Source organism: Phyllobates terribilis, unplaced genomic scaffold, assembly GCF_046119375.1.
Source record: "Phyllobates terribilis strain yellow unplaced genomic scaffold, ASM4611937v1 Scaffold_4__5_contigs__length_816908805, whole genome shotgun sequence".
Taxonomy (NCBI): Eukaryota; Metazoa; Chordata; class Amphibia; order Anura; family Dendrobatidae; genus Phyllobates; species Phyllobates terribilis.
Window position 1 is genome coordinate 564283643 of NW_027362764.1, and position 72089 is coordinate 564355731.

Below are 72089 nucleotides of genomic sequence, written 5' to 3' on the forward strand. Positions count from 1 at the left end.
AAGCCTCTGGACGTAACCACCATCCAAGAGACTCTTGCACCCTGCAGGAGAAACCGACACAGCGATCTAGCGAAGCCGGCGATCGGTCCCAACGGGTCAGAATAAGATTTTGGAGACCCCGGGAATGAAATTGTGCAAACGGTACCGCTTCCATTGCTGCCACCATCAGACCCAGAAGGCGCATACACTTCCGAAGGGACATCACCATCGCCGATCTCATATCCTGGACATGGTGACGAAGGTTCGCTAGTTTGTCCGGAGGCAGGGACACCACTGCTCGAACCGTGTCGAAAAGCATCCCCAAGAACAGGATTGACTGCGACGGCTCCAAAGACGACTTCTTCCAATTGACCAGCCACCCGAAGTCCTCCAGGTGCTGAAGGGAGAGATCGCGAGCCGTCACCGCCTCCTCCGCTGTGGATGACACAATTAAGAGGTCGTCCAGGTAGGGGAGAATCGTAACTCCTTGCCTTCGAAGGAGCGCCATGAGCGGCGCCAGAATTTTTGTAAAAACCCTGGGCGCAGAGGCCAACCCGAATGGTAGGGCCACAAACTGGTAATGGGCCTGACCTATGGCGAAACACAGGAAGCCCTGGTGAGCCCTGCCGATAGGGACATGCAAGTAGGCGTCGCGGATGTCGATCGACACCAAGACATCGTACTACGACAGGGCCGCCACGACAGAGCGAAGAGACTCCATACGGAATTTCTGGGTCCGGACATGAACATTCAATTCTTTGAGGTCCAGAATGGGGCGAAACTTGTCCTCCTTTTTGGGGACCACAAAAAGGATGGAGTAAAACCCCCTTCCCCTGTCCTCCGGCGGAACTGGAACCACCACCACCTGCTGCAGAAGAGAGTCGACCTCTCGCAGCAGTGCGGCAGCCAGCTTGGGCTCGGACGGGATGCGTGACTGACGAAATCTGTCCGGGGGTCGAGAATAAAACTCTATGAAATAGCCTGCCGACATAACCCGCGTCACCAAGGCGTCTGATACGCTGGACGCCCAAATCGACCCGAATTGAAGCAGACGACCTCCCACCCGAGAGACCTCGAGGGGGTTCCTGGCGTCAGTCCGCCTTAGCGGGCTTTTTGTCAACCTCCCGTTTGTCCTGACGGAAATGTTGTTTCCAGGGTGTACGGGATTTCTGGGTGGTCTTCTTTCCGGAAGACGAGGGACGACCCGATCTCCAAGAGGGCTGACCGAACCGTCCCCTGGGCCGAAAGGACCGACGACCACTACCGGCACATGACTTGCCAGACGTAGAAGCCGCGGCTTTCCGCTGCGGCAAAGCCGAATCCTTGGCCTTGGCAATCAGCTCCGTGAGGTCCGAACCAAAAAGCTGACCGCCCTTGTACGCCAGACTCAGCAAACCTTGTTTGGATACCGCGTCTCCAGTTCACTGTTTAAGCCACAGTGCACTCCTGACTGAGATGGCTGAGGATTGAGCCATGGACAGAACCGAAGTAGCATCCAGCACTGCGTCCCTGCCATATCGAGCCGCCTCTTCCAACAGCTGGAAGAGCCTTTCCACCTCAGACAGCGGAGTTCCATCTTGCCAGGCCGTCCGCAGCTGATCCAACCACCGCAGAGAAGCCTCACTAGCTCACATGGCCCCCAAGGCCGCTCGGAATCCATGACCCGCGGCCTCGTAGATGGACTTCGCCGCTAACTCCGTCCTTCTATCCATCGGGTCCTGTAGACTCGCCTTCCCTTTAACAGGAAGCAAAGAGGATTTGCTCAGCTGAGACAATGGCATGTCCACTTCAGGAGAGGGGACCCAATTAGCGATCGTCTCCTTGGAGCAGGGATACAGGGCATCAAAAAACCGCATCCCCTGGAAGCGTTTATCCGGACACAGGCGTTCTTTCTCCACCGCCTCGTTAAGTTCATCGTGCATCGGCAGCGTCGAACGAGCCCGACGCGACTCCTGATACAGCCGGGCCGACTTGCCAGGGCGCCTCGTCACCTCTTCAGACAGCTGTAACGCTTCCCGCATAGTCCCAATAAAAGCGTCCACGCGGCCCGAAAGCGAAGCAGATCGACCCTGCCGATAATCTTCATCAGAAATCTCACCAGCAGAGTCTGTCGGTGATTCTGAAGCCTCTGACACACTGCGCGGAGGAGACAGCGCCACCACAGGCCTGTGGCGCTTCTTGCCTCGTGACGTCGGTTGGGACTTAGCTGATACCCAATGACCCAGGAGGTCAGACAGACTGTCAATGGAGCGAGTGAGCGCTTCCACTTTAACATCACTGAGACCCCCGACCAGTGTCGAACCTGACGCCGTCGAAGACCCCAGCGTATCAGATACGCGTGACCGATCCTGAAGCGGACCGGAAGAGAGGTCCACGCCCCCTGGTCCGACATGCCCCCACACAGTTGCGAGCGTCGTGGATAAGGCGGTAATAACCTTACAATGGGTACAGTAACCGAGGATGTGTGATTCTGCTACCACAGCCTGTTCCTACACACAAAACCCACAAACACTGAAGGGTTAAAGCTCCTCCTTAAAGGGAGAAGAGCTACCCCAGCTGCCTGCAGAGCAAAAGTTAACCTAGCAGACTAGGGTCCAGAAAGGGTTAACTGCCCTGGTGAGGCCAGACCCCTCAGAAGGGGTTAATGCTGCTGACCACACAATACGCCTTTGCCTTAGAAGGATAGCGGTGTGCGAGTCCCTCAGCGGGGAAGTAGCAGAGCAGTATATAGCACACCCTGTCTTCCTTAAGAGGCCAGCAGTAAGGTGCTCTGCACTGCAATAGTGTGAGAAAGGAATCTTCTGCCTTAAAAACAGAAGTGACTCACCAGCTGGCCGGGGTGACTGCTCTTCCTTACACAGTGCTCGGTGTCTGGTGTAGAGAGAGGGGAGCAGGGAGCAGGAGGTAGCACGAGGAAATGGCCGGAAGAAGAAGAGGGGGCTGGGACAGCTCCAGCGCGCGCTTTCCTGGCACTTCCTGTCTGAGCTATGATGACAGACAGCAGAGAGGCGCGAAGCCATGCCCCCCGCCGCCGCTACCAACGGAGCCCGCGCTCCTCCGTCCCTGCCGATAACACAAACGCCTGCAGCGGAGATATCCTCCTGCAGGGACAAAACTCCTCCTGGCACTACTATCAGCAACTACAGAGCTAAAAGGAGAAATCCTCTCCTACTCCTCCTGGCACTATTATCAGCAATTACGGAGCAATAAGGAGACATCCTCTCCTACTCCTCCTACAGCTTTGCCAAGTGCAACATCTACTTTAAGCACAACAAGAAAGTGCCTTACGTGTGGGACAAGTCCTCACACCAACACAGGGTAAATTTATCTATTCTAACACCCTGTTATTCTATTCCCATCTATAACCCCTCTAAACATCCTATTTTCCACCTAGCCTCGCAGGAAAGCCGGCAGCCACACATCCTTCTGGATTAACTACACCAGTATTCCCTTCCTTCTACTATACCAGGTATACTCTGACCCAAGAGACTCCTTAATTCCCAACTCCAAGTGAAATCTCCCCTAATTCTTCACTTGTCTTCACAGACCTCCTTATTGCATCCTCACGGACCCTAAACATCCATCATAATACGCCTACACCTCTTATCAGGTAATAATCCTCTGACACTGCTCAGTGCCGATATACAAACCCTTAGGAACAGGACCTGTTAGTAATTTCCTTCCTCCTTTCGGTCCTCCATACCTACCTCCAATTTTCCACTTACTGACTCCTTGAAGCACGATCCAAGCAAGACTCTCACTTACTGTACCTCTAAGCTTCAAGTTTCTAATCGATCAGCCATCCCCATGGAATTTTAAAAGTACCTGTATTGAGTTTGCTAATACTATCTAATAAAAATAAATGAAATTCTCGTTCATGTAGTTGTTTATAGATATTTTCTTTTAGTACCTTAGCCTAGACCAGCACAGATACTCCACCCCTGTGTACTTTTGAGGTACAGTGCGAAGCTCAGAAGGGAAGAAGCACCATATTGAAGTTCAGATTTTGCTGGACTGGTTTGAGGGTGCCATGTCACATTGGCAGACCCCCCCCATCAGAGACCCCATTTTACAAACTACACCTCTCAATGAATCCATCTAGGGGTGCAGTGATCATACTGACACCACAGGTGGGTCACAGAATTTTATATCATTGAGCAGTGAAGAAAAAAGTAATTACATTTTTACCACCAAAAGTTCGTGTTAGCCCCAGATTTTACATGTTCACACTGGGAAATGGCACCAAAATTTGTCCCACAATTTCTGCTGAATGTAGAAATACCCCATACGTGGCTGTACAATTCGGCTTAGTCACACGGCGAGACTCCAAAGGGACGGAGCGCTATTTGCCTGATGGAGCGCAGATTTTTCTAGAATAGTATGCAGACTCCATATACAGAGCCTTTAAGTGCTAGAATAGAAGAATCCACCCTCAAGTGACACCATTTTGGAAATTACACCCCTTTGGGAATTTATCTACAGGTGTAGTGACAATTTTGACTCCATGGGTCTTTTCCAGAAACAAGCAGCAGCAAATGTTGCTGAGTGAAAATTGCAAACTGCCGTTGTAGTGGCCAATATGTTGTAGTGACCTGTACGTTGTGCCCAGCTTATGCTTCTGGAGACACACACCTGTAAATTAGGCCGCTCTCATCGCTACAGAAATGCCAAACATGTGGATACTAACTGCGGTTTAGGCACAAACTGGAGCTCAGAAGGGAGGGGGCATTTGGATTTGGGAGTGCAAAATTTCCTGAATTTCTTTTGAAGGGTGAGGAGCCATAATGCTTTTCCAGAGCTTTTGAGCTAGCAGTAACGTGGAAGCCCCTATATATCCATTGACAGATGACAGACCTAAGTAGGGACTAACTTTTTTGTGGACTGAGTTGAAGCTTTTACTGGTAACATTTTACATAACATTTTGGATCAAATTTATCCTGCTCTCTATGCCGAGCACTTATATTGGGGTTTCCATCTAAATCTCCGAGTGACGTGATTCAGATGAAACTCCTGAGGGATCCATTCACTATAACGGGGCAACAGAGTTACTCTGGACTCTGCCTGGCCTCTGATCAGTGGTGTCCTTCTTTTCAGAGGTGCACAAAACTGTGGCCGGCAGCACCTTTTTACACGCCTAAAAAGACGGACACTGCCGGATCACAGGTCAGACGCGTCCACAGTGTCTCCATCTGTCTCATTATAGGGAATCTTCCGCGGGGGGTCCTGTCTCAATCACGTATTTCAGAGATTTACATGGAAACCCCGGTGTAAGCGCTCAGCGTAGAGCGCAAAATAAATGTGAGCTGAGCGTTACTGTGATCTTTGGGAGGCAGAATGAACAAATCAACAGCAGGTGAAGAATAGGTTTTATTTATTTTTTACGCCGTTTCTGCGGTATAAGTGATTAGACGACTATATTCTTCCGGCCGGTGTGATTATAGTGATACCGGATTTATAGCGGGTTTTTATGTTTGGCAGCTGTCACACACTAAAAGACACTTTTTATTGCGCATCGCCATATTTTGAGATATATAATTTTTCCATATTTCGGCTGACAGTCATTGGAGGGCTTGTTTTTTTGGGACGAGTTGTTTTTTCGGGACGAGTTGACCTTTTTATTGGTACCATTTTAGGGCACATGACATTTTTTGATCGCTTTCTATTTTGATTTTTGGGAGGAAGAATGAACATAAACCAGCACTTCAGGATTTTTTTTTATTTTTTTTTTTACGTCGTTCCGCGTGTGGTAAAATTGATACACCAGCTTTATTCTTCGGGTCAGTACGATTACAGCGATACCAAATTTATATATTTTTTATGCTTGCTCGCTTTTACACAACAGAAACTATTTTACAGAAATAATAATTATTTTTGCATCGCTTTATTCTGAGCGCTATAACTTTTTTATTTTTCCGCTGACGGAGATGTATGGCGGCTGTTTGTTTTTTGTGGGACAAGATGGCGTTTTCAGAGATACCATTTTTAATTACATTCATCTTTTTGATTGCGTTTTATTCCACTTTTTGTTTGGTGGTATCATGATAAAAAAGAAGGCAAAAAACGATGCTTTATTATTTTTTTTTTAGGGTGTTAATTTTTATGTAGCTTTCCGATTTGGGTGGGAGGGGTGCCAAAAACCTTTAGGGTTGTGGGAAATCATCAGGCCCATGGGAATGGGTTGCATGTGGATTGTCTCCTTGGTACCATGTGCCTAGGGGATATATATATTTATATGGGTTGTCCTTGGTCCTCAGAGGCACCATGCATACGCATGTCTATCCGACTTGTGTATGCATGCTGCCGCTGGATCATGGTAAAAAAAAAAAAACTTTTTTTCATACTATGTATAACCACTCCTTAAGGGGTGGAATGTATGTTTCTTCCTTCCCTATTGTGAACCTGTTTGATATTGTTTGGTATTGGGGGCAACTGATGAAGAATAATGGAAATAATAGCAACCCCTATATGATCCCCTTAGATGGACCCATTACTATAGTGAAGAATATATTTAGATCTGAATATGGTAGGACTTTGTCTATTTTACTCACCATATACTCCTGCAATTCCTTCACTTTGCTCCCTAGTGTGCATGTACACCACTGTCACTCCGGTCCCTTTGCCCGCTGACAGGACACGCCGGCGTGTGCACCGCTGCTTAGCAGTGGTGGCACGCTTGCGTTCCACTGTCGGTGGGCGGAAGTGTCCCCCAGGATGTGACGTCTGGCGACGCATGCGCCGACAAGGGGTTGCGCTACCATCACAACCCGGAAATAACTTCTCACACCGGGCCGGATATGAGACCGGATAACCTCTCTCTATATAAGGCAATGCCTATACACCCTAAAAACACGCCCCCCGACGAAGCGAGAGCGAAACGCGCGTAGGGGCGCGAGGACACGGGCATTACTCCTATACCTCCACTAGTAAGTACGGACATTTATCAGTTTGAAGCATTTATGTGTATGGGCTGCACAAGGACAGATACTAAGAGGGTATTTACCCCTCTAGGGTCACTATATTGGTCAGATAGGCCTGATGCTAGCCATACAAATATGGACTCAATGAGGAACTGCTATAAAAAACTTGTTTTGCACTATGCACTTGTCACTTTAATGTATATGGGATTGAGGAGCAGTGATTTGAGGCAACTATTTATAAAAATAATATATATTCTAATGTACCCTAATGATTGTATTTTTGACCTGTCTGTACCTTAATCATGTCTGACTAGGAGTAAAATAACATTGGAGTTAGCAGTGTTCTCCCTGTGTAGCACTATGATGTTTTAATTGTGTATTAAATATCTAAATAAAGGAATAATTTTATGTTAAAAAAAACTCAGGTCACACGAGCTCTCTTATTTGCGGGGCTTTCATTTTTTTGACTTCGTTTAATATGTGAAGTTTAATATGACATTTTGAAAACCTTTGTGAGTATGGTGTTGTTAATACCAAATGTGTACTTTTTTTTATTTTTTTTCATAAAAATATTTATTTATGGGTACAATATTTACACATATATTTTTTTATTTTGTGATTTTTTTTTCTTTCATTTTTTCATTTTTTTTTACTTTTACACTTTGTCTCACTATGGGACTTTTACTTTTTTTCAGCCTGATCGCTTATAAAGCATAGGGATGTAGGAGCATTCCTGTGCCTTATAAACTGTCAGTGCTGTACTGACACACAAAGTTACTAGGTCATGCACTGCGCATGATCTAGCAACTTTGCTAGCTCTGGTGACCCGAATGTCCAATGCAAGGGTAGAGGTTCTTCCCTCTGCTTGCTCGCTAAATGCTGTGATCACAGCATTTAGCAGGTTAAAATGCCGAGAGCAGTGTGGGCACCGCATTTGGGTGTCAGCTGTCAGAATCATCTGACACCCAGCAGCGATCGCCCGCGCACAGTCCCGTGTGTGCGCGGGCGAATGCCATGACGTATATATACTGCATTGGTCGGGAAGTCCTCCCCAACCATGACGTATATATACTGCAAATGTCGGGAAGGGGTTAAAAAAAAAAAAAAAAAAAAAAAAAGAAGGTTAGGTTAGGGGAAAACTTGTGACCATGCAGGATACAAGTCATATACTGGCCAGAAACAGTGTTATTCTTCATGTTCACACACAGGACAGGTCATTCTGAAAAGTTACCTGAAAGTTACTCTTAATAAAGAAACTCAAAAGAAAACACTTGTCTTATAGAGGACCTTTCACCAAATTTTTCATGTTGAACTGGACACATGACGCAATAGTGGCTGCAGAGCCGAATAAAACTTTTTTTTGTAAATATCACACACAGACTTATCTGAATGGTATTGGGGTGTTTTCACACGTTTAGGGACACGCTTGGTGATCCCTGTTGGCGCATACGTCTGAACTCCCCACAAAACGGGGTATGCGCCGAGGAGGCCATAGGGTATAATGGTGCCGCCAGAGCGAATGTGCGCTATGGTAGCGACGTGTTCTTTTCTACTGTGATGCAGCCTTTTAATATTGGACAACTTCACACACCAAGAAGTACATGCCCCCAGTGAAAACTATCTGATAACACCCACGTGGATTTAACAAAAATTAACACATTAGGAGCCAAATACTTTGATTACAAATATCTCTGCAACAGAGTAGTGAAATTTAAAATAAAAATAAAGGTTAATTCTGCTCTGCAGCCACTATTACATCGTGCATCCAGTTCAACATGAAACATTTGGTAAAAGGTCCTCTCTAAAGAGTAACCATCTTTCATTTTTATTTCATCAATCAATAGTACTCATGAAAATAACAAATGGCATTATACCTTAGAGAAAACTTCTTCTTTCTCCTCCTGAGTTGATCTTTCATTCTCAAAAATCTCAATTCACAGGTAAAATCTGTAGTCAGTGAAGAAAAACTTTCAAATTACTGAGATATGAGATGGCAGATGGTGCCAAAGTTCTGTGGAGAATTGTAACTTTTGTTTCAGAAGAACTTGCAGCAGAATGTCTGTGTCTAGCTCCTCCCCTCACCGCTCCATAAAACTTAATGAGCACCAACTGCCAGCTCCGATCACAGTAAGGGAAAACCTGTCTTCACTGAATACAGTTACATCCATGAATTGAGAGTGAAAGATCAGTCCAGTTGGATAAGATATGAGACAAAGTTGTGTATTTTCATGTGTAGTATTAATTTATGAAACAAAAATTGAAACAGTTGCTCTAACTTATATTCTTTACTTGGGCTGTTACTATCTAACACTGTGACATACCAGCAAACCTGCTCATTAACCAAATAACCAATGTATTCGGTGTGATTTATAACCAGAAAATTAGGATTTATTTTTTTGCAGTGCCCATAAAATAAGTGGAGGAGTTTTGGTTTTCTAAGCTGGGGAAACTTGTAGAAATTACAATTCTCAGCATTTTATAGCGCACACTGAATATTGTGAATTTTAATATTAGTATTTATATAAGAGACGTATAATTTATAATTTAATCTATAATCTAATCTTTATAACCGATTATGATTTTCTGAACTGTCCATAAAAATATTAGCTAGATAATTTTGTTCAGAAAAAAAACAATTAAGTTGCCAACTCTCCTATATACAGTATAGGATGCTCAACTGTTGTTCAAAGTATTACTCTGAAGATATTGAGCACTAGTGTCCTCTAGTGGTAATTTGTAGGTATCACTGCACACATTCTTAGTTTTACTATACCATCCCTGTCACATTAAAGGGTTACTCCCAACATTCAACATCATCACCTTACCAAAAGATGGGTGATAAGTTGCCAATCTTTTGTGAATCCTAGCTCTACTCCATTACCAGTCCTGAAGTGGTGATGCTGCTCTATTCCGGCGGAGGGAGGTGAGTCGCACCACAAGTTATCACTTATTCAAAGGATAGAAATGTTGGGAATAACACTTTAGGTTACATATATAAGCACATTTAATGACAATTTGCAATACTTTCTCACATAAAGGTTAGCTTAAAAGGAAATGGTCACATAATTCAGGCTGCCTGAACCACTTTCAGCATGTTTACTCTGAATTGCTGCAGCATTTGAAAAAAACTACATAGCTGACAGCGCGACCGTGAACGCAGCTACTAGTCTATGAAGTATGTCCCTGCCGGCTTCTCCCCGCCTGCTCAGCTAGACTTCATCACTGGCCGCACTTTCAATAAGGTTACATTGGTGAAATGCTGGAGTGTCTCCGATTCATGCTGCCCGTGGATCAGGCTTCAAGATCCATGAGACAAGCTCCCTTTAAGCTGTATCATGAACCAGTTGGATAAGTAATTGCAGAAACTGAAAATGTGTCTTTAGTTGACCAAGAATAGAAATAAGTAATAGTTACAAGATAATATAGTGTAATAAATCGCTTTTACAGCAACCAATAATTCTTGTTACCCAGTCCCCAAATAAAATCAAAAACTCTGAAATATATTGAGCTATAATGATCCAAAATAAAAGCTGCCCACACACTTACAGTGTGTACTTTTACATAAGATATAAGAATATAAATGTAAAATGAATTTGCATAACAAAAGTATAAATAGATTATTAGCACAAATACAGTTAGGTCCAGAAATATTTGGACAGTGACCAATTCTTTGTGATTTGGGCTCTGCGTGCCGATATTTTTTATTTATAATGAACCAACTGATGTAATTGAAGTGTAGACTTTCAGGTTTAATTAAAGGAGTTGAACTAAAATATCCTGTGAAACGTTTAGGAATTGCAACCATTTTTCTACAAAGCCTCATCATTTCAGGTATTGAAATGGAATTGGACAAAATAACTTTACCATAAATAAAATGTTCATTTTTTTATACTCTGTAGAGAATCCTTTGCAGGAAAGACTGCCTGAAGTCTGGACATCACCCAGCGCTGGGTTTTCTCCTTTGTGGTGCTTTGTCAGGCCTTTACTGCAGCTGACTTCAGTTGTTGCTTGCTTGTGGGTCTTTCTGCATTAAGTTTTGTCTTAAGCATGTGAAATGCTGCTCCATGGGGCTGAGATCTGGTGATTGACTAGGTCATTGCAGAATATTCCACTTCTTAAACTGTTGGGTTGCTTTTGCAGTGTGTTTTGGATCATTGTCCATCTGTACTGTAAAGCACCGTCTAATCAACCTTGCTGCATTTGGTTGAATCTAGGCAGAAAGTAAAGCCCTGTACACATCAGAACAAATCCGGCTGCTTCTGTCTTCAGTCACATCATCAAACACTAGTGACCCAGTGTCGGTGTAAGCAATGCATGCCCAAAATAATTTATCTATATAGTTTCATTACTCTATACTGCTTCTAAATTACAGTGGGTAACTCTACAGTAGGAAAGGAAGAAATTGATGGATGGTATTCTGTCCAGAAATTTATGCCCTACCTGGGGCCTGTTGCTCTGCAAATTGGTGCAATACCTTTGTTTTAGTCATTGCTGGGGTATTTGCACCAAACAAGATATCTGACATGCCATTAATTTGGTTATATAAATTTTTACCAATCAGGATAAAACAAGGTTTTATCTGAAAAACTACCAACACAAGATTATGGAAGATATATGACGGCTGAGATGAATGATTGACTGCTATGCCACTCACTTCAGACATGTAAATAAAGACTGCCAGGGGGCAAATGGGGGATTTGTCAAGTAAATAATGCTCTATAATAATAGGTTACCTTTTTAACTTTTGTAAAATCTCTAAGATTCATCAGGCATTAGTTCTCCTTTTGTTTACATGTTATGGACATATTCCCGTAACGAACAATGATGGACATACCACGTCATGAGCAGGTGTCAGTTCCCGCCTCATGACATGCTCTATTCGTCATGGATTAAAATTGGCACTGTGTGAAAACACGCAATGACAGCTCCAACGATAGCAGTCACTGACAGCTGAGCGGCACAGGAAGAGGTGCGGGGACCAGTTACAGCGGTCTCCGCTCTAATCGCTCAGTCGATCTGACTGACTGATCACAAGGTGTGATCGCCGGGAAGTGCTGAAATATCACCACATGACAGCGGAGCTCCTGCGGTAACAGCCAGGACTGGTGCCCGCGATAGCAGCATTTAGAAGGATGAGAGGAAATGGGATCCCTCTTTCACCACCGCAACAAAATCACGGGGAGAAGATGGTTGTCATGGCCCCTGGAGATGAAACAACCACCTCCTGGTGTGCCAGGCACGGTGGCCTGAGAGACCCAGCCATAGCAGGGTCTAACAGGAGATCTGCCTGTGTAATATAAACAGTAGTGATAAGCGAGTATGTTCTGTTAACCCTGTCGCCGAGTATGCTCAGGCCGAGCTCCGAGTATTTATAGCTGCTCTGTGATATGGTTGAATCGCTCCCGTGTGCATGATTTGCGACTGTTTGACAATTTTATTACATGGGAGGAATGTCTATTTCTTACACATTCCTCACATGTAATAAAACTGTCAAACAGTTGCAAATCATGCACGGGAGCGATTCAACCATATCACCGAGCAGCTATAAATACTCGGAGCTCGGCCCGAGCATACTCGGAACAGAACATACTCGCTCAACACTAATAAACAGGTCTTATGCATTGCAATGCATGAAACCAGTGATCAGAGTAATAAAAGTTAAAGTCCCATAGAGGAATTAAGTAAAAAAAGTGAAAAAAAGTAAAGATTGAAAAAAAATAATAAAATAATTTAATATAATATATATATTATATAGCCGCTGGAGGAAAAAAAAAGGTTAATATAATGCGATCAAAAAGACGAATGTAAATAAAACAGATATCGCTGAAAACGCCATCTTGTCCCATATAAAACAAGCCGCCATAGCGTTCAATCAGTGAAAAAAAAAGCTATAGCTCTCAGAATATAGCGATGCAAAAAACAAATTTTTTTCTATGAAATTATTTTTATTGTGTAGAAGCGGCAAAACATAAATGATATAAATCTGGTATCGCACTGGCCCGAAGAATAAAGAAATCTAATCACTTATACAGCAGGAGGAACGGCGTAAAAAATAAATAAAACCAATTCTTCACCAGCTGTTGATTTGGTCATCCTGTCTCCCAAAGATCACAGTAAGGCTTGACGCACATTTATCCTGCTCTCTACACTGAGCGCTTACACTGGGGTTTCTGCATAAATCTCTGAAATACGTGATTCAGACGGAAAGCCCGGTGGAAGATTCCCTATAATGAGGCAAATGGAGGCACTGTGGACGCCATCTTCAACTTGCTTTACTGTTCACATTAACAGTACTTTTGACCAGTGGTGCCCAAACTTTAACTTTTTTTTTTTTTTAAATAAAATGTAGTGAAACACATAAGGTGTCAATATGATCACTGCACCATTATATTAATTCATTAAGAGGTGTAGTTTGTAAAATGGGGCACTTACGGGGGGATCCTGCAGTCTTGACGCCTCAGGGACTCTGCCAATGTGACATGGCACCCACAAACCACTACAGGCAAATTCTGCACTCCGATATCACGCTCCTTCCCTTTTTTGCAGTTTTTGAACCTTGGCGACTCTCCAAATGAGACATGGTGTCCGCTATCTATTCCAAATAATTTTGCGCTCCAAAAATCAAATAGAGCTCCTCTCTTTCCAAGCCCTACCATGTGCCCAAACAAGAGTTTCTGATCACATATGGGGTTATCCCTGTACTCAGTAGAAATTGCAAAATAAATTATGTGGTCCATTTTCTCCTGTTACCTTTGTAAAAATGAAATATGTGGGCTAAAAAAAAAAAAAAATTGGGGGAAATTAAATTTTTAATTTTCACGTTCCAATGTTATAAAATTCCATGAAGCACCTGTGGGTTGAAAATGCTCACCACACCTCTAGATAAATTCCTTGAGGGGTGCAGTTTCCAAAATAGAGTCAATTTTGGGGGGTTTCCACTATTTAGGCACATCAGGGGCTCGGCAAATGTGAGATGGCATCTGCTATCTATTCCAGACAATTTTACAGTCTAAAAGTCAAATGGCGCTCCTTCTCTTCCAAGCCCTGCCGTGCGCCCAAACAGTAGTTTCCACCACATATGGCGTATCTGTGTACTCATGAGAAATTGGACAACAAAATTTACCACCAATATGAAGTACAACGTGTCACAAAAAAACAATTCCAGAACCACTGGGATATGTTGAAGCACTGTCAGATTTGGAAAATACAGCTCTGTCATTAACGTCCCTAAGGGGTTAAATTGACTGTAACCAGTCCCATAACTTGAGGCTTGCGTTCCCCAATCTTAAATCTCCAATATGACTCCAACTATCATATTCTTTAATAGTACAGGTCTTCTCAAATGGACAAGAGACTTTTCTTAACCCCTGGTCTCCCAAAGTTATCCTCCTGGCTGTGGCCCCGTCTTCCATCAGATTAGATGGTTTGGCTTCCCATGGACACAGAAAGCAGAGCTAACACCACATTATAAAGGAATGGTAGAAAGAGACAAATACTACTACACCACCATTCATAAATAAAAAAGGTTTATTTTCACTACATTAGTTAGAAATACTATGTTGTTTCAATACCACAAAGACACACATTTATCCAAATGCATATCTCGGCACTGCTGTGTCCACAATGGATTATACAGTGCATTTCAATAATTATATCAAAGACGTATTTCACAAAACAACCGTCATTAAAACAGTATGTGCCATTTAGGTGTCATGTCATACTTTTCCACCCTCCTCCCCACTAAAAAAAAAATCCAAAGTGGCAAGGTTAAATGCAAAGATTAGTAGCTGAATACTAATAAAAAACTGTTTTATTTCCATTCCCAAGTGGAACAGTAGTGCTGCTTTCTTAGCAGTCTTTTCAGTCCTTCCTTCCAAGCCAGCCCATTAAATGCTGTGTGCAATGAAGTCTCCATAGAGTTCATAAACCACATACGTATTTTGCTTCTTCAGTGTGCCTTAATACCACACAAATCCTGTGCAAGGAGCATTCGAGAGAACAGAAGGGGCACTGACAGCTTGTGTTATATAACTCTACTAGAGCGAAAGGAAAAAAACTAAAAAAAAAAAAAAAATTCCTTCAATATTAGACGTTAATAAATATTACTGGAACAAACATTAATACTCGTGGCAAGTCCAGTAATCAACTATTGCTACAATTTAAGAGAATATTAAAGTAAAATTGCACTGTTTGATAAACTAAATATAACACTGTATATGGAAGCATTTTACTGGAAATCTTAAATAGTTAAATATTTTGGAGTGATAATACAATTAGCAAAGCACCGTATATGCCTCTAGACTTAATTAAAAAAAAAATCCAAAACAGATTGGTAACTGAGAAACCAACCTTCTGAGCTGAAAACCCTAAATACTACACAACTAGTGGAGCCTGAAATAAAGTGCTTTGCAGGAACCACTGCGGTACAGCGCTTCAAAAAGATGGGCCAATCCTTCCAATCCAGAGCCCATCCATATTGGAGTGCAAACTCTGGACTATTGCTCAGTGAGCAAAAGACTTTCAGAATTATAATCTTTGCTTGTTGATTACATATTTACAAATTTAACTGAGAAAGAAGTGCAAAATGGGACCTTCCTAATGATTGTATCACAGGACATGGACTGAATGTCGTTGTCCTGCTGTGTCAGGAGGAAATCAGCAGCAACGGACCGGTGGTCTAGGTGGAGGCAGCTCTGGAGGGACTTCCGGCTCTGGTTGAAGAGATAAAACGCTGTTGGATAACCCGCTCCGCATTAAATCCAGGGGCATCTGCACAAGAAACATTAATTGGTTACTATATGGAATATTGATGCTAAAAATATGAAGACAAACATTGTAATTGGTTATCAAATGCACCAAAATCCACAGTACCTTACATGTGGAATGGAAACATTTTGCTGGATCTTTGAGCAATTAGAAGTATCTTGCGTGCGAAGCTATGTGGCATTCTCTGGTGCTTGGGCAAAAACCAAAGGGGCTTATAACAAGGCAACAGGGCTCCTTTCCCTGCTGGTGCTGACACCAAATTATAGACCAATGTTTTTTTTTGGCGTTGAGTAGGTAAATTTCTGCGCTTGTGTTGCAGCTGTGAGTGCAGCTACTGGTCTGATGACCCTGGCTGGCAGGTTTGTAAGGACAGTTCAGACAATGAGCATTTACACTAATCAAATCCCTGTGAATGTTCAGAAAAAACTGTGCTGCAGATTGGCGTTATCATTTTGTGCTGTTTTCCTGAACATGTGAAACTGGCATAAAATACCACATTCGGATGTGTTGTCATGGAACTATTCTGGATTCTGTCTGGATGTAAAAGTGAAGAGAAGAGAGCGAGCATCAGTATAGCATGGTGAGTGTATAATGTAGAGTGTGTGCAGCGTGGAGGGTCTTTAAAATAACTAATAACAGCATTTCAGGACATTAGGTATGACAATGATTCACATCCTACCACCCTAATGCATGGCATTTCAATCCAAAATGATTTTAAAATGGAACTTGTGATCAGAAAATGACCTTTGACGCGCATGTTTGCTATAGGTCGAGAACAAAACGCTATTACCTGCAGATATTGGGTTAATCTGGAGGTTAGTAGTGTTTTTAACCTGCCTGGTGACTGTACATAGCTGAACACTGCAGGGAGAAAATGAACTTTATTCCCCACGGCAGCATTCAGTTTTAGTTGCAGGGGCGGTTAAGGCTATGTGCCCACGATGCAGAAATGCTCCGGATTTTTCCTGAGCGTTTCTGCATCTCCCTGGCAGAAAAAACGCATGCGGATTGTACATGCGGATTGTACATGCGTTTTTCCTGCCAGGGACAAACGGAAGTGAAGCATTCTTCACATACATTTCCGTATACGGGTTGGCAAGCGCTTTCCAAGCAATTTTAGCATCACTTGGAAAAAGCTTGACAACTTGGTAACACTATATAAATCCATGCAACCGACATGGATTGATATAGTGTGACCACGTTAATAGTTGAAAAAAAGATTAAAAATGGTAAAAAAAAAACAAAAAAAAAAACATTATACTCACCTTCTGATGGCCCCTGGTCTTTTCTCCGCTGCGTCCGGTCTCTTCTACGGCTCGCGGTGGTGTGAAAGGACCTTCCATGACGTAATTTAGTCATGTGACAGGTCACGCGACCGCCGACTTCAGCGGTATAATGTTTTTTTTTAATTTTAATTATGATTTTTTTTTTTTTTTTTTACATGGTATGGTATACCCGGGTCTGGAGGAGATTTTAGCATCACTTGGAAAGTGCTTGACAACTTGGTCACATTATATAAATCCATGCAACCAGTATTTTTACAGGTTCTATGGTACCCGGGTCCAGAGGAGAGTCTCCTCTTCTCCAAACCCAGGTACCATCCGCACATTGAAACGCATGGATTCTGCATGCACAGATGCGGATTCCATGCGTTCCAATGCAAGTCAATGGCGGCGAAAACGCCGCGCTTCCGCAAAATAATTGGTAATGCTGCGGATTTTTCCGCAATGATAATCCGCAGCGGAAATTTCCGCAGCATGTGCACAGAACATGCGGATTATCATTGTGGAACATGGCAGACTTTCTACCATGCGTTTTTTAAGTGTTTCTGCAGCGGAATTGCCGCTGCGGAAACACTTAAACGCATAGTGGGCACACAGCATAAAAAAAATTATTATAATTAATATTGTGCCAAATTAATTTCCCGTGAACTATCACATGATCTATCACAGGGGATCATGTGACATGTCACGTGATACATCATAGGTGTGTGTGTGTGTGTGTGTGTGTGGCCCGTGCCTTCTAAACTGCCCGGGGCCCTTGCTACTCTTAATCCACCCCTGATAACAATATATACTGCCCTACTGTGGTTTTACATGATACAGTATCAGCGATTGAAAGATCACAGATTCAAGTACTTAGGGGTATTAAAAAGTAAAATAATGGGCTAAAAAAAGTAAACAAAAAAAATATATCAAAGTTTAAATCAACCCCCTTCAAGAATATATATTTTAAATATACATATTTGGCATTGTCATGTCTGAAAGTCTGTTCAAATCGTATGTTAAACACCAAAACAGGAAGAAAAAAAAAACAAAAAAAAAACAAAACAGAAAGCTAGATTTGCATCACTTTAAAAATAAAAAAATAAAAATGTCAACTAAGGGCGCAAAAACAAGCCCTCACACAGCTCAATCGACGCTAAATAAAAAATATAAAAAAGTCTTTACACATTTCAGGATTATTGTCACCCCTAAAATAGTTTTAAAAAATAAATTAGTATCGCTGTAATCGTACAGATCTGAAGAATCATATTGCGTGGTCATTTTTACTACACAATGAACACTGTCAAAACAAAACCACAAAAAAACAATGGCTGCAATACATTTTTTTTTCTCTATTTCACTTCGAATTTTTTTTCCACATTTTGCAGTACATTAGATGGTAAAATAAATGGTGTCATTCAAAATTATATCGTGTCCCACAAAAAAACAAGGCCTCACACGGAAATGTCAAAGAAAAAAATAATTAAAAAAAATAGCTCTTAAGAATTCGGGAAGGATAAGAACAAAAGCATAAAAAAATCCTTTAGGGGTTAAGTCACGGGACAAGATCATTTTGAATGGCATCACCACATGTCATTCTGAAAATTTCAGAAGTGACCAATGGATGCCAGCAGAGGAGGGGACTGGAACTGAATTTCAGAGAATTCTAAATATAACACAATCAATTCTAAAGGTCAATAATTGGAAAAGGTATGGAGAACACATTTACCTTTTTTAGTATGTCATCAACCAGCTTCAGGAAGATTTCATCTACATTAAAGTTGTCCTTGGCACTTGCTTCACAAAACCGCATCCCAGTTATCTGTTGTGTGAACTTGATCACAGAAATATAGGACATTAGCAGAATGTAGCAATATTTAGATGCATTTAGTGAACTGCATAATACAGTATCTGCATGTGTTTAGGCATGGTTCACACATCTATATTGTGGCTTCTGTTTAAAGAATAAACCACAATGCTGGAACCATCTGTCACAAAGTGACTGCAGACTTTTAGCATAAGGTGGGCAACCCCTTTAAACTTACAGGGAACCGTGGGCAGCATGAAATCAGAGTTTGGCTGCACAACTGTGGCAAGGAATATTTTTCTCTCTGGCTTTTCAGATATAACATACTCCTATAGATCACAGATGAGACTTGTCCAACTTCGTCCATGGATGGCACTTCCCAGCACCACTGCAGGTGACAGAGGTTTCTCGCTGTGGGAGAGACCAGTCAATCACCTGCACTGGTGCTGGGAGGAGGCAGTAAGGGGCCAAGCTGGACTAGTCTCGTCTATGGCTATGGTCTCCGGCAGGATCTACAGAAGTATATTTCTTCTGAAACTAGAAGTGTTTCTGATAAATATACAGCTGTCTGCATTAGTGCAGACTAAATCTTGTTGCCAGCTAGGTTTGCACAGATGACAGGTTGCCTATAAGCCCAGAAATCACATGTCCTCCAATTTTCAGCCCTACCACAAAAAACTTGCTTACATCATTTCAGTGATCTTTTTGTTAGATCAGAAGGAAGTGTTAAAGCAGGCAAGGCGGCAGATATCACTTAATCATTTTATTTGAATTAATTATAAGAGCAGACTGGTTGCTTTAATAGGGAGCTGGTGCTTGACATTGTCGTCTTCTTACTCATTGTTAAACATTGGAACACGTGAAGTCATCATTGCTTTGCCTCAAATGGGCTTTACTATTTGTAAGATTGCCCTCAAGTCAACCATTTATTGGATCATCAAGAACTTCAAAGAGAGGTTTAAGTGCTGTGAAAAAAGGCTTCAGGGTGCACAAGAAAGTCCATCAAGTACCAGGACCGTCTCCTAAAGAGGATTCAGCCACGGAATCAGTTCAGCATCAGGCAGGTGTCAGTGCATCTGCACACACAGTGAGGCGAGGGCTTTTGTAGGATAGGCTGGTGTCAAGAAGGGCAACAAATAAGTCCCTTCTGTCAGAGAAAATATCAAGGACAGAGACATTCTACAGAAAAGTACAGGGATTTCACTGTGGTATACTTATTTTATCTGATGAAGCCCCTCCAAACTGTTTGAGACATCTGAAAGAATTGTCTGGCAAAGAAAAGGTGAGCGCTACCATGGGTCCTGTGTCATGCCAACAGTAAAGTAAAGTTTTCATCCAGGGGAGTGGGCTCGCTTATAATTTTGCCTAAAAATACTGCCATGAATAAAGAATAGTATCTAAACATCCTCCAAGAGCAACTCCCCCCTGGAGCCATTTGTTAACAAACAATACTTTTTTCAGTATGATGGAGCACCATGTCACAAGGCAAGTGTGATAACCAAGTGGCTCGGTCAACAAAACATTGAAAATTTAGGTCCATGGCTAGGAAACTTCTCAGATCTCAATGAGTACCTATGGTCAATCCTCAAAAAGCAGGTGAACAAACAAAAACACAAGAAATTGTGATAAACAACATGCACTGATTAGATAAGAATATGTATTCAGTAAGGATTTGGCCCAGAAGCTGATATCCAGCTACCAGGGTAAATTGCAGAAATCTTGAAAAATAAAGGCCAACACTGAATATAAAGGAATCTTTCCATAAACTTGATGATGCCAATAATGATGTAAAAACTTATGAAATGCTTATAATTATAATGAAATATCTAAAACACACCAAAACAAACTTTATGAAAACCAAAATTTGAGTTAAGTCTCAATATTTTTGGCCATGACTATATGCAACACACAGATTTATAATCCAAACCCGTTTTGACCGTATATCTCACTGGAATCCTTACCTTTTCTCCCTGCTGTCGGGTGATTTCTCTGTCAGTTTCACAGTCCAGCTTATTTCCAACTAGAAGGAGCTCTGCGTCCTCGGACGCATACTAAATTAGACACAAATTGTAAATTTCTCATGTTTTACTGTATTGTACATTTTATTATACATTTGAAAATCATGGTTTCATGCATGATGCAAAGAAAGATCAATTTAAAACGTCCACTTTATTATTGTATGTAGTACAATGCGGACTACTGCATGAGATTTAAGCCACCCTTGACCCTGAGGAGCAGACACCCATAGCTACACACTGTGTCCAATCTGGCCTGTACAGGAGGGTACATTATTTACTACCAACTCATGGAGTATGGAGAGTATGGTAAATTCAGTCTTTTCATAGTGGGCTGGTTGTCACCCTTGTGTCCATAATGCCCACCTTATCAATCATTTTCATCCATTTTGGCAAATCATCAAAAGTTTCTTTCTTGGTGAGATCATAGACTAATATGATACCCTTGGCACTTCTGTAATATGCTGATGTAATACTGTTAAAGCGCTCCTGACCAGCTGTGTCCCTACAAAAAAAATAAAAAAGGACAGTATGATAGAAAACAGAAAAAGATGCAATATAAATCCCACATAAAGAGAAGCGATTAGCATTCAGCGTCACACCTACTCACACTGCGAAGAACAAAGCCTGATTTGTATGAGCATGAAAGGAGCCCCAGTATCCTGCCGCTGACTTCACAAAATCCCTAATCACTCTGCAATATCTCTATATTAATGTCAAAATCAGGGGCTTATAAGCCCCGATGGGGAGTTAGCCTGTTTTAGTATTTACTAATATATAAATTATTTGTCACATTGGTCTAAGGACTAGTAAATGTTGATGGTAACAAACATTAAGGCCAGGTTTACACAGGGAAAATTTACAGCAAACAGTGAGAGAATGCAATAAAGCAGAATAAAAATCCACGAGGATTTTATGGTTTGGGGTAAAGTTGTGAATCCACCACAAGCTCTATTCCGAGGCAAATTTCACCATGCTGCTTCCCTACAAAATATGCATGTTCCTTACTGGCTGAAATAGAGTTTGAGGTGGTCAAAAGTGCCGTATTTTATATAACATTGGGAATCATATCAGTGGGTTATCATTAGACAACCTGTACAATTTAAAAAGGATCTGACCTAGGTTTTAGTAAATTTGATGGCCTGAGGATGGCCACACCCCAACATTAAGAATCATAAAAAATACTAAAAAAAATAATAAATTTGATTATATTTTTTGCAAGGTCGCCCAGCCACACTCTATAATAATTCCCTTGTAGGGTCACATCTTGAAAATAAGATGCAGTTTTGGGCCCCACATTCTAAAAAGGATATTGGAAAGCTAGAGTCGGTTCAAAGGCGGACAACTAGATTATTACCTAGGATGGAAGGCCTCTCTTGATGAGCGTTTGGAAAAGTTGGGCTTGTTTAGCTTAGGAAATATAGACGCTTCACAGGAGATCTTGTTTATATGTTTAAATACATGTGTGGTCAATACAAAAGGTCTGGCATAGGATTTATTCTTTCTACTAACCTTAAAAAAGGACCAGGGGACATTTTGTTATGTGTAGAGGAAAGGAAGGGATTCCATAGTCTAAATAGGAAAGGGTTCTTTACAATTAAAGGGGTTGTCCAGGTTTGATAGAAAAATCTATAGTCATTATGTGTCAGTAGGTGTTGCACAAGCAGTCTTGACTCCCCGGTATTGTTGGTGAGCGGTCACATGGCCACATGTATGTGATTTGCGCGCCTACAGTCCGGCTTCTCTCAACAGAAGTGAACGCATCAGGTTGTTAAGTGCTAATTGTATGCAAATCCCATATATGCAGTCATGTGGTCGCTCATTTGCCCCGGCAGTACCTGGGAATTGAGATAGCATGCGGAACGCACACTATCATGATTCAGGAGTCTACAGTCACATAGAGCCGCTGCAGACTTTGCTCTGAAACCTGGACAGCCCCTTTTAAGTAGTCAGACTGGAATGTATCTGTATCAGCATTTAAAAAGGACAAGATGCTTTTCTCACAACAAATGGTAATGTTGGTTATAAATATTCTACAGCAAAAAGGACAACTGTATTTACCTGCCCAGGTCACAGGAGGGGGTGACTGCACCAAAAAGGCTTGTATAGGGCGCTATTCACACACTTGTAGCTTAGGTATTCTGGACAAAATTTTTATTCCTCTTTCTGTGGCCTTGCTTTTAATATTAGTGTAGGGACTCGCAAGTATGAAGACCCTTGACGCAGGTTGCGATCTTGTGTATTTTTGGCCAAAATATTGACCACTACCTAAAGTTTATCAAATTGATTTTTTTTTTTGCATGTTCTATTTTTATTCAGGGTGCAGGCAAGCCCATCAGTGTTGGCATTGTAAACTAGGGTGTCTGTCCTGGTGGGGAGTACTTATATAGTGCTGGGCAGCCCGCCTAATCTAATAGTATGGGCGTCACTACTAGGCTGTAAGCCAGACACTCTGCACTACATGCGTGTGAACAGCACCCTATACAAGTCTTTTTTGGTGCAATTTTAATACTAAGCAATCACCCCCTCCATGAATTGGTAGGATGTGAGTGATTGTCTCATCAGTATTTTGCACCAGTGTTGCCGCCATCTTTACTATATGGGTTTCCTGCATCCTGATAGTGCATTAGTTCTGAGACCTGGGCAGGTAAACACTGCTGCCCTTTTTGCGGTGTTAATTCTTGAATTTGTGGTGGAATTTTAATTCCTCTTTCTGTGACCTCGCTTTTAATACTATTACTAAATATTCTACCAATAGAGAATGTATAACTGGTCGAGAAAGATCAAGCTTTTTGAATCCATCTATTTTTTTCAACCTACATAACTTCACATACACACCCAAAAATTAAATGATATTAAATCAATACAACTGACTAACGGTGTGGTAGTTTGGCATTATGAAGAGAACACAAGATAGTAGAGGACAGACTATAAGTACACACATTTTCACAATATTTGAAGGTAGATGTGGGAAAAAGCAGTAAAAAGTAATGTGTTACCTCGTGATGATCCCGCAGACAAGAGGTGCTACATAAGCAGCCACGTGGCAACAGCGTTCCAGACAGGAACGCACAGATGAATGACCAAGACAAGGTACATATACATTCAAGCATTAGTTGACCGGTGTAGTCACTGAGAAAGCGTCAGTGTAGTCAGTAGAAAGCAAAACAAGCAAATGGCAAGATTAATGAGATGATGAACAAATGGGAAAAATACACAATGAGTGACGCACATACGTAGACATTATAACAAGGTGCATACATTAGTCACATGGCTGAACATTAACAAAAGTATGGAGAAGATGCATGTTTTATGAAAGTGCTTAGATTTGTGAGCTTAATGACAGAATTCAAGCAACAAATATCTACATATAAAAACAAACTATATAAGCCAAACCTTTGCAGTGCAAGAATGGTTAAGAGCGTAAATTCTAAAGCACACATATCAAGCTCTGGCCCGCGGGCCAAATCTGGCCAGCAGGGTGAGTGTATTTGGCCAACTCCCGCCGCGCCTGACATCTCAGAAAAGCGGGCGCAATGACGGCATTACAACATGATTGCTGTAACGAGCAGTGCAGGGGATCTGAAGAGGAGCTGCAGATACATAAGCAGTGGGGGAATGAGGAGAGGAGAGTATTTATTTTTTTATGTGGCGGCAATTACACACTGTATCGAGCACCCCTTGGGGGCCATTACACACTCTATGGAGCACCATGTCAGGCCATTAAACTGTATGGAGGTCTGTTTGAGGATTACAGATGGGAAATCATACTTTGTTGGGGTCACCATACATTGCTGGTGGGTTGAGGGTGGGGGGAAAAGTAGGCTTATCATACCGTGCGTGTGGAGGTTTGTTTGCGTGGAACAACCCCTTTAAGTTTGTTTCCATATGAAAAGATTCATTGTAATATTTGATAAGAAAAAAAACTCTCAATTGAAGACTTTTTTTTTAATAATATTATAAACATTTCTGTTCTGTTACATAAATATAACTGTTCTTACTGAAAAGTGCAAACTACAATCTCAGCAACAAAAGGCAACAGTAAGGGCTTGTTCACACATGGCATTTATTTTTCTGCAGAAAAGATTAAGCGTTTTACTGTACCGGCAAAGTGAAGGTGATTTCTGAACTCTCATGCAAATGCTGCTCATTTTTTTCTTACAGATTTGAACCAAAGCATCTTTCTTATATCTGTAGCATGTCAATTCTTTCAATGTTTTTGTACCCATTCAAGTGGCTGGGAAAAAAAACGCAAGTAAAAACACTCCAAAAATGTGCCTATTTTACATAGCTTTTTTTTTTTTTTTTTTTTTTTACTGTCAACACACTAGTTTTTGCTGCAGAAAAACCTTACAGCATAGTGGATTGGATGTGTAGAAATCCAATGCCCACTATGCGACTCCGTGCATCTGCAGATCCCCTGCGGACACGGACATGCAGTGCGTCTTTCCAGACTGCAGCATGCCAATTTATCTTGCGGAGTCGCTAGTCTCCGCAAGAGAAATTAGATCAGTACAATGTACTGCATGCGGTGAATCCGCATGGTTCAACGAACACATGCGGATTCACCTGCGTTCATACAACGCTGCGCTTTGGACGCAGCATAAAGTATACTGCGTCCAAAGCGCTGCCTATCCGGATCGTGTGCACATACCCTAATAGTGCTCTCTAATATCTTTGGCCAGCATTAGTCCGAGTATTAGACATTCACATTTGGTGATCAATCGAACAAATCTGTTAGATGTTATTCTGGGGATAATAATGGCTCAAATGTATGTGTGTATAAACTGAAAACAGCAAGCAAGGTTTAGAAACCTCTTCAATAATATATCAAGACAGAGGAAGAAAATACCAGCAGGCATATCATGCTGCTAAAAAGCCATATTAAATATCATCCCACTTTTGTACATGGAGGATTTATCACACACATACACATTGTGTACTTACCAAATTTGTAACCTAATTTTCTTTCCCCTTAATTCTACGGTTTTGATTTTAAAGTCGACACCTTAAAGGAAAAAAAAAATCCACAAGTAATAATATTACATTTTATTTAAAGTGTCAGTATCAGATGTTACACAGTTTGAGGCTATGTGCCCACGATGCAGAAATGCTCCGGATTTTTCCTGAGCGTTTCTGCATCTCCCTGGCAGAAAAAAACGCCTGCGGATTGTACATGCGTTTTTCCTGCCAGGGACATGCGGATGTGAAGCGTTTTTCACATGCATTTCCGCATGCGGGTTGACAAGCGCTTTCCAAGCGATTTTAACATCACTTGGAAAGTGCTTGTCAACTTGGTCACACTATATAAATCCATGCAAACGGCATGGATTTATATAGTGTGACTGAAAGAATAGTTAAAAATAAAAAAATAAATCTATACTTACCTTCTGATGGCCCCCGGAGTCTTGCTTCGCTCCGTCCTGGCTGCCGGCAGCTTGCGGTACACTGAAGGACCTGCCGTCACATGACTAAATGACGTCAGAGCAGCCCTGCCGGCATGGGAGGACGAGCGCAGCGGGGGCCATCAGAAGGTAAATATAACATTTATTTTTTATTTTATTCTTTTTTTCACAGGTTCCATGGTACCCGGGTCCAGAGGAGAATCTCCTATCCTCCACACCCAGGTACCATCCGCACATTGAAACACGTGGAATGAACATCTACATATGCAGTGATGCGTAATCCATGAGTTTCAATGCAAGTCAATGGCGGCGAAAACGCTTAAAAAACGCATCGTGGGCACACAGCCTTATTCACACAAGAGGATAGTGGACCCTGCTCACAAGAGCATACAATCTATAAGAAATGATGACAAGTAAAAATGTACCAAGCACTTCATTGTAGATTACTAGTTGTGATACAGGCCTACATTACATGCCCACCTGCAGACCGCTACATCATTGAGTAGCTGTCACCCACCACACCCTATCAGTTACCTGTACAGGGGCTATACTCTGTTTCAACTTGACAGCTGGCACCAATAAATGCATGAAAATGCTAAGGCTGGATCCAAAACAACTAAAAGGTAGTATTATGTTTGCATCTGCATTACAACTTAAATTTCCAGACCTTGCACAGTTTTGCTGGATAAAGTTAATGAAGCACTCCTCCTCCTCCCATCAAAGTTTTTATCCCCTTAATATATTACAACCATCATATTATATAGCACTGTATACTTACCATTTCTCATTTTGCCTTTCTACCCAGCTAATTCTTCTCTTTTCTCAGCTCTATATCGAAATAGAAAGTATCTTGCCCCCCGCATTTATCATTCCCCTCTTCAACCCCTGACCCAGCTGCTCCGCTTCTCCCCCTGCCAGGGACTTTCGCAGTGACTTATGATTCATACTGGGAAAATTGACCTGTTTCTACATAGAGATTAGAAGGCTTCAGCTAGTTAGTTATCAACCCCTTCACACCACAGCCAAATTCCATTTTTTGGATTTCTATTTTTTCCTCCCCTTCTTCCCAGAGCCATAACTCTTATTTTTCTGTCCACATTGATATATGAGGGCTTGTTTTGGGAGGGACAAGCTGTACTTTTGAATGGCGCCATTCCCTTTACCACATAATGCACTGAAAAATGGGGAAAAAAAAATCAAAGTGTGGTGAAATTGTGAAAAAAAACCTCAATTCTGACACTGTTTTTGGGGAATTTTTTTCACGGTGTACATTTTGTGGAAAAAAGTACCATGCAAAATGATTCTCCTCATCAATACAATTACGGTGATACCCAACACGTCCATTTTTTTTTAAAAAAAAAAAATTTTAGTGGTTAAAAGTTTACAAGAAAAAAAGTTTGGGGGTTGTGAGACCGGTAACATTTTTATTTTTCAGCTGATGGAGCTGTGTGATGGCTTATTTTTTGCGTGGTGAGACATTTTTATTAGTATCATTTTAGGATAGATGTGACTATTTGATGGCTTGTTACAGCTTTTTTTGTGGAATTGCAGTGACCCAAAAAACAATTTTGGCGCTATTGAATTTTTTCAGTTTTTGGTGTTTTGATAGATTGGACTTTTCAGAATGGGGTGATACCACGTGTATTTTTTATTTATTTTTTTTTAAATATCTTTATTTTCAATGAGGGAAAAGGGGGGACAGACTGACAGCGGCATTTAACAAGTTAATAACTGCGGGCGGAGCACTGCTCCACTCACGATTGTTTGTGGCAGATCCTGGCTGAAATTCACAGCCATCACCTGCCGGATATGAGGCGGGCTCGCTGCAGGAGCCCACTGAATACACCAGCTCCGTACATGTATGGCAGATGTTGTAAAGGGGTTAACGTGATGTCATAATCCAATGGAAAAGAGAAGAAATAGCTGGGTAGAAAGGCAAAATGAGCAAATGTAAGTACACAGAGCTATATAATATGATTGCAATATATTAAGAGGATATCATTTTTGATGAGAGGAGTGCTTCTTTAATACAATATACTAGTGAGGATAATGAGTCCAATTACAGATATAGCTGTCTTGGTATGTTATACCTTAAACACTAGTTCAGCACAAAGACGGACAATGCGAAGGGCTTTTCCACGACTTTAATAATGATAACTAATTATCTTTACTAATGATAACTAATTATCTTTACTGCTCCGTATCCCCCAATACAGTGGTCAAACTTGAGGATAGTGACTGGACTGGCCGACAGTCAAATGTACATCGGGGCTACTACTTCTCCCTCAATACGATCTGATGTCAGGGGAGGGAAGAATCCGACTTGTCAAATTTCAACAGCATATCCCTTTGTTTGGAAAAGAGATAAGCTGCTCCCAGAGGAGTCTAGCAATGGCTCTTTCATAGGGTATCCGCAGTTTTTTTGGGGGGTAGATTTTTGGAGCCTGAGTGCCCACCATCCGAAATAGCAGTATTTTGGAAGCAGCTCACCTGCGCTGTGTCCAAAACGCTGCGTTGTACAGTAGAAGGAAAGTGGATGCGATTTAAAGAAATCCCATGTCCACTGCGCTTCTATTTGACGTTGCGTAAACTCACTGGCGGCACGGCTTCACGCTAGTCTCCGCAATAGAAATTTCCACAATAGAATGTTTTGGAATGCGGTAACTCCACATTGTTCAATGAACACATGCGGATTTACCTGCGTGATCGATCACAGCGCTTTGGATGCAGCAAAAAAACGCTACGTCCAAAGTGCTGCTATAGCCTGATCATGGGCACATAGCCTGACACTTCTTTGAAGGGGCTGCTGAAGGAATCTGCTTCAAACTAGGCATTGTCCAATCAAAGGCTGCAAAAAAACATTTCAAGAATAAAACTTTTCCAAGTGAGCATTTATAAGAACAATGTCCCATGTAGTAGACTACGTGCTGCTGCCAGCCTCAACTAGGCCTAAATGAACTAAAATGATGCATGACAGCACACTGTGACTCAGTCTGCATCTTTATAGTCAATGGCCCCGTCAGTGCATACACCCGAATCCCTTTTTGCGGGGGATTGAACGCAAGCCCTGAAGCAGCCACTGAACCCACACAATCGTGATATGAACCCTGCCTAAACATGACAGTGGGGGATGTGCTGCCAACAACATCCAGACTGTATGGGTACGACCAAATGATTGCATACACGATCCTTAGAGCCTTATAGCTTTCATCAGCTCGTGTAAAAAGCCATTGTAAATGTGACTTAAAGGGGTTGTCCATCTGAGAGATAGGTCATCAATATCAGATCAGTGGAGGACACCGACACTCCCACTAATTAGGTTATATCTGCCCTGGCAGTGACCGGATATAAGTAAAGTATGGAGTAGATCACTGTGGCTCGGTGCATTGTTTAATGGCTGCAATTGGGTATTGCAACTTATCTGCTATTTAAAGGAAACCTGTTATGTAAAGTAATGCCATTAACCCGCAGATATGGGATTAATCAGCAGGTTAATAGTGTTCTGACACCGTGCAGTCCCTGCATTGAGAGTCCTCCTGCCGGTGGGAAATGAACTTTACCCCCCCCCCCCCTTCAGTCATAGGGTTGGCACTAGCCCAGTTACAGTCACTGCTCTGTGTATAGAGAGTGGTGGCAGTAACTGAGTGCTGAGCCTGCAGTCAGTGCCATTTGACAAAGAACGCCATGTGCGTTTGAAACGCGTTGCTATGCAGTCTGTGCACTGTTCATGTGCACATCATGCACTATAAAAGGTTTTTTATTCTATTTTCTTCAATAAATCTTGCACATTTTTAGAAGCTGGAAAACTTTTCTTTATACCGTCAGTGCCATAGGCTACCGTGCTCAATACACAGAGCAGTGACTGGAACCGGACCACTCCTATGACTCAAAGAGGAAGGCTGCAGGCCGGAGGAATAAAGTTCATTTCCTCCCAGCAGCGGGGCTCTCAGTGCTGGCACCAAATGGTGTCAGAACGCTATTAACCTGCTGATTTAACCTGCAGATATGGGGTTATAGCGTTATTTTACATGATAGGTTAAGTGAATCAGAGATGAGATACAGTACTCGGCAGTATGGGCTTTTGTGTTCCATCCTGTACATTGTTTTCTGGCAACTGATCATGGAAAAGTCATCAATATTTAAGTGCCAGATAACCCATTAAAATCTATGTAAAATTTTTGGATCTTCCATAGACTAGAAGCCTTGAATGTGAACAGAACCCTCAGCCATATAATCCTATGAATCAGATGTTCCTACGGATAGACACACATATTATTACGCGAAGAGTTCAATGTCATGTGATAGTGTAGTTTTCATTCGGTAATGTTATATTCACATATCAGCAGTGAAATGTAGTATGCTGCCCTTCCCCCAGTCACAAGGCAGTGAAACAGGTGCTGAAAGCAGAAAACAGCCTGGTGAGGAACGCCAAGTCAGTGACATTAGTACACAGGATGGCGCAGAGATCTGCAGGCAGCCTTATATGCACTGCCCTGTGAACACGTCCTGCACTTGTGGAGTCTCTCCATACCACCCCTCAACCCCCTATCTTATCTGTTATGTGACAAAGGCGGTCTACATTCCCAAAGCAACAGCTCCAGGGACTAAAAACATTGGCATGTGGACATGGAGTACACATCTACCCATACAACCTTCTATATGAGTGTGTGTCTGTAGACAGTTCCCTTATTGTCGCTGCACATTCCACACAAAATTGCAGCAAAGTAACTACAAAATCCACATGTTAGGCTGCGTGCCCAAAATGCGTTTTTTAAGTGATTTCGCCGCCATTGACTTGCATTGGAACGCATGGAATCCGCATCACTGCATCTGTACATGCAGAATCCAAGCGTTTCAATGTGCGGATGGTACCCGGGTCTAGAGAAGAGGAGACTCCCCATCAGACCCGGGTACCATAAAACCTGTAAAAAAAAAAAAAAGAATAAAATAAAAAATAAATATTATATTTACCTTCTGATGGCCCGCAGTGCGCTTGTCTTCGCTTGCCGGCAGATCGCGATGCACTGAAGGACCTGCCATGACGTCATTTAGTCATGTGACGGCAGGTCCTTCAGTGTAGTGTACCGCGAGCTGCCGGCAAGCCAGGACGGAGTGAAGCAAGACTCCGGGGGCCATCAGAAGGTAAGTATAGATTTATTTTTTAACATTCTTTCGGTCACACTATATAAATCCATGCCGTTTGCATGGATTTATATAGTGTGACCAAGTTGTCAAGCACTTTACAAGTGATGCTAAAATCGCTTGGAAAGCGCTTGTCAACCCGCATGCAAAAATGCATGTGTAAAACGCTTCACTTACGCTTGTCCTTGGTAGGAAAAACGCATGTACAATCTGCATGCATTTTTTTCCCTAGGTGGCCAGTGTATGTTAGTGAACAGGAAAAAAAAATTATGTAACAGTGCCCTATGTCAGGAGCTTTTCCCGTGGTATATGTTAAAGGGAATCTGTCACCAGGTTTTTAGTACCTCATCTGAGAGCAGCATAATGTAAGAAAAAAGATTGATGCCAATGATGTAGCACTTAAGTTTACTGGGTGCAGCAGTTTTGATACAGTTTTGATGTAGCAGAGCTGAGCAGGCTAACACGGCCAATACCAGGCTCTCTATGAACATAGTCTATTGAGAGTGAGCTGCTTATTAGAGGAGGGGTTGTGGTCAGACCAGTGCTCCTGAGCAGGATGGTCAGGTCAATGATAATCTCCTAGTAATAAAAGCTTCATTGTAGGTAAACAACAGCACACAGCCTAATAAATGAGCACATTGCTGAATTCAGTTTCTTAGCTGCTACCTCATGCTGTCTTCAGATTACATAGCTGCTGACAGATTCCCTTTAAGTTGATACAGGGTGTGAGGCTGTGTGCCCACGTAGCGTTTTTCAAGCGTTTATGCTGCGGAATTTCCGCAGCGGAAACGCTTGTAAAACGCTAGGTAATCCGCACCCCATGGTCCCCAAGGGGATTCCGCATGTTCTATGCACATGCTGCGGATTTTTCCGCAGCGTTTATGCTGCGTACAAAAATCCGCAGCATGTCATTTAATTTTGCGGAAGCGCAGCGGAACTCCCGCCATTGACTTGCATTGAGAACCACAGAAACCGCGACTGTACATTTTTACAAGCGGCTTCTATGCGTCTCTATGTGCGGATGGTACCCAGTTCTGGAGGAGAGGAGACTCTCATCCAGACCTGGGTACCATTGTACCTGTAAAAAAAGAATAAAATAACAAATAAAGTTTATACTCACCTGTCCGGCGTCTTCTCTCTGAATGCCAGCAGCGCTGAAGGACCTTCGGTGACGTCACAGTCATGTGACCGCAGGCCCTTCACCGCTCTGTCTCGCGATATGCCGGCAGCCGGGAACCAGCCAGGAAGCAGCACTGCAGCCACGCCGGGGCCTCGGGGGTGAGTATAGCTTTATTTGTTTTAATTTTTACGGTTCACACTGTATAAATCCATGCTGTTTGCATGGATTTATACAGTGTGACCTAGTTGTCAAGCACTTTCCAAGTGATGCTATCGCCTGGAAAGTGCTTGTCAATCTGCATGCGGAAACGCATGTGAACCCGCATGTGGATCCGCATGTATTCTGCAGGAAAACCGCATGCACAATCTGCATGCGTTTTTTTCTGCCAGGGAGATGCAGAAATGCTGCAGAAATTTTCTGCTTCATTTCTGCATCGTGGGCACATAGCCTGAACATAGCTTCACATACAGGTTTTGCTGTGGGTATTATTGGGAAATTGACATATACGTCACCTTATGCACTGAAAGGGTGAAGTCCCCACTGAACTGCACAATTAGAATCGACATGCTGCAGGTTTGGAAATGTGCACTCACGCCAATTTACATACAGAAAATGTCCACAACGAGTAGAAGAGATTTGTTGAATCTTATTACATTGCTATTACTACAAAAGTGCATTACCACTGAAAAATTATCGTGAATGAGTGTTTTTAGGAACATAATAATTCAGAACATTTCATAATAATCGAGCAGTGTAAACAGGCCGCCACATGATGAACAAGCAAAATGCTTGTTCGTCGGGTGAAATGATTTTTAAACTGGCTTAAAAAGCACTGTTCTCAGCAGCGCATTATTCTGTGTAAACAGGACTCCTGTGCCAAGAACAATGGCAACCTATGCGCATAGATCGTCCAGTAAGCAACATCTAGTGCAGTCTCCCTGTGTAAACAGGCCTTTAGATGACTGCTGATCAGTAAATATTTACTGACTGCTGTTCCTTACGTGATGTCGGTCAGTTTGTGTAAACGGACTACAGACTACAAATTTGATTTGGAAAAACCCATGCAGCATCCACACTCACCCGGTTATGCACAAATCTCTCAGATGTTTAACATCTCATGCAAGAAATGCTCTTATCTATTTCCCCCAGTGATTTGAGTGGAAGGGCAAATAGGCATGGCAGTGTATTTTATGCTATTACACCATACCCCAATTGTAGATTTCCCTAGAGGCTGTGTAAAACTCCTACTGCCTTTAAATAAAATCTACTTAGCACTTACCATGTGTGGATATAATAATCCACCCACCAGGTTATCACACTCTATAGATGAGGTGATGCTCACCCACACGTCATAATCTGTGAATCGCACCTTCAACAAACACAATCACAGCTGAGATTTTCTAAAAGGCAAAGTATATTAGTATGCAGGTACTAAGTATATTAAAAGGGCTGTCCGACAATGGTGAAATCTTTGTTAAGAGCTGCAGCTTGCCCAATCCTAATGGTGTGAAATACTTTGATTTGACTCCCCTTTACCAATTCCAGAAGTCATCCAGTGACCACAAGTGTGTGACCTGCATATTTGCAGTCACATGCTGACTAGAGGCTCAGCCGTATCTCACAATGTTATACTGCTAGAAGCGATAGACTAAATGGCATGTGACCACATGTAAGCAAATTGCATACTTGTGGCCACTTAAGGACCACTGGAATCAGCAAGCAGGAGTCAAATCCTAAAGGTGTGTGTATTAAACACTTTGCAAAATGCGAAGTGCAGCTCTTGTTGAACATTTCACCAGAGGTGCAGAATACCTTTAACATGGAGGTACTATGTACTATAAAGGGGTTGTCCACCTTTGATGACTTATCCCATCAAAGGGAGGCTGCGGTTCTCAGGAATGTCCACAACCCGGTATACAGAGCTGTGCTATTCTGTTCTGGAGCTGATAACAACCGATCAGTGGGGGTGCTGGACCCCCTCTGATCTGATACTGAGGACCTATTCTATGGATTGCGTCATCTGTATCATAGTGACAAACACTTTAAAATGCAGGTGAATGCTTGCAGCTATATGTTATTTGGGATAATTGATCATGTAATTACATCTATAACTATAAATCATGTTTCTCAGTGTGTATGGGGCTTAATGCACAAGTTGTTGACAGTGGGGGAGGAGAGTAACATGCCAGCTGACATCCCATGAAAACCTTGTCTGTGCTGGCATTAATAGAGGGCTCAGTTTATTGTACATTACAACTGGCGCTGACCAGTAAAAATAGCCCATGACCTTGAAAGTGACACTAAGGAGGATCTTCATATCAAAACTTCTCTAATATTCATCCATTAGGCTGGACCCATGCATTACTTTACATCTATAGCAATAGCTTGAGTAGTCTACATGGTGTGTCCTGAAGTATAAAAATACAGTGCTACACTCTTGTATCAGCACACGCGGTCAGGCACGTACCTGCAGACGCATTGTCATCAGCCCTGCTCACCTACTGATGCACAAGTGAGCAGCAACCCCATTTGTTTTTTATCTATTAACCTAACTTGAGCCGCTCTCACCTGATGTATTAATGCATCTTCTGCCATAGGTGCCAAGCAGTATAAAACACGTAGCACTGCACTATACTGTAGAGAGGTGCTATTAGGCCGGGGTCCCACTAGGGTATGGCATCGGATACGATATGCTAATGACACTCGGCTCCTGCCCTGCTGTCACTGAGAGTGGAGTGTCAGTGCTCCGATCCCCTCGCACAGAGGATTACAGCACAGTTGCGTAGGGGACGGAGAAATTAATTTTTCCATCTCATCTGTTGCTGGCATCGGAGGGAATCGCACTGCACTCAAGTGATATCTGAGTGCAGTGTGATGTTTCACACGCACCCATAGACATATATGGGTGCGTGCGATCCGAATCTAGCATGCTGAGATTATTTTTCAGTCCGATCGCGATCCAAGCTGAAAAAAAATGCCACTGATCACACCATCATAGGATTAAATTGGTACGTATGCAATCTGATTTAATTGCAAGTGAGAGCGAGCCCTTAGACAGCCATAGTGTTCACTTGAGTAATATGGATGTTTCATCAGTGAAATATCCATGGTGGACGGTTGGACTTTACCACAAATCACACATGCCACAGCAGGTCTGTCACCCTATATGTTAAATGTGAGTTTAAGGGCAGGTGCAGAAGACAGTCTTCTCTCCATCTGAGAAAATTAGTCCAATTATGCTAATCAGAATCAGGTCAGAGTGGGATATGATTTTCTGAAGAGAAAAAAAAAAAGTTTCTCCATTATCTCAGCCGAGTGAGCTCCGGTTTTTCACAGACCCATAGACATGAATGGGCAAGTGCCATCTGATTCTGCTCTTGTTGTGGTAAATCTCCCCTAATAATAATAATTTTTATTTTTATAGCGCCAACATATTCCGCAGCACTTTACAATTTTAGGGGGGACTTATACAAACAATACAGAATAAGCATTTCTCAAATCAAAAGGAGTGAGGGCCCTGCTCGCAAGCTTACAGTCTATGAGATAAGGACATATCTCTTCCTATTTAGTTGAATCCTCCATTTTTGGGAAAGCAAAATGACAACCAGTATGTGCATTAGGCTCTGGTCACACATTCAGTATTTGAAAGAAAAAAACAGGAGTGGAACAATGAGAGGAAAAGTATAATAAAAACACATCACCACTTCTGTATTTTTGACCCACAAATACAGAGGTAAAAAAACTCACCAAATACTGATAGTGTGACCATAACCTTATTACAACTCTTAAAAGGGGTGAGTCCAAAGGTTTCCCAGCCTCCTGATACGTGTAGTTATGTGTAGCATGCAGCTCCATTCAGGACTATGGCACTGACAGATAGCACAGCCCTGCGCTCACCTGTCACTACCATCAACTCCTCCTGGCAGCAGTCTGGAGGCCAGGGGAGGACGGAGGAACCACACTGATCTGTTATCCTCTATCCAGTATATGGGTAGTGACGGCATTAAATGGCCAGTGAGTGACCCTTTAATGTCTCAAAGCTCCTTATTACAGAATGTGATGGGATGCCTAAGAGCCTGTTCACATGTTTATCTTACACAGTCATAACTCCACCCGGTTTAAATCCCCTAAAAAAAAAAAGTGGGTCAGACGTAGCCTTAGGGAGCCCTTCACTATAATGACCCAGACAGAGCCACATCAGACTATCTGGCCTGTGCTCTGGAGGTGTCCCACCTTTTAGGTATTCACAAAAGTGTGTGATATGATACTATTGTCACTATCTAAAAACAAGGGACCCCTGCTGAACAGAGGTGAGATGGAATCCAAATCATTACAGCAAAGGGCTCCCTGGGGGACACGTCCCAATCTGCTTCCAGGGGTTCACATGGAACCAAGAAGGCTTCAGTCAAATATGATATGACCAGAAGTTACCAGTGACCACCAACTCCCAAGGGCCATAGCGGCACCAGTCAGGATGCGGGCATCTCTGGGATGCGCAGGATGATGCCATATGGAGCTGCATTCAGCTCTGGGCTTTTAATACAGGGGGATTTATGGTTTTTACACGGCTGTATTGGATGGGTGGCACAAGTGTGGGCTTCACCTCACTAATGGAGTCAGGAGTGTCCCTGGTTCACATGACGTGACCGGGCATAATGGGGATGTGCGCTTTCCCCACGGCGGGACTACGGCCCCCGGCCTGCCCCACGGCGGGACTACGGCCCCCGGCCTGCCCCACGGCGGGACTACGGCCCCCGGCCTGCCCCACGGCGGGACTACGGCCCCCGGCCTGCCCTTTGCTCCCCATGAGATGTGATGCTATCTGACGTCGCTGACCCCCGTGGTATCCTGGTGCAGCCGCCGTCCTGCCCCTGTGGCACTACACCTCCCAGCCTGCCCACCCGCGGAGCTCTTACCCACTGTGGACTTGCACGCCTCGCAGAACGTGTCGTCCGTGAAGCGCTCCATCAGGCTGGTCTTCCCCACTCCCCGGGAGCCGATGATGATAACCTGCAGTTTGAAGTCCGCGGGCCGGGGAGGCTGCTTCCTCCTGCGGCCATGAGCGCCGGTGATGGCCGGGGAGTCGCCGTAAGAGACGTTATTGCTGTTTCCACCGTCGCCCCCGAATCCTCTGTGGTATCCGGGCCTCGAATCCATTAACACATCCGCACCGTCCTCACACAATCCTCCCTGCGACGTCACGTCAGCACCGAGCCGGCCACGTCCGGTCCAGCCCCGGGACACTGCGAGGAGGAGGCCGGAGCGTCCTAGCGGCGGCCACTGGGGATCCTGCTCTACACGGAAATGTCTGCGGAAACGGGACAGGGAGCGCAGAGCTGCGCGCCGCCGACACAGCGCCCCCTGTGGCCAGGGAGGAGTGGGCTGCTCATACATCGCCGCTGTGTGGTGTGCAGCGAGCTGTGCGGACCCGCCGGGGTTTTGGCTCCAACTTCATTGGACTTTCTGTGTTTTTTTTTTGTGGGGGTGAAGGTGACGAATACAAGGTTTTACCAAGAAATCAGTTTTTGTTGTTGTTTTTTTTACACTCTTTTTTTATTGTCGCGTTATCGGAGCCAGAATTGTTTTTTTATTTTTGTTGAAGGCTTTTTTTTCAGGAAGAGTTATAATTTGTCAGCGGTGTTGTTTTGGGGTACATGTAAGATTTGATCCACTTTTACTTACTCTTACAAACAGAGCAACAATTCTGCAACAAGTTTTTCTGCGTGTTAAAACGTCAGCGCTTTGCGAGCTGCAGAAATAGAGAGCCGGCCAGTGCGGATGTGGGAGCCACGTGTGCGGCTTTATTTATGTTTTATTACATTTATACAATAAATACACTTTGAAAAAATTAATTATTTATGTATTGCCATATTTTGAAATCCACAAATTTCACAATTCTCCGTCAGTGGGAGCCAAAATCAGGTGAGGAACAATCAGAGAAAAGGTATAATAGAAACAAGTCACCAATTCTACATTTATCACCCACTCCTGAGAAAAATACTGATAATGGGGCCATGGGCTAATTGAAGTAAAGGTTTAGGAATTACAGCTATTTAATATATAGCTGTTTCTTTTTATAGGGACCAAAAGTCCCTTTTGGACAATGATCTCAAAAGCTCTTTTATCCCTTCATCCTGGAAAATTTTCCGTTTTTTCCTCCCCTTTTCCAAGAGCCATAACTTTTTATTTTTCTGTCCCCATAGTCATATGAGGGCTTGTTTTTTGCAGGACGAGTTGTACTTTTGAATGACACCATCCATTTTATCATGTGATGCACTGAAAAGCGGGAAAAAAATTCCAACTGCCGAGTAAGACATGGTGGAGGCAGTGTGATGGCATGCGCATGCATGGCTTCCACCGGCACTGGGTCACTAGTGTTTATTGATAATGTGACTAAAGACAGAAGCAGCTGGATTAATCCCAAAAGTGTACAGGGCTGTACTTTCTGCTCAGATCCAAGCATATGCAGCAAGGTTGATTGGACAGCGCTCCCCAGTGGTTTAAGATAAGTGAAATATTCTGCAATGACCGAGTCAATCACCAGATCTCAGCCTATCGAGCAGCATTTCACATGGTTAAGACAAAAATGAAGACAGAAAGACAAGCAACAACTTAAATCTGCTGCAGTAAAGGCCTGACAAAGCATCACAAAGGAGGAAAACCAAGTGTTTAGTGACGTCCATGGCTTCCAGACTTCAGGCAGTCGTTGCCTGCAAAGGTTTCTCTACAAAGTATTAATAATGACCAATTTATTTATGGTAAAGTTAATTTTCCAATTACTTTTCAATACCTGAAATGAGGAGGCTTTGCAGACAAACAGCTGCAATTCCTAACCGTTTCACAGGATATTTTTGTTCAACCCCTTTAATTAAACCTGAAAGTCTACACTTCAATTGCATCTCAGTTGTTTCATTTTAAATAAAAAATAGTGACCTGCAAATCACGAAGATTCGGTCTCTGAATATTTTGGGATCTAACTGTATAACTCATTATAAACGTAACCTTCAGGACTCATAAAGATACAAAAATTGATGCATAAAGTGAAAAATGTTTATTCACAGCCGACACAAAAGTAAACAGATCAAATCCAACGTTTCGGCATGTTATTGCCTTTATCAAGGTTATCTGTGTCAATATAAAACATAACATAAAAAACGGTGACAAAATTTGAAAAGAAAAATACAGAACGAAACAGCAAATCTAAACATATACAGTACAGACCAAAAGTTTGGACACACCTTCTCATTTAAAGATTTTTCTGTATTTTCATGACTATGAAAATTGTACATTCACACTGAAGGCATCAAAACTATGAATTAACACGTGGAATTATATACTTAACAAAAAAGTGTGAAACAACTGAAAATATGTCTTATATTCTAGGTTCTTCAAAGTAGCCACCTTTTGCTTTGATGACTGCTTTGCACACTCTTGGCATTCTCTCGATGAGCTTCAAGAGGTAGTCACCGGAAATGGTCTTCCAACAATCTTGAAGGAGTTCCCAGAGATGCTTAGCACTTGTTGGCCCTTTTGCCTTCACTCTGCGGTCCAGCTCACCCCAAACCATCTCGATTGGGTTCAGGTCTGGTGACTGTGGAGGCCAGGTCATCTGGCGTAGCACCCCATCATTCTCCTTCTTGGTCAAATAGCCCTTACACAGCCTGGAGGTGTGTTTGGGGTCATTGTCCTGTTGAAAAATAAATGATGGTCCAACTAAACGCAAACCGGATGGAATAGCATGCCGCTGCAAGATGCTGTGGTAGCCATGCTGGTTCAGTATGCCTTCAATTTTGAATAAATCCCCAACAGTGTCACCAGCAAAGCACCCCCACGCGATCACACCTCCTCCTCCATGCTTCACGGTGGGAACCAGGCATGTAGAGTCCATCTGTTCACCTTTTCTGCGTCGCACAAAGACACGGTGGTTGGAACCAAAGATCTCAAATTTGGACTCATCAGACCAAAGCACAGATTTCCACTGGTCTAATGTCCATTCCTTGTGTTCTTTAGCCCAAACAAGTCTCTTCTGCTTGTTGCCTGTCCTTAGCAGTAGTTTCCTAGCAGCTATTTTACCATGAATGCCTGCTGCACAAAGTCTCCTCTTAACAGTTGTTGTAGAGATGTGTCTGCTGCTAGAACTCTGTGTGGCATTGACCTGGTCTCTAATCTGAGCTGCTGTTAACCTGCGATTTCTGAGGCTGGTGACTCGGATAAACTTATCCTCACAAGCAGAGGTGACTCTTGGTCTTCCTTTCCTGGGGCGGTCCTCATGTGAGCCAGGTTCTTTGTAGCGCTTGATGGTTTTTGCAACTGCACTTGGGGACACTTTCAAAGTTTTCTCTATTTTTTGGACTGACTGACCATCATTTCTTAAAGTAATGATGGCCACTCGTTTATCTTTACTTAGCTGCTTTTTTCTTGCCATAATACAAATTCTAACAGTCTATTCAGTAGGACTATCAGTTGTGTATCCACCAGACTTCTGCACAACACAACTGATGGTCCCAATCCCATTTATAAGGCAAGAAATTCCACTTATTAAACCTGACAGGGCACACCTGTGAAGTGAAAACCATTTCCGGTGACTACCTCTTGAAGCTTATCAAGAGAATGCCAAGAGTGTGCAAAGCAGTCATCAAAGCAAAAGGTGGCTACTTTGAAGAACCTAGAATATAAGACATATTTTCAGTTGTTTCACACTTTTTTGCTAAGTATATAATTCCACATGTGTTAATTCATATTTTTGATGCCTTCAGTGTGAATGTACAATTTTCATAGTCATGAAAATACAGAAAAATCTTTAAATGAGAAGGTGTGTCCAAACTTTTGGTCTGTACTGTGTATATATATATATATATATATATATATATAAACATGTAGATATATACAGACTTTTTATAGGTAATCATAGGCTATATCCACTAGTCAAACAGAATTATCATAATGAAATGAAAACGTGGGTGTGAATATATATGTAATATAAATATAAAGTAATACACATGAAATGGGACTATAGCAAAAAGAAAAGGTGTCATCATGAATACGGAGGCTAAGCTAACACCATAGATGGAAACAGGATTCCCCTATGAATCTCATCAAGATAGATTTAGACCAGTGGTAATATATATGAGGAGGAGGATCCAATGTGAGACCAAGAGTAAACAAGATCGAACAAAGAGGAGAAAATGGTAACACCAATGATAGTGACCTAAAAGGAATTACATACCTGAAGTTGTAAGAGTCGGCACAGGAGATGTGAAAGTTGCATCCGTATAGAGAGGATGTGCAGGAGTGACTGACCGCGGTCTTTAAATATGCCCGCCGAGCGTACCTCGGCGGGCATATTTAAAGACCGCGGTCAGTCACTCCTGCACATCCTCTCTATACGGACGCACCTTTCACATAGGGGAATCCTGTTTCCATCTATGGTGTTATCTTAGCCTCCATATTCATGATGACACTTTTTCTTTTTGCTATAGTCCCATTTCATGTGTATTACTTTATATTTATATTACATATATATTCACACCCACACATGTTTTCGTTTCATTATGATAATTCTGTTTGACTAATGGATATATCCTATGATTACCTATAAAAAGTCTGTATATATACACACATTTATTTATTTATATATATATATATATATATATATATATATATATACTGTATATATGTATGTTTACATTTTGCTGTTTCTTTCTGTATTTTTCTTTTCAGATTTTGTCACTGTTTTTTATGTTATGTTTTATATTGACACAGATAACCTGGATAAAGGCAATAACATGCCGAAACGTTGGATTTGATTTGTTCACTTTTGTGTCGGCTGTGAATAAAAATTTTTCACTTTATGCATCAATCTTTGTATCTTTATGAGTGCTGAAGGTTACGTTTATCTGAGTATTATTTGTTCCTTCATAGCACCCTCTTTTGAGTGCTGACACTCTTGACTTTTTGTATAACTCATTAATTCCATGTAGATGCTGAGAGACTAGATCACTTCTTTTTCTCTTTTCAGTAATATAGATTAGTGCCTGAAATTTGAAAACAACACCTGCAACAGGCTGTCACTAGAGTATGTTCACAAGAGTAAAGATTCCCTGTGGAACATGTACAACCTTTTTTATACATTTTTACATGTACATTCCATTTTTTGTGATGTGAAATGAGCAAAAAACCCTGCAAATCTGCCATAGTTTTTCATATTGTTTTTTAGCAGCATTCATCATTGTAGGATATATAATAATATAATTTTATGGTACGGGTTGATACCAAATATGTTTAGGGGGTCATTTTTTACTTTTTACAAAAAAACACTTTTGTTTTTTATATTTATAAAAGTAGAACGGGTTAATCAGATTCTTGAAAACTACCTTTGCCCAACAGGATGATTGGGTACAACTACTCCCCTGGGTGGAGTTTTCCTATAATAACCAAATCAGGGAGTCTTCCGGAGCATCTCCATTCTTTGTGGTATACTCCCACCATGCCCCAGTTGCCCACTCCTATGTATGCTTCCTTGGGGTACCAGAAGCTGATGCCTCATATGGCGACATTCTAAAGAACTGGCAGCAGACCCATGCTTCACTCCTTAAAGCCGTATCTCGGATGAAGACTCATGAAGACAAGAAAAGAGGTTCGCCGTCTCAGTATCTTCCAGGAGATAAAGTCTAGCTGTCATCCGGGGAATATTCACTTGAGATGTGCCTTCCTACATGTTCGCTCCTTGGTCCATACAAAATGCTCAGGCAACTTAATCCGGTGACCTACTGTCTTCAACTCCCTGCAAATCTACAAATCCCAAACGCCTTTCATGTCTCACTCCTTGGTCTTGAATTGCTTCTCGAAGCCTCATGCTACTTCCGCTATTGCTTTTCCTGAGGGTCCCTCCGATGTCTTTGAGGTTCAGGATATGCTAGATACTAAAAAGGTTCAGGGGAGGACCTTCTATCTGGTGGACTGGAAGGGATTTGGACCTATGGAAAGATCCTGGGAACCTGTGGAGAATAGATATGCCCCTGTCACCTTGGAAAGGTATTTCCATTGGTCTGGCCAAAAAAATAGGGGGTGTAAGGAGGCCCCTGTTATGCCGACCACTTGTCCTATTCACCGTGTGTTTCACTCTGCTTCATCCAGACCATCGTTCTGAGTTGCCAAGTGCTGGCTGTGAGTCATAGGGGGTCGCAGCCAAACTCTGCAGGAATTTGTATCCACCCTGTCCTGCAGAGATTTGCTTCCCAGGCCTATCACCTGCTAGAAGGTGATGTATCAGGTGATGTTTCTAGCCTGCTAGTATAGGGATGTGGACTGTCTTACCCTGTTTCTGCCCCTGAAGACAACAATTGTGCTATGTGTACAGTGTTATGCAGTTTTACATGTAATGTGAATAGTGATGTGCGTCTTATATAATGTGTTATGGTAATGTACAGCATGTAAGTAATGTAAAGTGTTTGTTATGCACACGCCCGGGCTAAGCGGCGTGTGCGTGTGATTGGTAGTGATTCCACTGGACCGTGCCGGAGAGTGAATGCCTGGAGGGGCGTGACTAGGTATTCACCCGATCCGACCAGGGTCGCACGACGGCATACGACGCCAGTGCACCAAGGAGGAACCGAGCAGAGGGACCAGGTGCTACTCCAGGACAGACCCCGGACACGGCTGTTGACCCACACAGGGGAATACAGGAACAGGCTGGTAGGCTGGCACACAGACTGGTGGGTATAGGCAGGCACGACTGGTATGCAGGCAGGCGGGTATGCAGGCAGGGGGGTAAAGGCAAGCACAGCTAGAGTGCAGACAGGGAGGCACTAGCAGGTAGGAACACAGGCGGGATAGGACCCAGTACACACCGGGACTAAGGAACAATACAGGCAGAGGGTTACAGGCAAGCACAGCTAGAGTGCAGACAAGGCTGAGCAGGGAGGACAGGGCTCTGTTCACACGGAACAGACAGGAAGGGAAAGACAGAGCCAGATACTCACACAGTACTTGCAGAGACAACAAGCAGGAGTTAGGTACGAGTTCAGACTCTGCAGAAAAAGGAAGGGAACGGACATAGAGGCAAAACAGGTAAAGGACAGGAGAGAGTTCAGACTGGAACTGAGTGTACGGAGGAGACCGACACTGCAGAGGGATACAGGAGCGGGTCTGGGAATACGGCCCCCAGAGAGGCGGAACGAACAGGCAAGGAGCGTGTTCAGACAGGACAGACCAGACACAGGAGCGGGTCTAGGAAATCGGCCACTAGAAGGCGGAGCGAACAGGCAAGGAGCGTGTTCAGACAGGACAGACCAGACACAGGAGCGGGTCTAGGAAATCGGCCACTAGAAGGCGAGAGGAACAGGCTAGGAGCGTGTTCAGACAGGTCAGACAAGATACAGGAACGGGTCTAGGTAATCGGCCCCTAGAAGGCAGGAGGAACAGGCTAGGAGCGTGTTCAGACAGGACAGACAAGAGAACACAGAAAGGACTCAGTTCAGACACGGGAACTAATACCGAAAAGCAGGAGACATACAGGACTCAGTTCAGACACGGGAGCTGATACCGCAAAGCAGGAGACATACAGGACTCAGTTCAGACACGGGAGCTGATACCGCAAAGCAGAAGACATACAGGACTCAGTTCAGACAGGCCTGGAAATACAGCCTCCAGGAAAGGCAGACAAGGAAACAAAGAACGGGACCTGGCACCTTCAGAGTGCAAGCACACACTGAAGGAAACACTATGCTCAGGCAGGGATAGAAGGGAGCTGCTGAGCTATATACCAAGTGACAGACAGCAATAGGCTGAGGACGCACAAGGGGTTTGACCCACAGCAGGTACAAAAGGCAGGAAGTGATCGGGCGCCGCCCTTAAGCAGCAGAAACAGACACAAACAGACAGCATGGAGGGAAGCCAGAGAGACATTCTGGACAGGAGATCAAGTGCGCCCTCTTGCACAGTGGGAGATGGACCACCATGCAAGGACGCCGCCAGGTATGTTACAGTACCTCCCCCCTTACGCCCCCTCTTCTTCAGGCCTGCCAGAATCTTCCGCAGGGAATTCGAGGACCAGTCGTTCACTGGGTTGGAGGGGGACAGAGACTTGAGGGTAATCTCTGCTTCGAGGTACATCTTGTCAAGCTCACAGGAAAAAATAGACGGGTTATCAGGTACATAATGAGGAAAAGTCACTGTCTCTTTGTTATCTGGTGGTATCCCGGAGGATTCAGGAAACAACTGGAGGTCCTCCGCCGGGTCAGAAGAGTGCAGAGGCTCAGAGAAAACAACTGCTTCAGAGTACACTAGGTCAGACTCACTGGAGGAAGCAGGCGAGGTATCGGGTACCGAGTATAGGAAAGTCTCTGTCCATTCACCACCAGGTGGCACCCCGAAGGGTTCTGAACACAACTGGAGGTCCTCCGCCTGGTCGGAGGGGTGTAGAGACTCGGGAGTAACCTCTGCTTCGGAGTACACTAGGTCGGACTCACTGGACGAAGCGAGCGAGGTATCAGGTACAGGATATAGGAAAGTCTCTGTCCATTCACCACCAGGTGGCACCCCGAAGGATTCTGAACACAACTGGAGGTCCTCCGCCTGGTCGGAGGGGTGTAGAGACTCAGGAGTAACCTCTGCTTCGGAGTACACTAGGTTGGACTCACTGGACGAAGCGAGCGAGGTATCAGGTACAGAGTATAGGAAAGTCTCTGTCCATTCACCACCAGGTGGCACCCCGAAGGATTCTGAACACAACTGGAGGTCCTCCGCCTGGTCGGAGGGGTGTAGAGACTCAGGAGTAACCTCTGCTTCGGAGTACACTAGGTTGGACTCACTGGACGAAGCGAGCGAGGTATCAGGTACAGAGTATAGGAGAGTCTCTGTCCTTTCGCTACCAGGTAGCACCCCGAAGGGTTCAGGAGACAACTGGAGATCCTCCGCCTGGTCGGAGGGGTGTAGAGACTCGGAGGTAACTACCACTTTGGGGTACCCATTGTCAGGCTCACAGGACGAAGCGGACAAAGTATTGTGTACCGGGTGTAGAGAAGTCTCTCTCCATTTGTCATCGAGTGGTATCCCGGAGGGTTCAGGAGGCAACAGGGGATCCTCCGCCAGGTAGTAGAGGTGCACAGACTCTGAGGTAACCACAGCTTTGGAGCATCCTTGGACATGCACACCGGTTAAAGAGAGAGAAGCATCTGATGCCGGGTGCAGGAAGTTCTCCTGTGTGGAGTCTGGATGGGCAGAAGTCTCTTCAGCCAGGAGAACTGGTGCACTACCCACGCACATTACCCATTGGGGTTTCTCCGGGATACAGGGAGATGAAGCTTCAGTAGGGACTTCAAGGTTGGGGTCAGGAGGTCTCAGGGAGGACAGACCCTGGCGTGACGGCTTGCCTCTAAGTCTAGCACGTCTGGACTGCCTCTTGAGGTTGAGAGAAGTATTCCGGAAAGCGTAGTCACCCTGTGAGGATTCTGGGTGGGCAGTAGTCTCATTGGGCTGGAGGACTATTGCGCTACCCACACACATTACCCGTCGGGGCTGCTCCGGGATATTGGGAAGTGAAGCTTCAGCAGGGGCTTCAGAGTTAGGGTCCTCGAAGACCATACGAAAGGCCACCAGGAAGGCCTGCAGGTCAAGGATGACAGGATCCCATGCTTCCCATAGGGGGGTGACCCATTTCAAGGCATCACCCGCTAGGTAGTCAATCATAAAGGCCACTTTAGCCCAATCGGAAGGAAAATAGAGAGGGTAGGCCTTAAAGTGTAGCATGCATTGCTCCACAAATGCACGACACTGTCTTGGATCCCCATAGTAACGTGGCGGATCCGCAGGAACGAGAGCTGATAGATCCATCTGGACGGGTGCGTAATTCGCCTGGAACTCAGCTAAAGGGGGAAAAAAATTTATTTATTTATTTTAATGCATGTATTCGCTGGAAAAACTTCTCAAAGAGCGAAGGCCGTGGGGCTCAACGGGAACCATGGCCTGAGCATGCTGTTATGCACACGCCCGGGCTAAGCGGCGTGTGCGTGTGATTGGTAGTGATTCCACTGGACCGTGCCGGAGAGTGAATGCCTGGAGGGGCGTGACTAGGTATTCACCCGATCCGACCAGGGTCGCACGACGGCATACGACGCCAGTGCACCAAGGAGGAACCGAGCAGAGGGACCAGGTGCTACTCCAGGACAGACCCCGGACACGGCTGTTGACCCACACAGGGGAATACAGGAACAGGCTGGTAGGCTGGCACACAGACTGGTGGGTATAGGCAGGCACGACTGGTATGCAGGCAGGCGGGTATGCAGGCAGGGGGGTAAAGGCAAGCACAGCTAGAGTGCAGACAGGGAGGCACTAGCAGGTAGGAACACAGGCGGGATAGGACCCAGTACACACCGGGACTAAGGAACAATACAGGCAGAGGGTTACAGGCAAGCACAGCTAGAGTGCAGACAAGGCTGAGCAGGGAGGACAGGGCTCTGTTCACACGGAACAGACAGGAAGGGAAAGACAGAGCCAGATACTCACACAGTACTTGCAGAGACAACAAGCAGGAGTTAGGTACGAGTTCAGACTCTGCAGAAAAAGGAAGGGAACGGACATAGAGGCAAAACAGGTAAAGGACAGGAGAGAGTTCAGACTGGAACTGAGTGTACGGAGGAGACCGACACTGCAGAGGGATACAGGAGCGGGTCTGGGAATACGGCCCCCAGAGAGGCGGAACGAACAGGCAAGGAGCGTGTTCAGACAGGACAGACCAGACACAGGAGCGGGTCTAGGAAATCGGCCACTAGAAGGCGGAGCGAACAGGCAAGGAGCGTGTTCAGACAGGACAGACCAGACACAGGAGCGGGTCTAGGAAATCGGCCACTAGAAGGCGAGAGGAACAGGCTAGGAGCGTGTTCAGACAGGTCAGACAAGATACAGGAACGGGTCTAGGTAATCGGCCCCTAGAAGGCAGGAGGAACAGGCTAGGAGCGTGTTCAGACAGGACAGACAAGAGAACACAGAAAGGACTCAGTTCAGACACGGGAACTAATACCGAAAAGCAGGAGACATACAGGACTCAGTTCAGACACGGGAGCTGATACCGCAAAGCAGGAGACATACAGGACTCAGTTCAGACACGGGAGCTGATACCGCAAAGCAGAAGACATACAGGACTCAGTTCAGACAGGCCTGGAAATACAGCCTCCAGGAAAGGCAGACAAGGAAACAAAGAACGGGACCTGGCACCTTCAGAGTGCAAGCACACACTGAAGGAAACACTATGCTCAGGCAGGGATAGAAGGGAGCTGCTGAGCTATATACCAAGTGACAGACAGCAATAGGCTGAGGACGCACAAGGGGTGTGACCCACAGCAGGTACAAAAGGCAGGAAGTGATCGGGCGCCGCCCTTAAGCAGCAGAAACAGACACAAACAGACAGCATGGAGGGAAGCCAGAGAGACATTCTGGACAGGAGATCAAGTGCGCCCTCTTGCACAGTGGGAGATGGACCACCATGCAAGGACGCCGCCAGGTATGTTACAGTGTTAATGTATAATGTGAGTAGTGTCTAGTGCAGGGTAAGCACAGGATTAGATAAGGGATAAGTACTGTTTATATAGTAAATTGATAGCAAAGGTATAGGACATAGGATAAGAACAATAAATTTAGTCTATAAGCATAGGACATAATAATAGAACTAGCCCAATTAACTAGTGTTAATAAATGGTGGGCACTTGCTGATCGTGAGGAAGATAGAGAAATGCAGTGACAAATCCAAGTTCAAGTGCTGTGGGCTCCTAGGGTCAGCATGTGTCTACCTTTCGAGGCAGTGGGAAGCCTTACTGGATTCCCGAGCGTACTCTCCTGTCGCGCCCGGAGCCCAAGGTCTGGCATAGGGGCTGCCGGGCACATTGTATCCTTTGGCATACAAGGGTAGATGGACAGGGACCTGCCAAGATGGAAGGTAATGGATCCCAGGTGTACTGCCGAATGGGAAGGGAAATCCCCAGGGCTAACAGAACCAGTGGGCAAAGGGATGCTCAAGGAGGGGTGAGTGGTAGGACTGAAGATGCGTTGTACTAAGAAAATAAGGAACATGAAGTGCTGTGACCTATCCCACTTGTTACCACTTGAAGAACTTGGAAGGAAAAGTAAATATTTGCTTGTTACAATGAACTTTGTGTCCCCTATGTTGTGTGCAGCGGCTCCTGAGGATGGAAGCCTGGAGACAATAGAGGCCTGCGGCCTACAAGTGAGTGTGATGCACCTCACACCTGACAGCACACTGGGACTGTTTTTCTGTAAAGTGCCAGAGCGTAACTGGACAGCAACCAGGTGTCATGACTACCTCTCTTGTACACTTTACACTATCACCTTGTTTACGCATTCCACCATATTCTGTCTCCCGTTATTGATCCGGCTTATTTACCCGTTCTGTTTGACCTCTCTGATCCCAACCTTGGCTACATGTATCGAACCTGTGCTGCCCGGCCTGACCTGGGATTGTCTGACCACGTCTTTGTCTTCGCCCTCCTGTACCTTGTACCCGTGCCTCTGACCCTCCGGTCAGTTGCTGCAGTCCAGGGGACTGGCCTGGAGTGGTATCTGGTGTCTACCGGCAGCCCTGCCTATCGCCACCATCAGAGGCTCTAGTGAAGACCCGGTAGACACTTAGTCAGGCCCCTCCTGGGTAAGGCCAGCCCATGGCGCAGTGGGACCACACCCTCCAGAGTTAGTAAAGATATAACGGCTCTAGTCAATGTGTCAACTGCACTACCAGATACTGCAGATCAGCTCCTATTCTCTTGCAGGGCACTGTGTTGCAGTGTCTATTTCCAAATAAAGTTAACTGAGAATCTGTCAGTGAGCTCATTGTAACAGGAGAATTCACAACTCCTACCTTTGTTCCTCTGAGCTTTTCTCAGCTAGTGATGTTGTAGCACTGAACCTCTGGAGCAGATGCCTTAGGCCATATTCACATGTTAAGTATTTGGTCAATATTTTACCTCAGTTGTAAGCCAAAACCAGGAGTGGGTGATAATGCAGAAGTGGTGACGTGTTTCTATTAGGCTGTGTGCCCACGATGCGTTTTTAATGTGTTTCTGCAGCGTTTTTGCAGCTGCGGAAACGCATTAAAAACGCATTAAAAACGCATGGTAGAAGGGCAGCAATGTTACCCAATGATAATCCGCATGTGCTGTGCCCATGCTGCGGAACTTTCCGCTGCGGATTATCATTACGGAAAAAAAAGCAGCACTACCAATTATTTTGCGGAAGTGCTGCGTCTTCGCCGCCATTGACTTGCATTAGACCGCATGGATTACGCATCACTGTATATGTATATGCGTAATCCAAGCGTTCTAATGTGCGGATGGTACCCGGGTGTAGATGAGAGGAGAGTCTCCTCCATACCCAGGTACCATTAAAAAATCTGTTAAAAAAGAATAAAATAAAAAATAAATGTATACTTACCTTCTGTCGGCCCGCGCAGCGCTCCTACTTGCTTCCCGGCACTTTGCAGTGAATTGAAGGACCTGCGCTGACGTCAGAGTCATGTGACGGGTCACGCGACGCTGACGTCGGCAGGTCTTTTCAATTCACTGTTGCCGGCAAGGGAGAACGGAGTGAGCGGGACACCGGGGGCCATCGGAGGGTAAGTATACATTTATTTTTTTATTTTTACCACTCTCTCGGGTCACACTATATAAATCCATGCTGTTTGCATGGATTTATATAGTGTGACCTAGTTGTCACAAGCACTTTCCAAGTGATGCCAATCACTTGGGAAGCGCTTGTCAATCCACATGCGGAAATGTCAGTGGGTAACCGCTCCATTTCCGCATGTCACTGGCAGGAAAACGCATGTACAATCCACATGCGTTTTTTTCTGCCAGGGAGATGCAGAAACGCTCAGGAAAAAATCCTGAGCATTTCTGCATCGTGGGCACATAGTCTTATACTTTTCCTCTGATTGTTCCACTCCTGGTTTTCGCTTACAAATACTGAGGTAAAAAACTCGCCAAATACTGAACACGGCCTTAGACTTCTTGCCCGGTGCTCCATATTCCTCAGGGAAGTACCACTTGGAACAGTATCAGCATCAACAGGACAGCAATTGTTACATGCTCAACGCTAGGATTAGATAGGGGCGAGACAGGTTTCATGAATTCTTTGGAATCCTAGGGGAACCGTTACTCAGGGCGACCATACGTTGTAAATTACTCAGGCATAAGATGAATTCCCTTGCTCACACAGACACAATTGACAGAGTCCTCATGAACAAATGAACAGTGTAATTTAATGTCACAGCATGTCCAGTGCAGTTCATGTCTCTTAAAGCAACAGGCGTCATAACTAGTATAGCTTCTTCTTAAGGCACATTGACTAACAGTCTCTTTACAGCACAGTGAGATGGAGGAGGGGGGTGGGTTTGCTGAGGGAGATGAGCCATGCGACACAATTCCTTCCAGTCCTTATCTTCCTGCCCAATGAAAGACTTTCTCAAACAGCAGTACAAGGGGATTCTGACCTTTGGCCAGCTCCACTCTGTACTTGAATATAGTTCCACTATGGTTCAATTGCCTGAACTTCTGTGAGAGACAGATCACACACACCACTCATCCCCTGGCTGATGCCAGAATAGTAAATAAGTTCCCCACAATCGCCATGGGGCTCTGCTAACCACTCCCTGTCTCCTGTGACTGTGTTAACCCCCTCTAGTTGCTGGATGCTTCTGAAGCAAACCACTTTCTGTCTCCTGTGATTGTGTTAACTCTTCTAGTTGCTGGATGCTTTTGAAGCAACAGCACTCAGCACTACTTCTGTATGTCACACTCTTCCCTCCTTTTTGAATGTCGTCCTCGACATTCGCCCTAGTTGGTCGATCTGACCTAGTCTGAGACAGTGGTGGGAGTTGTGTAACTTTATATACAAATTGGCATTGTCAAATTGGCATAACATTTATAAACATTAATAACAACCTATTCTTACGACCTTTTGCTTGTAGGACTCCTGTAAAAAATAGACAATTAAAACAAACAGCATGTCTTCAGCTGGAGCTTTTTGTATGTCTTCAACCAGCTGTCTCTCTCACTAGGCCTTAAGGCTATGTGCCCACGATGCAGAAATGCTCCGGATTTTTCCTGAGCGTTTCTGCATCTCGCTGGCAGAAAAAACGCATGCGGATTTTACATGCATTTTTTCAGCCAGGGACAAGCTTTTATCATGCATTTTGCACATGCGATTTCGCATGCTAGTTGTCAAGCGCTTTCCAAGTGATTTTAGCATCATTTGGAAAAGTGCTTGACAACTTGGTCACACTATATAAATCCATGCAACCGGCATGGATTTTATATAGTGTGACAAAGTTAGTTAACAAAAAGAATAAAAATGCTAAAAAATAAAAAAAAACATTATACTCACATTCTGATGGCCCCTGGTCTCTTTTTCCGATGCGTCCGGTCTCCCCGGTGTCTCGCGGTGGTGTAAAAGGACCTTCCATGACGTCATTTAGCAACAGCCGACGTCAGCACGTTCTTGACTAGCACCCGACTTCCCGGTGTCAATTTTGCTCCATAACATTTTCGATTATAGTACTCCTTACTCTTGCTCTACCCTTGCGTAACCACTTTGGACGCTATATTGTATGCCTCTGCCTTCCGTTCCTTCCATTTCCGAACGTACTCCGGATACGTTTTGTAAGTCTCTGACACCGGAGTATCGAACATGATGTCGATTGGCAGTCTTAGCGATCATCCATACAATAAGAAGAAAGGTGAGTAACCCATTGCCTCGCTGTTTGTACAGTTATAGGCATGTACCACTTTTGACAGAGAACTCTTCCAATCTTTATTCTCGTCAGCTGTTAAAGTGTGCAACATTGACAATAATGTCCGGTTAAAACGTTCCACTTGTCCATTACCTTCTGAGTGATAGGGTGTTGTGTGAGATCTCTGAATTCTACAATATTTTCCTAACTTGGCAAAAATCTGGTTCTCAAATTCTCTTCCTTGGTCGTGGTGTAACCTCGTAGGGAACCCAAGCTTCAAAGCAAAATCATTGAAGATCTTCTCTGCCGCTGTTCGACCAGATTTATTGGTGGTGGCATGTGCCTGAGCAAATCGAGTAAAATGGTCCATCACCACCAAGATGTATTTGTAACTGCCCTTGCATGTCTCGTGATGTAAAAAGTCTATTGAGACCATCTCAAATGGGTACGTAGTTTGGATGTTGCACATAGGTGCCCGGGTTGATGTGTTGGGACGTTTATTTTTCAGACACCCACACTCCCTGGTCACGTACCTCTCAATATCTTTCTGTATGTACAGCCAGAAGAAACGTTCACAGATCAAGTTTGTTGTCCTTGCCACTCCCAGGTGCCCCATGTTTTCATGGAGTTATTTGAAGACCAATCTACGGAATACTCTGGGTAGTACCAGCTGCTGATTTTGTCCTCCTTTACGATACAGGATACCGTCTTCACTGAGGTAGAGCTTCGCCCATTCTTTAAAAAAAACAGATACTGCTGGTGACTCATTATCTCTCTCCTGTTTACTTGGAAACCGATTTTGGTCGACTTAAGGTAGTATCCTGCCAATCATCTGATCTTCCCGTTGTGCTCTATGGATTGTTCCTTTTGGTAGTTGTTGAATGGACAGGGGGTGATCCTGTTCTCTTACTTTTACGGTGGTTTCCACCGTCAATGGAGACCACAATGGTGTGTCTTCCTCTTGATGAGCTTGTACTGCTTGGGTAGTGCTCTCAATAGCTTCCAGACTGACCTACTCCAAGCATTCTTCCATGAACTCCTCAGGCTCTAGTGGCATTCTCGACAATCCGTCAGCATCCGCATTGCATTTTCCTGGCCTGTACTTGATACTGAAATTGAAGTCAGCTAGTTCAGCTACCCATCTCTGACCCGTCACATTAAGTTTGGCTGTTGTGAACCCATTTCAATGTCAGGAACTCCAATTTTCCAGAATGTAGAATTCTTTTTGGCGTCTGTCAACGTTCTGGAACTGTAACCGATGACTCTCAATTTATCATCTTGATGCTGATACAGTGCAGCTCCCAGTCCAACTTGAGAAGCGTCACAATGAAAAACAAATGGTAAGTTGAAATCAGGATATCTCAATATGGGTGGTTTTACCAGGTAATCCACTAGTTCTTCCAATACCTCCTGGTGGTCTAATGTCCAGAGGATGGGCTGCTGGGACGAAACGGCATTGTTACTTTTAAGCCTGGTCTTGCCGACGTTCTTCTTTTTCTCCATGGGTGTTGTTGACTCTGTCGCCCCCCCAAGAGGAGGTATAATGGTGCGGCAATCCTGGAGAAGTTCTGAACGTAAGTACGATAGTAGGAGAGGAATCCTAAGATCTGCCTCAACTCTCCGACAGTAGAGGGCCGCTTGTCTTTTAAGGCCAGTACCGGAGCGATTTCTGCTGGGTCCATGGTATATCCTTCTCCGGACACAATTTTCCCTAGAAATCGGACTTGTCTTTTAAACAGTTGTAATAATATAATAATAATCTTTATTTTTATATAGCGCCAACATATTCCACAGCACTTTACATACATTATCTTCGCTGTTCCCATTGGGGCTCACAATCTAAATTCCCTATCAGTATGTCTTTGGAGTGTGGGAGGAAACCGGAGAACCCGGAGGAAACCCACGCAAACACGGGGAGCACATACAAACTCCTTGCAGATGTTGTCCTTGGTGGGATTTGAACCCAGGACCCCAGCGCTGCAAGGCTGCAGTGCTAACCACTGAGCCACCGTGCTGCCCAGTTCACAACTTCTTAACTCTGTGTTGTTGATACGGCTGGAGTACGGTCCTCATGTGTTCAAAATGTTCCCGGAAGGTTTTGCTGTGTACCACATTGTCATCCAAGTACGGCTGGCAGATATTGTCCCTCAATCCTTCTAAACATGTCTCCATGCTCCTCTGAAATTCTACTGGAGCTGAACTGAGCCCAAACCGTATGCGGATCCACTCATATAATCCCCACGGTGTGATGAATGCCGTCAAGGGTCTTCTGGACTCTTCGACAAACCCTTGGCGGTATGCCTTACCCTGATCGAAGACAGAGAACCAGGTACTTCCTGATAAGCTATCCAGCAAATCTTGGATCTTTGGTATTGGGTGTCGATCAGGTACTGACTTTCGGTTTAGTTCCCGGTAATCACAACAGAGTCTCAACGTACCGTCCTTCTTCCTAACACAGACAATAGGAAAGGAATAAGACGACTTCGACTTTTGGACCCAACCTCTGTTTATTAGACTTAGTAAATACTCTTTCACCTCACGGTGTAATGGTTTCGGCACAGACATGTAACTTCTGGTTACTGGAGTCGTGTCTTTCAAATTGATCTTCAAGTGCAACGACGGGATACAGCCTATATCAGTCATCTTTGGAGAATGCATGACACTCTTCTTTCAGCATCTGTTTTGCTACCGCTAGATCTTCAGCACACAAGTGTTCCAGGGGTGCTGGAGGATCGCAGGACCCCGAGGTGGGCCGCGCAATTTCCTGCCCTGGGTAACCCCTGTTCCTTGGTGGGGAGACTGAATTCACAGAAGACCCCTGTTCTGGTCTCACACAGACTGGATATACCGCTTTAACAGTTTCGATGTGACCTAACACATTCTTTGGATCCAGTCTATTTTTGTGTTTCTTGGTATTCATCACAGGTACTGTCACTCGAGCAAAACCACCAGTAGGAATTGTAAGCCCAGTCTCACGTTGAACTAGGCCTTCCGGAAGTTCTGAGGAGTCTTTTGGCACGAACAGTCTATTCTGGAATTTTCTTCCCGGTTCTACCCGGACTCCACACCTCACCCCCACCATTTGGTTTGCAGGGATAATGGTTGGGCACAGGTCTACCTTGACTTCTTTTAGGTCCATTGTATTCTGTGCTTTCTTTACTCTATGAATCACCTTTTCTGCCATGGCGTTGGGTATGGCGAGCGATGTGGCGATTGCATCCACCACCAGCGTCCCTGATTTGTGTTTCGTGATGACCTCACTGATTACATTATAACCCAGGATAGGATCCTCTGCCATGTTCTGATCACTGGTCACGAGAAAAGGTACCAAAAGCTCAATGGTGTTGCTGTTCTTCATGGCCTGAGTTGGAAAGTCACTTCCACCCAGCCTTTGAAAGGGATTTCGGTCTGGTTGACGGCTTTGACTTGGAGTTCCACTTGTACTAAGAGTCCTTTTAGCGACCGAAGGCAGGTATGTGGCGGGTAGCGCCTTATCCATTCTTCATTTAAAAGGCTCGCTTGGGCTCCTGTGTTCCACAGTGCTTTTACCAGGAGTCCAGCTAGCTGGCACTGTATAAAACACCTTTCACCGATTAGACTAATGAAGCTATCTTTACTGACCAAGGAATCCTCCTCCCATGAGAACGTTGTTTGACCTCCGCACTGGGCATTAAGTAACTGATGCCCCTGTCTCTCTTGCAGCTGTTGTAGATGGGAACACACTTGGGGATTGTGCTGACGCAGCTGTTTTACCTTGGGCGCTGTTCTGGGGTTATATGCGATTTGGATTTGCTTCTGGGGCCTCCTCCGTGTTGCGGTTACCAGTCGCCCCGCACTGGCAACCTCCAGTCTTTTAACCCAAACGACCGTGACCATTGGCATTCCTTGCCTTAATGTCCTTCCTCACCACAGCTTAAACAGTGGACACATACCGCACTCTGATTTGATGAACGGCACGCCTCACAAGCCGGGTATCTTCTGTTTTGGAGCCCACTCCTGGGTCTGAGAGATACAGATTCTGGCCTAGAATGAATCAACTTTTTCACCTCAATCAACTCAGCTCGCAGTTCTCCTATTACTTCTTCCCAGTCAGCGCTGGCTGTCTTCCCTTTTGTTGGTGGTTTAAGGTTCACCCTCAGAGGTGGCACTTGAGGGTCTCCATGATGATCTTTGGACTCGCAACCGGGGGTCTCCAACTTCAGCTGACTCATTTTGGTGATTTTAGGAGCAGTGCCTTTCTTTAATTTCTGTTCGCTCTCTGACTCCAAACTAGCTGCATCATTAATTTTTTCAATTAAAACTTTGTCCAGAATGCCAGGGTCTTCCCAACAATCTCAAGAACTTCTTCTGGACTAACACAGCATCAAACTTCTCCGCCTCTACATCTCTGGATGCAAACAACAGTCTAACCTTAAGTTCAATCGCTCTGAACAAGAAACTTGGGGTGATTCATTATTGTTCTGTGAGATGTTAATGAGTCGGTGAAAAAATTCTGAAGTGCTCTCTTCTTTATAGTGCCCTTTTAAAATCATCTTCAGTTGTGGTAGGGTCAATTGACTTTTCATTTCTAGCATACTACGGAGGTTCAGTCCTGGGCTGATGGCTTTCACCACCCCCTCAATGATCTCATCTGGCTGTTAGCCTTTCTGTAATCCTACCTTGATCTGGTGCAACAAGTTCATATAAGACAGTTTCTCTTTCTGTTCACACTCTCCAATCTGTCCCAGGATCTTGAACTCTTTCCTTATGGTGATTTGTGGTGTTAGAGAGAACTGTCTTCCTGATTTATCTAACCCAAGCAGGTTGAAAGTTTTGTCAGAGTCTGTCACACTTTCAGAGGTTTTGGTAGATTTCTGCAGGGCTGTTGTTAAGGCTTTGAATTGTTCTTTCAATTCCTGTAGTTCTGTCTGCGGAAGGAGATTCCCGCTCTTGGTAATTGGCGCCTCCCCTCCATCTTCCAACTTCAACCTGGTTAGAAACTGTGTTAGCTCCTGGGGGAATGTCCCCATAATGTCTTCAGCTTCTTTCTCTCCAAGCTCATGCATCTGTGTATGAATGGCAGTTAAAAATTGTCTGCGGGTGCGTGCTTTAGAGATCTGTTCTTCTGACATCTTTATATGTTCTGCTACTGCTCTCAATTCTTCACAGGTTAACTGAAGAAGCAGCTCCCTGATTCTGTCCATTTGTATTTCCACATCCATTGCTGCTAGTGAGTTTTCTTTAGGGCTAGTCCCCTTTAACCAGTGTAGTAGAGTTGAGTGGAGGTGCTGTGTTGCTGTGTATTCCAGTCACTTTACCTCTTCTCCCTCTACATGCTAATTCCCGCTCCAAATTCCCTGTACGGGCCACCAATGTTACATGCACGCCGCTAGGTTTAGATAGGGGTGAGACAGGTTTCATGAATTCTTTGAAATCCTAGGGGAATCGTTACTCAGGGCGACCATACGTTGCAAATTCCTCAGGCACAAGATGAATTCCCTTGCTCACACAGACACAATTGACAGAGTCCTCATGAACAAATGAACAGTGTAATTTAATGTCCAGTGCAGTTCAAGTCTCTTAAAGCAATAGGCTTCATAAACAGTACAGCTACTTCTTAAGGAACATTGACTAACAGTCTCTTTATAGCACAGTGAGATTGAGGAGGGAGGGAGGGTTTGCTGAGGGAGATGATCCCTGTGTCACAATTCCTTCCAGTCCTTATCTTCCTGCCCAATGATAGACTTTCTCAACCAGCAAGGGGATTCTGACCTTTGCCCAGCTTCTCTCTGTACTAGAATATAGTTCCACTATGGTTCACTTGCCTGAACTTCTGTGAGAGACAGATCACACACACCACTCATCCCTTGGCTGCTGCCAGAATAGTAAACAAGTTCCCCACAATTCCCTTGGGGATCTGCTAACCACTTCCTGTCTCCTGTGACTTTGTTAACCCCTCTAGTTGCTGAATACTTCTGAAGCAAACCACTTCCTGTCTCCTGTGATTGTGTTAACTCTTCTAGTTGCTGGATGCTTTTGAAGCAACAGCACTCAGCACTACTTCTGTATGTCACACAATACATTTTGATCTTGTGGTAGAACAGTCACCCATAGGCAGAGGAAGAGAAGAGGAATAACAGAGATTTAGGAAAAATGTTAAGAAAAGTATTTACCAAACAGATATGCCAAGACGCCTAAAATGCCCTCTTATGGCTGGGTTCACACGCTATTCTAGTGTAACTTATGGTAAATCCACCCATGTTTTACTTCAAGTTACTGTGGTTTTGCCATACATTTATTGACCACATGTTTTTTTCAGCCTGCTTCCTCTCCCAATATATGTAGCATCACAAATTCTGTCACCTACATGGGTCAGCTCTAACACAGCATCTTTGTATGCAGTCTGAGACCCAGGGTTCCACACAGTCAGGCAGAGTGGGATCATTGTATTGTGGGAATTGTAGTTTGGAGCTCACTGCTGGCTCTTCGAAATGCCCACAATCTTAAAGAAGAAAACAATTGATCCTCTCTGGGACCCATAGGATAGCTAAAACATAAATGTAGGATTTGTGGTAAAATAACTTTATTTAACTTGTACATTGCCTTTCTATTGCTTAGGCTATGGGCCCACTATCAGTATTTGGTCACTATTTTTCCTCAATATTTGTAAGCCAAAACCAGGTGAGGAACAATCACAGAAAAAGATATAATAGAAACAAGTGCACCAATTCTGCATTTTTGACCCACTCGTAGTTTTAGCTTACAAATACTGAGGAAAAATACTGACCAAATACTGATAGTGGGCTGTAGCCTTTTTAGGGTTTCTTCAACTCCTAGAAAACCCCTTTAACTCCTTCACCCCCGAGCCTTTTTTCATCTTCCTGACCAGGACAAATTTTACAATTCTAACTAGCTTCACTTTATGAGGACTCTGGAACGCTACAGCGGATCCAACTGATGCTGATATTGTTTTTTTCATGACATATTGTACTTTATGATAGTGGTAAAATTTCTCCGAAGTGACTTGCGTTTATTTGTGAAAAAATCAGAAATTTGGCGAAAAGTTTGAAAATGTAGCAATTTTCAAACTTTTAATTGTTATGCCCATAAATCAGAGAGTTATGTCACACAAAATTGTCAATAAATAACATTTCCCATGTGTCTACTTTATCAGCAAAATGTTTGAAAAAATTTTTTTGTTAGGAAGTTAGAAGAGTTAAAAGTTCACCAGTGATTTCTCATTTTTTCAACAAAATTTAGAAAACCATTTTTTTTAGGGACCGCATCACATTTGAAGTGACTTTGAGGGGTCTATATGACAGAAAATACCCAAAAGTGACAACATTCTAAAAACTGCACCCCTCAAGGTGCTCAAAACCACATTCAAGAAGTTTATTAACTCTTCAGGTGCTTCACAGGAATTAATGGAATATGGAAGGAATAAATGAACATTTAACTTTTTTTCATAAAAAATGTTACTTTTTTTAAGTTTCACAAGGTTAACCGGAGAAAATGGACACCACAATTTGTTGTGCAATTTCTCCTGAGCATGCAGATACCCAAAATGTGGGGAAAAGCACTGTTTGGGTGCAAGGCAGGGCTCGGAAGGGAAGGAACACCGTTTGAATTTTTGAATGCAAAATTGGCTGGAATCATTAGCGGATGCCATGTCGCATTTGGAGAGCCCCTGATGTGCATAAACAGTGGAAACCCCCCACAAGTGACCCCATTTTGGAAATTAGACCCCTCATGGAATGTATCTAGATGTGTAGTGAGCACATTGAACCCCCGGGTACTTCACTGAAGTTTATAACGTAGAGCCATGAAAATAAAAAATTAAATTTTTTCCCACAAAAAATGTTTTTTAGCTCCAAATTTTTAATTTTCACAAGGGTAACTGGATAAAATAGAGCCCAAAATTTGTTGTGCAATTTATCCTGAGTATAAAGTATCGCCGATACCCCATATATGGGGGAAAACTACTGTTTGGGCTCACAGCAGGGCTCATAAAGGAAGGCGTGATGTTTTGGAACGCAGACTGTGATGGAATTGTCTGCGGGTGTCATGTCATGTTTGGAGAGCCCCTGATGTGCCCTAAACAGTGGAAACCCCCCACAAGTTACCCCATTTTGGAACTAGACCCCTCAAGGAATGTATCTACTTGTGTGGTGATCACCCTGAACAGGTGGTTCACAGAATTTTACAACATTGATCTGTGAGAATGAAAAATAAATATTTTTCCCATAAAAATGTTGTTTTAGCCCCAAATTTTATCATTTTCACAAGGGTAGCAGGAGAAAATGGACCCTAAAATTTGTTGTGCAATTTCTCTTGAGTACACAGATACCCCATATGTGGTTAAAACTACTTTTCAGACACAGTGCAGAACTCAGAAGGGAAGAAGCGCCATATTGGAGTTCAGATTTTGCTGGACTGGTTTGAGGGTGCCATGTCACATTGGCAGAAACAGCAGAAACCACCAATAACTGACCTAATTTTTTAAACTACACCCCCCAATGAATTAATCTAGGGGTGCAGTGATCATATTAACACATGTGCCTCACATAATTATATACCATTGGGAGGTGAAGAAAGAATAATTAAATTTTTACAACTAAAACATTGATTTAGCCCCAAGTTTTTAATTCTACTAAGGGTTATTAGGAAAAATGGACCTCAGTTTGTTGTAAAAATTTCTCTTGAGTGTGCCAATACCCTACATGTAATTGGAAAAGATAATTACATTTTTACCAAAAAAAGTTTGTTTTAGCCCCAGGTTTTACATTTTCACATGAGAAATTTGTAAAAATGGCACCAAAATTTGTCTCACAATTTCTGCTAAATGTAGAAATACTCCATATGTGGCTGTACAGTACTGCTTAGCCATACAGCGAGACTCGGAAGGGACGAAGCGCTATTTGCCTTATGGAGAGCAGATTTTCCTAGAATAGTTTGCTGACTCCATACACAGAGGCCCTAAGTGCTAGAAGAGCAGAATCCCCCCTCAAGTGACCCCATTTTGGAAATAATACCCCTTTGGGAATTTATCTACAGGTCTAGTGACGATTTTGACTTCATGAGTGTTCTCCTGAAACAAACAGCAGTGGATGTTGCTGAGTGAAAATTACAAACTGATGTTGTAGTGACCAGTATGTTGTAGTACCCAGTACGTTGTAGTTCCCAGCTTGTGCTTCTCTAGACATGCACCCGTAAATTAGGCGGTTTCTCATCGCTACAGAAATGCCAAACATGTGGACACTAAATGTGGTTTAGACATACTGTGGGGCTCAGAACAGAGGGGGCATTTGGATTTCGGAGCACAGAATTTGTTAAATTTATTTTGGGAGGCAAGGAGCCATTTTGCTTTTCAAGAGCCTTTGTACTACCAATAACATGGAAGCCCCTATATTTCCATTAACAGATGACAGATCTGAGTGGGGACTTGCTTTTTTGTGGATTGATTTAAAGCTCTTTTTGGGAACATTTTAAATAACTTTTGGGAACACATTTATCTGGCACACTACGCTGAACACTTACATCGGCTTTTTCCTTCTAAATCTCCGAATGACGTGATTCACATGAAATCCCAGAGGGATCCATTCACTATAATGAGGCATCAGAGTTACTCTGGACCCCGTCTGGCCTTTGTTCAGCGATGTTCTTCTTTCCATAAGTGCACAAAACTGTGGCAGACCACGGTTTTTGTTGGTATATGCAACAGTTGTGGACTTCTTTGTTTGTGTGAAGAAGGACGTTATGCTGATCTGACAGTAGATGGCGATGTTGTGTAAAGTTTCCTTGTTTACTGTATTGTAAAAGAAAAAAAGTCTCTCTTGTACTTTCTGTTTTGTTCTTACTTCCTGGTGCAGTACTGTGTGACTGTGCGTTTTTTCCTTTACCTCATGTTCTGAGAAGTAAAAGCTTGTTGTCCCATGTAATCTGCTGTGTGAAGTTTTCTACTGCAACTGTGGGTATCCAGAAGCTGTGCAACAGTTTTATGTAAGCCTAAAACGACAGACACCGCCGGATCACAGGTCAGATGGTGTCCACAGTCATGGCCGCCATCAGTACATTACTGCCCTTATTGCTGTATGGTGCCCGGTGACCAGAAGCAAAAAGGGGAGGCCCCACCAGCCTAGGCCCCAAGCCCAAGGCCCGAGGCACCCCTCTCTTTGCTTCTGCTTACCGGGCCCTTAGGGACAGCAGCTCGGCGCGATGCAACCGATGGACGGGAATGAGTGCTGTACCTTTAATCTGCCGAGTGCATCATGGTCCTGTGACAGGCTGTGCGGCTGTGCGAACTCATCTTCACTCAGTTGCGGCCGAGGATGGTGGGCAGTCAGGTGAGTGTGTGTGTGTGTGTGTGGCGGTCAGGCAAGAGAAAGTGTGCGTGTGTGTTTGTTAATGAGGAGGTGGCGTGCAGTGTGTCTGTGTGTGATAGTGAGGGGGAGGCAGCTGAGAGGGAGGCTACTGAGGGGAGGCTGCTGTGATGAAGGCTACTGAGTGGAAGCTACTGAGAGGGAGGCTACTGAGGGGGGAGGCTACTGAGGGGGGAGGCTGCTGAGAGGGAGGCTGATGAGAGGGAGGCTACTGTGGGGGAGGCTGCTGAGGGGATGCTGCTGAGGGGAGGCTGATGACAGGGAGGCTACTGAGGGGAGGTTGCGGAGGGGAGGCTGATGAGAGGGAGTCTACTAAGGAGATGCTGCTGAGGGGAGGCTGATGATAGGGAGGCTACTGAGGGGAAGCTGATTAGGGGAGGTTGATGAGAGGGAGGCAATTAAGGGGATGCTGCTGAGGGGAGGCTGATGAGAGGGAGGCTACTGAGGGGATGCTGCTGAGGGGAGGTTACTGATGGGAGGCTGATGAGAGGGAGGCTACTGAGGGGATGCTGCTGAGGAGAGGCTGCTGAGGGGGAGGCTGATGAGAGGGATGCTGCTGAGGGGAGGCTGATGAAAGGGAGGCTACTGAGGGGAGGCTGATTAGAGGGAGGCTACTGAGGGGAGGCTGCTAAGGGGGAGGCTGCTGTGGGGGAGGCGGCTTAAGAAATCTTTTGGCCAAAACAAAAGCTGCTGGCTATGTATGTGATCTGGTGTTAAATGGGAACTGTTAATGTGTGATTGGTGAGGAGGACGTGGTGCAGAATGGAGTTTTTTCAAGAGTGGGCGGTGGGACTGTGGAAGGTTCAAGTAGTGGAGGCAGAGCTGGGGTGGAGCCTGGGTGGAGTCTCAAGGGGGCCCAGAAATTTTGACAGTATGGGGCCCCGAAATTCCTAGTAGTAGCCCTGTCCACAGTGCCTCCATCTGCCTCATTACAGGGAATCTTCCATCGCGGGTTCCGTCTGAATCACGTATTTCAGAGATTTTACACAGAAACTCCAGTGCAAGCGCTCAGCGCACAGCGCAGGATACACGCGGGCTGAGCCTTACTGCAATATTTGGGAGACAGAATGAGCAAATTAACAGCAGGTGAAGAATCAGTTTTATTATTTTTTTTACGCCATTCCTCGAGCAGCATAAGTGATTAGACGACTTTATTCTTCGGGTCGGTGTGATTACATCGATACCAGATTTATATAGTTTTTTTTATGTTTGGCTGCTGTCACACACTAAAAGATGCTTTTTATTGCACATTGCTATATTTTGATTGCTATAATTTTTCCACATTTCGTTCCACAGAGTCATGTGAGGGCTTCTTTTTTCTGTTTTTATTCGTACCATTTCCGGGCACATGACATTTTTTGACCGCTTTCTATTCCGATTTTTGGGAGGCAGAATGAACAAGACCCAGCAATTCAAGAATTGATTTTGTTTGTTTTTTCATGCCGTTCTGCATGAGGTAAAATTAATAATACAGATTTATTCTTCCTATCAGTACGATTATGTAGCGTCGGCGTCCCTGCCTCCTGCTAGGCAGGGACGCTGTTCCCCTCACCTCTCCACTCCGTGCCCGGCGTACCTCCTCCCGCTCTGCTGGCAGCGCGCGCTGCTTCCCAGCCACTGTGCTTAGGGCGCGCGCGCGCTTCCCCTCTCTTAAAGGGGCCGCGCGCGTCGTCCTAAGGAGTCCCCGGCCAATGGCCGGAGGACCTCACCATATATAAGGCACCTCCTCCAAAATGTAGGTGCCCGAGCAATGTTGTTGCAAAGCCTTCACTCTGCTTCAGCCCTCAGGTCCCGTTGCCAGTAACCTGCCAGTCACCTGCCTGATTCCTGCCAGTTACCTGCCAGTCACCTGCCAGATTCCTGCTTGATACCTGCCTGATATCTGCTTACCTGCTTGCAAGCCTGCGGTCCGACGGTCTGCCTTCCGACACCTGTCAGTCTGTCTATGGACCAGCCTGCCCGCTCACCTGGGAGCGCTCACCTGCTACCTGCCTGCTAGCCTACCTGGAGGCTCTGCCGTCACTTGCCGTGACCACCTGCCAGTCCAGAGACTCTTGCCCGCTCACCTGGGAGCGCTCACCTGCTACCTGCCTGCTAGCCTACCTGGAGGCTCTGCCGTCACTTGCCGTGACCACCTGCCAGTCCAGAGACTCTTGCCCGCTCACCTGGGAGCGCTCACCTGCTACCTGCCTGCTAGCCTACGTGGAGGCTCTGCCGTCACTTGCCGTGACCACCTGCCTGTCCAGAGACTCTTGCCCGCTCACCTGGGAGCGCTCACCTGCTACTTGCCTGCTAGCCTACCTGGAGACTCTGCCGTACCACCTGCCCGTCCAGAGACTCTTGCCCGCTCACCTGGGAGCGTCCACCTGCTACCTGTCTGCTAGTCTACCCAGAGACTGTCCCTGTCACTTGCCGTGACTACCAGCCCTCCTACCCAGAGACTGTCCCTGTCACTTGCCGTGAGTACCTGCCCGTCTTCCCTGGGAGCCACCCGCTTCTTCACAAGGACCGCCCCCTTGTAGAGTTGCTCAGAGGTTTCGCCTCCCAGACCCGTTACAGATTACATCGATACCACATTTATATATATTTTTTTATGTTTTGGCGCTTTTACACAATAAAAACTATTTTATAGTAAAAACAATTATTTTTTTCATCGCTTTATTCTGAGAGCTATAACTTTTTTTTATTTTTCTGCTGATGGAGTTGTATGGCAGCTTGTTTTTTTGCAGGAGAATATTAAATTTTCAGCAATACCATTTTTATTTACATTTGTCTATTTGATCGCTTTTTATTCCACTTTTTGTTTGGCGGTATGATGATAAAGCATTGTTTTTTGCCTCGATTTTTATTTTTATTTTTTTTCTGGTGTTCACTAAAGGGGTTAACTAGTGGGAGAGTTTTATGGGTCGGGTCATAACCTGTCAACGCTGCAGACACAAGTTAGGTGGATCATGCACTGCACATGATCTAACTAACTTGCTAATGCCTGGTGCCGAGGCGCCGATCGGAGGGTAGAGGGGGCTTCCTCCCTCTGCCTGCCTTCTATATGCTGCAATCGATTGCAGTATTTAGGGGGTTAAAGTGCCGACAGTGAGTGCCGGGTGTCAGCTGTGAGAATCGCTGAACACCGGGCGGTGATAGTGCGCACTCAGCACCTGTGCGCGCAAAATCACCTTGACGTATCCATACGCCCAAGGTCGGTAAGTACTTACTGACCTGGATGTATGGATACGTCCAAGGTCGTGAAGGGGTTTCCTTTAATATTAATGGAAAGCGAGCAATGGACCATGTAAGTAAGCTGTACTATACCATCAGCACTTCTGGGTCATATGACTAATAAATGTAATGCATTGGCGAGAGAAATCATCAGTACAAATACTTTATATGTATATTCTGCTAAATGCAGTTTTTTTTTTGTGAAAAGGTAAAATGTTTCTTTTCTTCAATAAATTGAAGCATTTAAAAGAAACGCAGCCAAATGGAAAAAGAAAGGAAACTTATATTGAAAGCATAAATCTATCTATATGGAGATTAAATTGTCAGCTTTTACATTATGTTATAATCAGCATTACTCTGACACAAAGATCTGATGTTTTAGTGAAATGGCTTTTTGTCAGTGCTCTATTAGGCACACCTTCCTAGTTCTGCTTTGGATCTTTCCTTTCAGAATGCCGTGCCTTAGATTCTACAAGATGCCAGAAATCCTTCCCTGAGCTAGGTCATCTCAGGATTATTTGTGTCTACATTGGAATGTTTTATGTGACTGGTTGGATAGCAAGAATAGTGGAGCAGGAATGGTTTCTTTTTGCAGTAGCTTTACAGGACCTTGTTACTGGTTTCATGTTTTCTTTACCCAAATAATCTCCTGGGCCTAGTTAAAGGGTTTTTCTGCTTTCAGAACACCACCGTCTTGTGCTGAAGTTTGCTTTAAAAAAAATAAACACACTTTGCTTTTCACATACTTCTTGGATCCAGCACTGAGTCTTCACCGCTGCTCCTGGTGTCTTTTATTGTCTGCAGCGCTTATGTAAAGTCAACAGCACTACAGCCAGCAGCTCCAAGCGGCTTATGCCGTCAACTCAGGCAGAGCCACTGAGCTCTGTTATTGGCCACAATGATATCAACTTTATATCAGCGCTGCCGACAATAACAGACACCAGGAGCTACAGCAGAGACTCAGGGCTGGGCCTGGGGAGAGTGAGTAAAGCACAGTTTGCTATTTAAAACTGCCAGTGAATAAGGGTTTTCCAAAACTTGTAAAACCTGTTTTTTAGTTAATTAGTTGGGTTCAAGGCAGAGCAAAAGTCATCTGCCATGATAAATAGAGAATCAGCCTCAGGATCAAGTTTTTTTCTCTATGAGAGAGGGGCAGTCGGAGTCCCCTGGGGGTGGCTTATTTCACAGAGAAGAAAAGGATCACAGCCCGAAATTGGACATGCCTGATCCTTATGTATCCCAACATCATATGTCGGAAAAGAGGCCTCCATACACATTAGATTGTTGGCTGTGTCTGCCATATGGGTTCAGCCATCGTTATTCTATTGTGTATGGCAGCCTAAAAGACCCAACAAACGATTGCGGAAAATATTTTTTTTCACCATTTCATCCTATTTGGAATTGTTTCTTGTTTTCCAGTACATTGAATGGTAAAAATAAATGGTATCCTTTAAAATTACAATTCGTTCTGCAAAAAGAAGACCTCACCGCCATTCCAGCGATCGTGCTTCCGGCGATGGCAGAGCAGGACACCGCGGGAGCGCCGCAAGGTAAGAAGAGACTTTTTTTTTTTAAAGCCGAAACAGGACAGGATGGGGAACATTGGGGGCTGCCGCAGAAAACATGGGGGCAGGATGAAAACACGGGGGACATTGGGGGCAGGAAGAAAATATGGGGGACATTGGGAGCAAAAAACATGGGGGCAGAATGTGACACATTGGGGTCAGAATGGAAACATGGAGGCAGAATGTGAGACATTGGGGGCAGAATGGAAACATGGGGGCAGAATGGGAGACATTGGGGGCAGTATGAAGAGACATGGGGGCAGAATGGAGACATGGGGGGCAGAGTGGAGACATGGGGGCAGAGTGGAGACATGGGGGCAGAGTGGAGACATGGGGGCAGGATGGAGAGACATGGAGGCAGGATGAAGAGACATGGGGAAGAATGGAGACATGGGGGCAGGATGGAGACATGGGGCAGGATGGAGAGACATCGGCCAAGATGGAGAGACAAGGAGGCAGGATGGAGAGACATGGGGGTAGGATGGAGACATGGGGGCAGAATGGAGAGACATGGGGACAGAATGGAGAGACATAGGGCAGAATGGAAACATGGGGCAGAATGGAGACATGGGGCAGAATGGATACATGAGGGCAGAATGGAGACATGGGGACAGAATGTGAGACATTGGGGGCAGAATGAAAACATGGGGGCAGGATGGAGAGACATGGGGGGCAGAATGGAAACATGGAGTCAGAATGGAGACAGGGAGGGCAGAATGGAGACATGGGAGGCAGAATGGAGACATGGGGGGCAGAATAGAAACATGGGGGGCAGAATAGAAACATGAAGGCAGAATTGAGACATGGGGGCAGAATTGATACATGGGAGGCAGAATTGAGACGTCGTGGGCAGAATGGAGATATGGGGCAGGATGGAGAGACATGAGGGCAGGATGGAGACATGGGGACAGGATGTGGGACATTATTACTGTAGGGGCTAATTATGGAGACATGGGGGCAAGATGTGGGACATTATAACTGTAAGGGCTAATTATGGAGGCAATGGGGGCAGGATGGAGACATGGGGCAGAATGGATACATGGGGGGCAGAATGGAGACATGGGGGCAGGATGGAGACATGGGGGCAAGATGTGGGACATTATTACTGTAGGGGCTAATTATGGAGACAATGGGGGCAGGATGGAGACATGGAGCCAGGATGTGGGACATTATTACTGTAGGGGCTAATTAAAGGATATTATTACTGCTGTGCTGTATTTTATTTCTGATGATACTGTTTTCAGTGAGGAGGGTCCTGTTACTGTGCAGGGCAGCACTATGTGGCTTTTTTTCTTCAGCTGGTGTAGTGTAGAAATTGGGAAAATTGGGGAATGTGCTCTGTAAGGTGCTCTATATAACTGTGTTATTTTATGAAGAGACAAGTCCTGGCTGGAAGAAGTGATGACGGTGTGCGCTGGATGAAGAGGAAACGCTAAGATGAAAGACTTCAACTAGAGACGTCACCGGTGAGTCAGCATATTATCTGTACACTGACACTGTACACTGTATGTACACTATGTACAGAGATCCTGTGTATAATGGTACTTATGGTAATATTAGTAATCTGTTTTTTATTAATGATCAGTATTGTAGTATTTGGTCACTATGTGGTGGTAATATGGTATCTAGTCATGGTGTGGTGGTATTTTTCCCTTATATGTGGTATTATTCGGTCACTATGTGGTGGTAATATGTGTTCTGGTCATGGTGTAGCGGTATTTGTCCCTTGTATATGGTATCATTCGGTCACTATGTGGTGGTAATATGTGGTCTTGTCATAGTGTGGCGGTATTTGTTCCTTGTATGTGGTATTATTCGGTCACTATGTGGTGGTAATATGTGGTCCGGTCATGGTGTGGCGGTATTTGTCTCTTGTATGTCGTAATATGCGGTCACTATGTGGTGGTAATATGTGATATGGTCATAGTGAGGTGGTATTTATCCCTTGTATGTGGTATTATTGGTCATTTTAAAAAAATGTATGTGACACATTCCCATAAATAAAAATATACCTAAAAGAATATTGGGTATTATAAGAAATGTTTAATAGGTTAGAGTAGAGTAGGGTCCGGCCAGAAGAGTCTACTTGTCGTGGTGGCTGCTTAAAAAAATCTTTTGACCAAAACAATAGCTGCTGGCTATATATGTGATATGGTGTTCAATGGGAACTGTTAATGTGTGATTGGTGAAGACGTTGTGCAGAAAGTAGAGTTTTTCCAAGAGTGGGCGGTGGGACTGTGGAACGTTCGAGGGGTGGAGGCGGAGCTTGGGTGGAGCTTCGGCGGAGTCTCAAGGGGGCCCAAAAATTTTGCCAGTATGGGGCCCCGAAATTCCTAGTGGCAGCCCTGATGAGAAGTATATACATCAGATAGCAGGCACAACACTGTAAGAGTATGTGCAGACGTTGAGTATTTGGATACAGAAACTTCTGCACCATTTCTGCATCTCTTGGTAGGAAAAACACAGCAGCAAAGATGTGTGTTTGCGTTTTTCACCTGTTTTCTAGCAGTTTTGGACAGCAATGAAAGTTATAGAGATAGATAATAGATAGAGATAAATAATATATATATAGATGATAGATATAGATATAGACTGACAAACATACATATAGACAGACATATAAACATATACAGTGCTGCTCACCATTATTGGCACCCCTTCATTTTATTCATAGATTGTAAAATATCTTCAGAAATAAATAGAAATGTACCAAAGCTATATCCTCAGGATTTTTTAATTAGTGGTACAAAGTAATACAACAATAAAACATTGTTTTTCAACTTCCTTATTGCAATTTCCACGAAGAAACAGAATAAGCAGCATGTGCAGCAATAAAGGCACCCCTAATTAATACTTGGTGCACACCCTTTGGCATTGCGGACAGCCTCCAAACGTTTCTTGCAGCCATCTATAAGCTTCTTACAGCTATCTATAAGCTTCTTGCACTTCTCAGCTGGAATTTTCTGGTGTTCTGCTTTTTAAATTAATTATTAAAAGCTAATTTTTATAGGGTTTTTCTACTCTGGATTCAAGGAAATATGCAGTACAAATCCTTTTTTTATGGACCTATTTAGATTTGAAGTGAAATTGAGGAGCCTAAATATTAAAAAACCCCCAAAATTGATACTATTTTAAAAACTTCTCCCCTAAATTATTTAAAACTGCTTTCATGAAACTTGTTAACCATTCTTATGATACACAAGAATTAATGAAAATGAAAAAATGATTTTTTCCCACTAAAATCCATTAAAATATTGATTTAGCCCCAAATTTTTCACTTTCACAAGGCATAATATGAGAAAATGAACCCCACAATTTGTTATGCAAATTCTTCCAAATGCAACAACACTCAATATATGGTCAAAATTGCTGTTTGGGTGCATAGCAGGGCTCAGATATGAAGAAACACTATTTAATTTTTGGAGTGCAAATCTGACTTGAATAGATTGCAAACACCATATTGCATCTACAGAGCCGCCAAGGTGCCAGAAACAGCAGAAACCCTCCAAAAGTGATCCCATTTTGGAAACTAGACCCTCAAAAAATGTATCTAGGGGTGTGGTGAGCATTTTGAACCCAAAAATAATTCACAGAATTTAACGAGATTGAGCTGTGAAAAGGAAAACTTGCGTTTTTTTCCAGTAAAATTTAGTGTTAGCCCCAAAACTGTCACTGTCAAAACAGGGATATTAAATGAAAATGGACCCCACAATTTGTTCTGTAATTTCTTTTGAGAATAAAAACCCAAATGAGATATCCTATATGAAGTTGAAAAGTCATGTTTGGGCACACGATAGGAG

General features: G+C 44.0%; 1 protein-coding gene across 1 annotated transcript; it reads right to left on the reverse strand.

The window, feature by feature from the left end:
• Window positions 1-14405: 14405 nt before the first annotated feature.
• Window positions 14406-37825, reverse strand: RAB12 (RAB12, member RAS oncogene family). Its single transcript, XM_073679054.1, has 6 exons — window positions 37333-37825; window positions 25697-25757; window positions 21116-21254; window positions 20696-20785; window positions 18657-18761; window positions 14406-15665 (listed from the first exon to the last, which is right to left on the reverse strand). Exons 1-6 carry the CDS (start codon window positions 37808-37810, stop codon window positions 15552-15554), a joined length of 987 nt encoding a protein of 328 aa, XP_073535155.1. The 5' UTR covers window positions 37811-37825; the 3' UTR covers window positions 14406-15551.
• Between the last annotated feature and the right edge of the window lie 34264 nt (window positions 37826-72089).

Coding starts and splice junctions, on each gene's coding strand:
- RAB12 (XM_073679054.1), bottom strand. CDS start 37,810: ATGTATGAGCAGCCCACTCCTCCCTGGCCACAGGGGGCGCTGTGTCGG. Junction 25,758..37,332: donor GGCGTGCAAGTCCACAGTGG/GTAAGAGCTCCG, acceptor TTTTCCTTTAAG/GTGTCGACTTTAAAATCAAA. Junction 20,786..21,115: donor GGATGAAAATGATTGATAAG/GTGGGCATTATG, acceptor TGTCTAATTTAG/TATGCGTCCGAGGACGCAGA.